The following is a 72,089-nucleotide window of genomic DNA, read 5'->3' on the forward strand; positions in this document are numbered from 1 at the left end:
CGTAGAATGCCATAATATCGTGTCATGAGATTCACGGACACAGTGAGACTTCTATGCAGCTATTTCAAGCTATACAGGACGAGGGGCTGAAGCCCGATCATGTAACTTTTGTATCCTTATTGTCAGCTTGTAGCCATTCAGGCTTAGTTGATCAGGGTTAGTGGTGATTTCGTGTGATGCAGGAAGAGTATGGAATCAAACCTAGTTTGAAGCATTATGGCTGCATGGTAGACCTGGATACCTAGAAAAGGCATATAGTTTTGTCAAGAATATGCCTTTAGGGCCTGATGCTTCGGTTTGAGGTGCTCTTCTCGGAGCTTGTCGAATCCATGGAAATGTTGAGCTGGGAAAATTCGCTTCAGAACGCTTGTTTGAAGTTGGTTTGGAAAATGTTGGGTACTATGTCATACTATCGAATATATACGCAAATGTCGGAAAGTGGGAAGGTGCGGATGAAGTGAGATCATTAGCTAGAGACCGTGGATTGAAGAAGACATCGGGGTGGAGCTCAATTGAACTGAGCAACAGAATTGAACTCTTTTATACCGGGAACCAATTCCATCCACATTGTGAGGAGATCTGCAAGGAGTTGGAGATTTTAATGGCTAAGATTAAGACCGTTGGTTATATTCCGGACTGTAGCTTTGTGCTGCAGGATGTCGAGGAGGATGAAAAAGAGTATATCCTTATGAGTCATAGTGAGAGATTGGCTATCACGTATGGAATTATCAGCACCCCTCCTAAGAGTCCAATTCGGATATTCAAGAACTTGCGCGTTTGTGGGGATTGCCACAATGTGACTAAATTCATATCAAAGATTACAGAGAAGGAGATTATTGTGAGTGATTCGAACCCGCTTCCATCACTTCAAGGATGGCATTTGTTCTTGTGGGGATTATTGGTGACATGGAATATTGATATTATCATTCATAAAATTGAGTTTGGATCACTAAGGGTGTGTTTGGTAACGTTTACGTTTTCAGTTTATATTTACAAAAATTTTATAAACTGGTTTTTGTTTATTTTTAGAAAAACATAAACTATAAACGCGTTTGGTAATTGACAAAATGTTTACAAAATTTAAAAAATATAAAAAAAAGTGAAAAATGACAAGTAGTGGCAAGTGGCGGCGAAAGACGATGATGGCAAGTGGCGGCGAAAGACGGTAGGTGGTGGGTAGCTGGTGGTGGTGGTGGGTGGGTGGGTGGGTGACGGTGGTGGGTGGTAGCGAGTGGGTGGTGGTGGTGGCGGTGGCGGGTGGTGGAAAGTGGTGACGGTGGGTGGTGGGTACTTGGTGGTGGGTGGTGGCGGGTGGGTGGATGATGGTGGCGGGTGGCGGGTGGTGGGTGGTAGCGAGTGCGTGGTGGTGGTGGCGGTGGCGGTGGCGGGTGGTGGTTGGTGGTGGCAAGTGAGTGGTGGATGGCGGGTGGTGGTGGGTAGGTAGCGGGTGCTGGTAGTGGGTGGGTAGATGACAGTGGTGGGTGGTGGGTGGTGGCGAGTGGGTGGTGGTGATGGCGATGACAGGTGGTGGGTGGTGGTAGCAGGTGGGTGGCGGATGGCGGGTGGTGATAGTGGTTGAGTGGGTGACGATAGCGGGTGGTGGTTGGTAGTCATTGGGTAGTGGCGGTGGCGGCGGTGGCGGCGGCGGGTGGTTGGTGGTGGTGGCAAGTGGGTGGCGGATAGCGGGTGGTGGCAGGTAGGTGGCGGGTGGTGGTGGTGGTGGTGGGTGGGTGAGTGGGTGACGGTGGCGGGTGGTAGGTGGTAGCGAGTGGGTGGTGGTGGTGGTAGGTAGGTGGCGGGTGGGTGGTGGTGGCAAGTAGGTGGGTGGTGGGTGATGGTGGTGGTGGTGGTGGTGGTGGTGGTGGTGGTAATGGTGAGGGCGGGTGGGTAGGTGACAGGAGGCTGGTGGTGGTGGGTGGCTGGTGGTGGTAGGTGGTGGCAGGTGGGTAGTGAGTGGTGATGGCAAGTAGGTGGCGGGTGGTGGTGGCGGGCGGTGGATGGTAGTGGCGGGTGGTGGGTGGTGGATGGCAGGTGGGTGGTGGGTGGTAGTGGTGGTGGTGACAAGGGGTGGGTGGTGGTGGCAAGTGGGTGGCAGGTGGGTGGTGGTGGCAGGTGAGTGGTGGTGACGGGTGGTGGGTGGTGAGTGGTGGTGGCAGGTGGTGGTGGGGGGTGGGGGTGGGGGGTGGGTGGTAGTGGCGGAAGATGGTGGTGGAAAATGATGGTGGGCGGTGGCTAGTGTTGGGTGGTTAAAAAAAAAAACTGAAAACTCAAAATGGAAACACCTATTTTGTGTTTTCATTTTTTGGCCAAATTTATAAACTGAGACCACTGATTTATAAATCAAAAATTTTATCAAACAAGTTTTTATTTGAGTTTTTAAAATTTTTGTAAATATAAACAGAAAACTGAAAACGTAAGTGTTACCAAACGGCACCTAAACTTTGTCTTTCAACCATTCAAGGTGAGAGCATCAACCACGAAGAGAACTGAACTCCAATTTGTTATGCTCAACTTGCACAAGAATGTGTACACTTACTTATATATGAGCTACTTTCACAAATCCTAATGCCATTAGTTTTGTATCACTTTTTTTTTTAACTTTTCTTTTAACCGTTCTATTTTGAACATCAAATTAGAAGACTAAGCTATAATTTGAATCCAGTTAGCATTGAACTTTTATGCTCTGTTTATTTCGGCAAAAAACATTTTCTAATGGTAAACTTGCCCTGACATCCAGTTTCCCTCTCTTGAAATTTGATATTGATTTTATTGACATAATACTTTAAAAATATCAAAAAATTATTCTGGGCAAATTATTATAATAATTTAGTTCCAAAAATTTAATTCACACTCTTTCTGTGTTCAAATTGTTGCTGTTTCTCTTTTCATTTTGTTGGGTCTCCGTTTATTCAAATTCTTGTCTTTTGAGATGTTAAGCAGTTTTAAAATTTGTTTGAATGGCTAATTGGCTCTTGCTCTTAAGGGTAAACATTATTGTTTAATTCGCCTTATAAATTTTAGGATTCTGACCATTTTCATTGTGGTACAAGAAAAAGAACCTGTTGCGGCACTATATTTGCGGCATTTATGAAAACGCCAGTATTGGCGGACCTATGATGATCACCTTTTCAAAACGCTGTCTCATGGTGTGAACTAAATGATATCGTTTCAACTGTTAATTGCGGAGACATCTGCTTATTTTCTGTTTTCAGAATTCATTTTTCAAATTTTTTATTTTTTTATTTTTTCATATTTTTTTGCTTTCACTAAAATTTTTAATATTTTTAATATATATTTAAAAATTTTTTAAACACATCTAACATAAATAAATTTAGAAAATATAATATTTATGATTTTTTTTAAATTTACTAAATATCAAAAAAAGAAAAAAATATAAAAATTCAACAAATTTTTCGTATTTTTATATATTTATTAATTTTTAAAAAATATTTTTTTACAAATAATTTATTATTTAAATATATTTAAGTAAGATATATCTAAAAAAATAAAAAAATTATTTAGGCCTCGTTTGGGAACAGGCTAATTTAGTAACTTTTTGACTATTTGGCTAAAAAGGTAGGTAAAAAAAACTTGTATGTTTGTGATGACTTTTTAGCTAATTACGAAAAGATGTGCAAAAAGTAGAGAGAAAAGAGAATCTTTGACTTTTTAGTATGAGTTGTTGGCTTTTTGACTAATTTAGTAACTTTTTGGCTAATTGGCTAAAAAAGTAAGTCCCCAAACGGGGCCTTAGTGCTTGTTTGGTAATGTAGCATTTGGTAACGTTTATATTTTTGGTTTATGTTTACAAAAATTTTATAAACTGACTTTTGTTTATTTTTAAAAAAATATAAACTACAAACGCGTTTAGTTTAAATAAAACGTTTGAAATTTTTTAAAAATTTAAACTAAAAAAAAAAAATTTGAAAAACAAATTAATTGAAAAAAAAATTGTTAGTCAAAATTTTAAATTTCTATTTAAAAATTAATATAAACTCATTTTTTGAGTTTACGTTTTTTTCTCAAATATATAAACTGAGACAATTATTTATAAACTAAAAAAAATTATCAAACGAGTTTTTATTACAATTTTTAAAATTTTTGTAAATATAAACTAAAAACTAAAAACGAAATGGTTACCAAACATGCCCTAAAATTTTTATAAATATAAACAAAAAACGTAAACGTTATCAAATGCTACCTTAAAATTTAAAAAGTATTCACTAAAAATAAAAAAAAAATCACAAAAAAAAACTCAAATTTTAAAAAACTAAATTAAAAAAACTGAAACCAAACTCACTGAATCGTTTCTCTCACACGCTCGTGTTCTCTCTCTCTCTCTCTCTCTCATCGGCTCTTTTCTTGTATTGCGTCTCAACCCCGGAGTGATTTTCTTTTTGGGCTAAAAAATACAAAAAAAAAAAAAGAAGTCAAAAATCACAAAAAGACAACAAAATTTGCCATTCCAAAACCAAAAAGTCAAAAAAAGCCAAACAAAAAAAATCAAACAAGCAAAAAAATCCCAAACTAAAAAAGTAAAAAAAAAGGTAAATTACATTGACACCCCCTGAGGTTTTAATTTAATACGGATCCCCACCTGACATTAAAAAAAAAACTAATTTAATAAAAATAAGTATGAAAAAATATGTTTAATTTGTAAAAAATTATTTCTAATCACTGGAAAGATAAAAATTATATAAAAATGATAATTATTTTTTATTTCGTAACCAAATTAATTTTTAATTTTTCCAAAAAATTTCTAAAAATCAAACAATACATAGTATATGAATCTTTTGATAAATCATTTCTTACGTTGGTAACTTATTTAATTATTTGTTAATTTTACGACATTTTTACCATCTGATATCTGTTTGGTAACCATTTCATTTTCAGTTTTCAATTTATATTTATAAAAATTTTAAAAATTGTCATAAAAATTTATTTGATAATTTTTTTGATTTATAAATAGTTGTCTCAGTTTGTAAATTTGAAAAAAAAAATAAATTCAAAAAATGAGTTTATGTTGATTTTTAAACAGAAATTTAAAAATTTGACTAACAAATTTTTTTTTCAAATAAATTTTTTTTTTCCAACTAATATTAACTGAGGGAGCAATTAGTAATGGTCATTTAAATCTTGGGGAGGACATTGTAATTTCTAAAATGTGAGGGGTGTCAATGTAATTTACCCAGCGAGGACAAAATTAGTATTTAAAAAAATTAAATTTCTGACATCAGCAAAATCTATTAGTTGACAATTAATTAACCGAGAGAGCAATCTGTAATGAAACTTTAAACCTCAGGAAATGAGATGTAATTTTCAAAAGATGAGAAAGAACTGTAATAAATATAAATATTAGAGGTGTCAATGTAATTTACCAAAAAAAAAAAAAAAAAAAAAAACCAACTTAAAAATCATTACCAAACGACCCTTCCATCTGTCCTTCAATATTTCAAAGCCTCTCGAGTTCAAAGAGGAATCGATTTTGAAGACTATAGAGTTCAGATCTGTGCTTTTCTCTATTCGATGTAGGGCTTTGAGATCTGGCTGAGTTTAATTTGGATTTGACTGATTTGGATCTAGATCTAGGGTTCTTCTACTAGGTATGGGGTTCTGATTTGTTATGTTGGATTTGATCCTTTGATTAGTTTGTATTCTGTCAAGTTTGTTCATTTGCACTATTGTTTATGATAGGACTCTTAGATCTTGACTCTGTGTTTTACAATTGTTTAGCTGGTTCAACTTCATTTTGGTCCTTTTCTTCCCTTAGTTTTTTTTTTTTTTTTGGTGAGCTTATTAAAGATTCTAGCCTTAAGTTAAAAATATGTGCAATGGTTATAGACAGTGGGATGTTTGGCTCAAAACAGGAAGCATCAAAGAAAAACAGACTCAGAGAAAAGGTGTGGGCCAGTTAAATAAACTGGACTGAATATCCAGCTTACAGAGAGAAGCCTATCTCATTTAAAAAATGTCATATACTCACAATATTCTAAATATATTTTTTGTGTAACCATTCAGTTTTTTTTTTTTTTTTTTTTGAGAAATTTTACCTGTTTGCTACTAATATAATTTTTCTATCTTGTAAATGAATGATTTATCACATCCATTATTGCTACAGTAGTAGTTCTAGCTATATTGTTTTCATGCCTATCAGTAAGTCTATGAAGATTTAGAAAATGTTAATTCATATACATACATAAATGCCATAATTGTTTTCTATGATTTGTCTTCCTTGTATTATCTTTCTTGACAAAGGAGTGGTATAATATTTCTTTACTTGCCATGTATTTTTTTAGTAATTTCTGATCTCTCTGGTCTGTTCCATGCTGGTTCATGACTTCTGTATGTAGTCACTTTGTGCGCGCGCGCACACACACACACACACACTGCAGAGAACCAAAAGAAGTGTAGCTTTTTTGCCATGCTATGCAAGTTTACATAGATTTTCCAACTGTTCAAGTTTATTGAAGTTGTGTTTATAAAATTAATTGTTACCCCTTCCCTTGTTTCATACTTGCAGGTTGATGGCTTCATTCAACTTACGGAAAGAAATGAAACTACGCTAATCAACTTTGGCAATCTAGGTAAAAGCTGGACTATTTTTATCATTAATGCTTAATCAGCCATGGAACATTTGGGCCACTTTTCAGGACTAATGCAACCTCAAATTAGTAGTAAAGATACTAGAGTCCTTTCAAGATTGTTTGACCTTTTATGTTACGATATTAATACATTGTTTAAATGAGATACACTACGCTTGACCCTAAGAGCTTAAATGAGACTCAGAATCTTATGGTGCAGGAGAAAATTATGGGCCTATAAATGTGAGGTAAAACAGGGTGTTACCAGAAGATCAAGAAACTTAAAACTCAAGATCGCACATTAGATATAGGCCTAACTTGGAGATTTTAGGAATAAAAAATAAACATGTTTGGATTATCCCTTGAGCCAATTTTTTGAGTTGCTCATAACCAAAATTGAATTAATGATTTATGCGTAGGGGGGTTGTCAAAGTTCCTAAAAATTTTGGTTTTCTCAGCTCTTCAATATGTAGATTATTTTTATTTCTTTGATTGTGTAGCAGTTGGTTTGATAGTTGAAAACAAAAATGTTCACCATGAGGTACTTCTTTCACATTAATCACTTCCTTTTCTATCCTTATTTTGTTTTTTTGAGTTTTGATTTGCTGTTTGGTGCGTTGTTGCTGTAAAGTTTTCTATCCTAATGATTTTTTTCTAATAAAAGAGTGTTATTTTATGCCCTTGTGAACTTCATCTCACTAAGTTATTGCTGTTCTTTTCTACTTGTAACTTCATTTTTTCTAGTTATTATTTCATTTTGTTGGTTGTTCTTATCTATTTCTGATTGGTTGGATGCTTAAATACCAAGATAGTCTGATAACCCTTGGTGCTGATGAAACCTTAGTTGCACGAAGCGGGAGAGGGGGCGGGAGCAGGAGCTGGGGCGGGAGTGGGAGCGAAGAAGCGTGAGCTGATAGAAGTTTCTTAGGTTGGGAGCGCCTCGAGGAGCGGTAATATATATATATATATGTGTATATATTTTAGGAAAATTTACCCATAAGTCCTAGTTTCTGAAAAGTTGAACCATTTAGTCCTAAAAGTTTTCTTATACTCCATTTAGTCCCATTTGCACATCAATCTAATGTTCGAAACATTAATCTGATATTCGAAAGCTAATGTTCGAAACATTAATCTGATGTTCGAAATCTAATGTTCGAAACATTAATCTGATGTTTGAAACATTGTAATGGGACCTTTCAGTCTATAAGAAAACTTTTAGGACAAAACAGTGTATAAGTTATTAATTTGGGATTTATTGGTGCATCCCCCTTTATTTTAATACACATTAGAAGTTTTTTTATTAATATTTTTATTTTAATACACATTAAATATTTTATTTATTTATTATATTTTTTAAATAATGTATTATTTAGGCCTCATTTGGGAACAGGCTAATTTAGTAACTTTTTGGCTATTTGGCTAAAATATGAGCTAAAAAAAGCTAGTATGTTTGGGATGACTTTTTGGCTTTTTACGAAAAGATGTGCAAAAAGTAGAGAAAAAGGAGAATCTTTGACTTTTTGGTATAGTTTGTTGGCTTTTTGGCTAATTTAGTAACTTTTTGGCTAAAAGGGAGGGTTCTCAAACGAGGTCTTATTGTTAATTTATTTTTTTTTATTTTTAATTGATATATATTATAAATAAAAAATTATAATAAATAAGGAATAATAAATTATGTTAAAATAAACAAAAAGAAAAATTAGAAATTTTATTTTATAATTTTTTTATTATATATGATTTTATTTTATAATTTTTTTATTCTATATGTTAATGTTTAGGATATTGAGAATATTAAAAATATAAAAAAATAAATAAAAGATGTAAAATGGTTTTTTTATTACTAAAAACAAAAAAAGGTAAAAAAAATAAAAATAAAGAATAAAAGAGGGAGAGAGAGACAACAACGAAGTGGGAAGAGAGATGAGTCGAATAGAGGGGAGGAACAAGAGAGACGAACAGAGAGAGAGACGAGACAAAGACGAAGATGAACACAGAGACAGAGAGATAGGAAGGTCGAAGGAGACGACGACAAAGAAGAGCATCGAACAGAGGGAGAGAGTCAAAGAAGATAAACAGATTCGACTTCGACGATGAACAGAGGGAGAGAGATAGTCGAACACACATAGATTGGAAGAGCATACCTTGATCTAGTCTCGATTAGGGCTTCAACAAGTTTTTCCCCTTTCCCTTTCTCTTTCTCTGTCTTCAATGGTTAGGGCTTCTGTCTGTATTCTCTTTCTCTGTCTTCAATGGGTTAGGGTTTCTCTCTGTCTGGGTTTCTGAGTTGTTTTATTTTCACCAACGATCCCATCTTGGACAGGATCGCGTTTCTCTCTCTACAGGAACGCGATTCTTACACGTTTCTTTCTAAGAAACGCGGAATCGCGTTTCTTACGAAGATTCGTCACATGGTTGCACGATTCCTGCAACTAAGGATGAAACTATTGCCATGTTACTATTGGAAACACAAAAGAAAACAAAACATAGGATGAAACGAAGGAAGATTCTAATATAAATTGGACCATTCACGATATTTAAATTGACCCAACCCAACGCAATATTTAATTCTCAGCCCAAACATATTTAAAATCAATAATAATGTGAAATCAAATTAAGTTTTCTTAAGACAATCTTGCTTCATTAGACGTTACATGATCATATGAAGATTAGTTTTCTTAATTTTGTTTTTAATAGTCATATTAGCTGAATGAGTTGATTAAGGTTATGGTACTCCTTAAATGATAATAGAGTCAAGGCTAGGGTTTATTTTTGGATTGCCGTTTTTGTTTGATCAGTTATATATGGTCGGATTGCAAAAGCTTTTTGATCTTTTTCGGATTGCCATTTACAGAAAACAGTTCTTTTCTTCAGACTAAATTAAACCAATGAAGTTTTCACTCTTAAGGAAAACACAAATCCATCACAGTTCTCCTCCTTTGCTACTCTCCTTTTTAGAAGCTTCACGACCTAACAAATTCTTCATAACAAACTCTTTAACAAATTCTTCTTAACCTCCCAACAAACTTTTTAATTCTATTGGTTGATATGTGCCCCTGATGTCCAGCTCGTCTTCTCTAATAATTAATTAACCGTGACACCCTTTGAACTAAACTTACTCTTATAAGATGCCAACTCCTCAATCCATACATTTTGTTTGCACCTATCCTCTTATTCTTGATTGCCTTCTCAGCAACTCTGTGTGACAACAGGGTTATGATTTTCTTTCCTTTTCGCAGCTGCTTGGGTATATGGTTTCCTCTTTTCAGGTTTTAATTATTTGTTTGTAGATTTTTTTTGTTTCCCTTGAATTGTTTGTTTTGTATGCTTTGCCTAAGCTTACAATGCTTTGGTTGTCGTTTGCTTTGGCATACATCTTCAGTTTGTTAACTTTTGAGGCTTTTGGTTCTACTTATAACTCCTTTCAATTTTGTGTCAATTCATCTTGGAGAGTGAATTCATTATGCTCACGAGTTAGGACATGTATATGGTAAAAGACTTTAAAAATAATGTCCAGTTAGTACACATTAATGTCTGTATATGGTAAAAGACTTATGTTTGATAATTCATTTGTTGATTGTATGTTCACTATGATGAGATGAAGAAAAAATTAAACTTTGTATTGTATTTGATTTTGTATTATTTTGTGTATTCTCTTTGAATATAGATTTAGAATCAGATCAATAACTTTTGTTTGGATATGATTTTGGTTCATACATTGGTTGTTGTTACCCTCCTTTACCAAAAAGTCGTCTTCATTCATAAAGATACTTTCTGAATCCTATTGATGTGGCAAGTTCACACCAATGGTATTATTCATCATGGCCAAAACCTGACCCCAATGACCACCAATTTTGAGGAAGGTTTCTTAATGCCCCGCATACAGGGGTATGCCTTCAATAACTATCTAGTTTCGACTATTTTTTTCTCCTTTTTTTCAGTGAAAATGACATAATACAACTTCTAATAGCGTTTAGTGCCAAAATAACCAATATATATACATGATTTTTTGTTATTTTAGTGATTATGATCATAGAGTTTTTAATAAGATTCAATAAGATTCAGTCAAATCCAACATGTTTTTTCTTCTCATTTTTTTCCTTTAAAAAAAATCATAATACATCTTGTAAAAATGTTTAAGATTAAAGGAACTTACACCATGAATTATATATAGTTATATTATTAAATTAAATATAGTTAAATATTACATGGGTGAGGTTAGTTATTTCTTTTAAAATATTTTAGGCTTTAAAATAAAAGATCGTAAATATTTTTTTCTTATTATTTGATCATTGTTACTTAGAAAAGTATGTCTACTTATTGTCCAAAAATCAATATCGTTGTTAAATTATTGTTACTTTAGAAATTGAAAGTTTGTCTTTGTTTACTGTCTTTATTAAGAATGGTTGATAAAAAATATCTAAAAAAGGAAAAAAGGTAAAATGTTGATCTTACATAGAAACCTTTGTTAATTTCTTACCTATTAAACTACGTGATCATCATTCAAAATAACATTTTCATTGATTTAAGTCTAAGGCTTGGTTTGGGGTATACTAAATAATACAAAAAGTCAAAAAGTCACTATCCTATTTAAGTCACATCATCTTATTTAAATCACATCACCTCTCTAACACATCACATCAAACCCAACCCAAACCTAACCCATATAAGCTAATAAGTCAAAAAGTGCACTTTTTTAGAACATTCCAAACCAACCCTAAATATTTCATATTCATAAGATATATTTAACATCTTAGTGTGTAGATATATTTTTCTAAATAATTAAAAAAAAGTGACTGAATCTTAACAATTCATGATTTGATTCGATTCGCGATTCGGTACGAGGCCATTTCGATTCACGATTCGAATCTGACAACTATGGTTTGGATTGAGGGGAGAGAGAGAGTAAAGGGAAGTGTTAGTTGTTAGGGGAAATAAAGGAAAGAGAAAGGAAGTGAGGGGAGGTATCCCTCTTGTTTGGTTAGACAATCTATATATCTATATAAAGTATATATAGTATATTGAATAGTGAATTTTTAACAGGGAGTGTTTTGGGAGCTTTAAAGTCTTCATCCAAAATTTTCAATTTTATGTGGCATGAAGTACTGGTTTATGTATAACCAAATCTAATTTGAAAATTTTAAATGGAAGGTCCAAAAATGAATTTTTAACCATATCTAACTTTTAACTATTTTTAAGCCACGTTCCACTTAAATTGATGCATGTGCAAAACTTATTTATTGTCTGTGAGGCACGGATGCGCGTATGGATATTAGTATGCGTACGTTATGGGACGGTGATACAGAAAAATCTCAAAGAAATAAGATACGGGGGACAGCTTGAGTATGCCGATAATTTTTTATTTATTATTTATTTTTATTTATAAAAATCTTTCAATTCAAGCACTTGCAAATCTATCACTTCAAGTATATAACATATAAAATAATTATATATATGCGTGTGAAAATCAATTAATCAAATAACAATTAGAAAAACATCAAGATTATGAAAGTAACAATGAAATAAATACACCAGCTTATGTACCCTAATATCTAATTGTTTCTTATTTTTTTTTTTAGTCTTATAATTTAAATTTACTAGTTTTATTTTATTTTATATAATTTTGATCGTATACATCAGGAAGCAAATGATTACAAATCAAAAGTAAAGCGCGGTTAGTTACGAATTGCCTAGATATTTACGAAGATGATTAAAGAAGAATAAATGGATGCAATGCACCCAATTCCAGCTGTAGCTGAAAGAAAAACGAAAACATTTAAATTAAAAAAAAAAAAAAAATCGAAAAAGATAGAGAATCCAATAGAAGAGGAACCAAAAACACAAAATCAAAGAAAAGGAGGAAGAGTTGAAGGAGAATAGAAAGTGAGAAAACTAACCAGAAAGTTTGTGAGTTCCGTTGTCTACGGGGAAGAAGAGTCGACAATCCACTAGAGAGGTAGCTAGCGGTGTATACAAGTTTGGGTTAACCTAACCTCATTTTTTGAGAAGAGTTGACAATCCAACTTCTTTTTTTTTTATTATGGGTAAATTGCACTAACCTGAGGTTAGTGACAATTACAAAAATCTTCCCTTAGGTTTCAAAAATTGTACTAAACTCTCCTCAGGTTTACTTTTGAATGGCAAACGCTCCCTTATGTTAACTGACAACCTATAACCCCAACTCACTTTGCTGAGGTTATCAATTTACTTTATTCTATTTCCTATTTTACCATTGCTTCCTGAGAGCATCTCCTGTGGTATAGTTAAATTATGATATACGTCAAAAAGTGTAAAAAGTGAGACCTATTTATATGTGTCAAGTGTTTGTTAGTTTAAAGAATAATTTTGTGCTTCAATGGTGTAGTTAAGGTGAAGATGATAGGCCCCCCTCCATATCTTAATCTCTTCATACCTTTCCATACCCCTCTTGTAGGTTCCAATTCGGATCCGCACCAATGATCCGAACTGTCTATCTTGTAAGTTTCATAATAAAGGTCATCTATGTAAAAAATGAGTTTCATTGAAAAATTATAAATACAAGAATGAAATTTTTTTTATTTTATAAAATAGATGGTTTAAGTTCACCATCACATTGTCTTTCATTTTATCAAACAAAATGCGATTTTTTCTTTAGTTTATAATTTTTCGATGAAACTCATTTTTTGCATGGATGACCTTTATTACCAAACTTATGAGATAGACGGTTTAGATCATTGGTGTGGATTTGAATTGGGGGGTCTATAAGAGAGGTATAGACAAGCATGGAGAGATAAAGGTATGAAATCCATTCAAGTATATAAATATATATAATAAAATTATTATAATTATTTCAAAAATTATGTGTCATGATAGTCTGATTTATAAATAAAAATAAATAAAGGCAGGACATGGCCTGCCAAGTTGCCAACCACCTTCTCTCAAAAAATGCAGCAAGTACAACAATACATGCTTCTCTCTCTCTCCTTCATTTAGTTACTTTGCTCGCCACAGTTAACTTCATCGCTAGCAACAATACTAGCTAACAAATAACTTAGCAAAACCATTGGAGCCAAAATTAAAATTGTTTGTTAGTTAAGAAAATTCAGTAGCTTTCTTGCACTAATGCATTCACATTCACTAAATGCATTGTTAGAGTTAGTTAGCCACAATTAGCTAACAAACAAATGAGAAATATGCTCCAATAGATTTGCTAAGGTGCTTTTTAGTTTACAAGTTTGCTAGATTTGTTGCTAACTACAGCAGGCGAGTGTAGTAGCAAAGGAAAATGAAGGAAAATGGGAGAGAGATGGGAAGGTTGTTAGAGAGAGAGAGAGAGAGAGAGAGAGAGAGAGTAAACTTTGGTGTCAGGGAAGTTGTCAGTTCGCTACCTTTTTTTTTTTCATTTTATATTTATAAATATAAAATATAGGGTAAATTACATTGACACCCCTTGAGGTTTGTTTTTAATATAACTACCTCCCTCATGTTCTAGAAATTACATTCCCTCCCTAAGATTTAAACTCCCATTACAATTTAATCTTTTCGTTAGTCAATCGTTAAGTCAACTAACGGAAAAAACTAATATAAGAAATTAATTTTTTAAAATGCCTATTTAATTTGGTGGCATTAGTTTGTTCATCTTTAATTTTCTTTTTAATTGTAGCAATGCGTTGACAATAATTAATAATACCAGATGCAAGAGATAAGAGTAATCGTAGATTAGCTAATTCTTCTTGTAAGTCAGCAATATATAGAAAACTATCATTAATTTCAAGACGCAAATAAGAAATTAAAAGTATAACAAACAATACTTATATTGAAATGAGAAACCGAAATACAAAATAAAAGAAAACTTACAATGGGTCACAATCGTGAAAGCAGATTGGACACAACATTCACTAAGTACATTCACACTCTAAGCACCCTCAAACTTGTTCACACTGTATTTGATATTATACAGTAGTCTTTGATATTGTGAAAGCTTGTTTATTTCAGAAGAATAGCTGGCTTTTATAGGAGAGACTCGGATTTGAAATTGTTTGGAGTCCAGGAATATGCTTTCCCTTTTGTCCTTGTAGAGAATTATTGTCCTTGAAAGGCATTATGAGATTGCTTTGTCGGTGGAGAATCCACTTTATGAGCTGGCTTGAGTATTATTGAATTGTTTTGTCGGTGGAGAAATCCACTTGGTGAGTTGGCTTGTCTTTCTTTTGAAATTATTGTACTATGGAACTGTTAAAATTGTAGAGATCACATGATTTACAAATTGTTGAAATCTACGCCTTGACATGTGTCTGAGTAGTCATCGTTAAGGTATTGAGTTGGGATCCTTGGTGATGATCTTACTGAATTGATTGGAGGATATTTTTGGAGACGAAACTGTCGGTAGCTTGGCCTTAGTGAGAATATCAGAGCCAGTTGGTTTATTTCTTTCCTTATAACCAGTGTGGCACCCAAGTTGCAGAAGTTTGAGTCGTTAGGTCGTCAAGCAAAAAGCCGTTGTTGACCACTATTTGAGCTTGCGCAGAACCACTTGTTGACAGCTACAGTTATCATGGCAAGAATATTTAAATCATTCTCTAATCTGATTTTTGGTGAAGCTTCTTCTACGAAACTTGTTATTATAAATCAAAGTGATTTAGAAATAAAGAAGATTGGAGAGCGTCTCAAAAATTGGAAGTTATCTACCAAAGATATTGACTGCTTATATGATAAAAAATTTGAACTTAAACAAACTTACAAAATCAAAACAGTTGAACAAATTTTACTTATCACCCAAGACAATCAAAATTGTCAATTATTAGATCGTGACACAATTCTTAAATTCCCAAAAAAATTCAATTTCTTACATCTTGGTCTTGTCCAAGTTGGTGTCAAACCCATGACACGTCTACATCTTAACAAATTTGTAATATGTACCCTCCGAGATATGAGACACCATGATTCTGATGATTCATTACTAGGTGTTATTAAATCTAGTCTTGCACATGGACCAATTTACTTTGAATATTTTCCAAATTTCGAAGTCTCTTTAGTTGATCCTACTATCCTCAAAACTCTTACTCTTGATATCCAAACCAAACATTGTAAGATGGATTTTCCTTCTTTTAATATTATGGTCTGTTACCATGTTTATCTTAAAGTAATGACTACTTTATGTCTTGGATTCAAATATATAGCTCCAAATCCCAAGCAATACCATTTTATTCCATGCTCATCAAGAAAATTATGAGATTGTGGTTCCTTAAGTCATCACTTGGCAAGAAGTTTTACAAGCCGATGCAGAAGATGATGATGATACATGGGTTATTCCCAATGCTGTCCCAGCTCTCACCTCTCAACCTAAAACAAATCCAAATTCTATACTCTAGAATCCAGATGGATCTGTTGTTATTCGTTTCTAACGATCCAGATCTGTCCGTACTCAATCTCATGCATCCTCTCGACCGCCTTCTACAAGATATCATACTCCGGCTCAAACCCCTTAATATCCTGCTCGTCATTCAATAGATTTACCGATTCAACCCGAAGACAACCAAATCAAATCCCACATACAAATATGCTGATTTTAGTCATTTTCAAGATATTGACTTCGACATAGATTCCCTATCAATTAATGTTGTCCAAAATGATTTCACAATTAATCATAGACGTACTTTCCCAAGAATACGATGCTCCCTATAATTCAAAAAACAAAATTTATTTTGAGAAAAATCATACCATTGAACAACTTATTCGATCTGAGTATTTTCTCACTTTACAACAATTACAACGACATATACCTTTTTTTCCATTGATATTTTAACCAATATTGTCCTCAACATCAAATAATGGTTCCCGAAAACCTCCTATCAACACATTTCAATGTCATACAGAAAAATTGGCCTGTTCTTAGTGGTGAGCCTATTCAATCCGTACATCCTCCAAGCAAAACTTGCACTCTTCGAGGTGCTGGTTTCTCTTTTTATGTTAAACCATACAATCGACCACCTATGGAGGGAACCCAATCCTCCAAAAACTCCATTTATAAGTTTTAACATAAGACAAGTCTATGAACAATTAAACTATACAAATATACTCCTTCAAACAATTGGTGAACAAACAACTCGAATTGAAGAACGAGTTGATAAACTCTACCTCTTAGTACCCCCCGATCAAACACGCCAACCTCCTCTAATAAAAAATTTACCATATCCTGCTTATTCTTTTACCAAGCCTTCCTCTTTTACCAATCCTTTCGATGAGTTCTTAGCCGAACTAAATAAACGAAAAGAAACACTCACTAAAGTCCTCAATGATAATGAACATATCCATTACCCCACTGTTGATACAACTACTATTCCGAATCCATCCACTCCAAAACGGGAAGGTAGTAAAGACCCTACAAATATACAGGATTAATGTTCTTCAAGATAATGACATGCTACACAATTTATATGAACAATTCACAGCAAATACTTCCAATCAAATCCAAGAAACTTCTATTGTTGCTGCTCAACCACCAATTCGTAATTATTACCCTCGCCCAACTCCAATAGATCTACAATTAGAAGAATGCCATTATGAAACTCCTTTCTCCTATTCAGGATGTGACCTACGAGAATGGAATCTTGATGGCAAATCAGAACAACAAATTCTTAATCTTGGCCAACAAATGGTGATGGCTGCTAATGCAACCCTTGCCAAACACCCTTCCAATAATAATGATAGTACCATTGCCTTTATGCTTATTTCAGGATTTTCGGCCAACTCAAAGGTTGGTGGGATAATTACCTTACCCAAGACCAATGACGGGCAATCTTAACTGCTGTCAAAAGAGACCAAAATGATATTTCCATTATAGATCCCACAACTAGGCAACCAACTAGTGATGTAGTTACCACCCTTGTTACTGCTATCACAAAACACTTCATTGGCAACACTCAAATGGTTCTTTAACTATCTAAAGAACTCATCAATTTATGTTGCCGAACTTTAACTCATTTCCGATGGTATAAGGGTATCTTCCTCTCCAAACTCTATCAACGACATGATGCCAATCAAGATTTTTGGAAAGAACGGTTTATCGCCGGACTTCCTACACTCTTTGCCGAAAAGGTCAAAACCAGGATTCGTACTAAACATAATGGTCAAATCCCTTATAATCAATACACATTTGGTGAACTCATATCTAAAATCTGTGCTGAAGGCTTATCATTATGCAATGATATAAAACTCAAAAGTCAATTGAAAAAGCAACGCTCTACTAACTGAACCGAACTTGGTCAATTATGTTATCAGTTTGGATACAATTCCATCCTCTCTCTCCAATATCCGGATCTTCTTTCCGAAGAACCCCTATTCGCAAATCTCGCCCCAAAAAATATTACAACAAATCTTCAAATTACAAAAAGAAACCTTACTACAAAAAGAGAAAATTTCTTAACACCAAAAATACATCCACATCTAAGCCCAAACCAAGCTCTTCTAAGAAATCTGCTAATTGTTGGAAATGTGGCAAACCTGGCCACTATGCAAATAAATGTCTTACTAAAAAGAAATTTCATGAACTTGATGCCTTAGATGAACTCAAAAGCCAATTAGAATCCATTCTTCTTCTGGATAAAGAACCCCAATCCGAATATGAATAATCCTTTGACAATCCTTCTGATAATGAATTCCAACTTGATGAAATTGATAATGATATTATTATTTCCTCTGATGAAGAACCAAAAACGATCCTGAAGAATATCGCGATTGCCCGTGCCAATCAACAACTGATTATTATAAGGCTATCTTAGAAACGAATGGTCTAAGTGTTAATGTTTTCAGGACATAGGAAAAAAGGATTTATGAATTTATTGATAGTATTGATGATTCAGAAAAGAAACAAGAAGCTATGTTTAAATATTCTAATTCCAAACAAAGAAATGCTACAACTGCAAATACTACTCAAGAATTAAAATATGATACATATGATTTTAAAGATGTTCTCGATCGAGTCAACAAAGTTCATACTCCATTAAATACACCAACATTAAATACACCAACAATCCAAGATTTACAAAATGAGATTCACAATCTCAAAATTGATGTTCAAAATCTACAATCTTGTGTCCTTGCTTTAGAAGAAAATCTTGGTCATACTGATAATTTTCTTGCTGATACGTCATTTCCTTATGAGCCACATCTCCAAGAATCATCCAACAAGAACCCTACAAGACAACCATTAGTTATTAATGATTTTGTCAATTTACTTCTAAATGGCATCACATTTCAAAAATGGTATGTAGAGATCAAAGTCGTCATACATGATTTTATTTTGACCACTATGGAACTTGTCGATTCCGGTGCTGATCTCAATTGTATTCGAGAAGGTTTTGTACCTTTTAAATATTTTGAAAAAACTGGTCAATCTCTAAATACTGTTAATGGTGTATTTATGGATATTAATTACAAAATATCTCATGCTCAAATATGCAACCTAGGTATCTATCTCAATACTGAGTTTTTGTTAGTTAAAATTGTCTCAATTAATTATAGTAGGAACTCCTTTTCTTACAATGATTGCTCATTTTACTATAACCAATGAAGGAATTTCTGCAACTCTCATTAATCATGACATAATTTTCAAATTTTTATTTCCTCCCCAAGAACATGAAATCAATACTTTAAAAACAAATCTTATTTATAAACAAGAGCAAATTTGTTTACTACAAAAAGATAAATCTTACAAAGTTGTTGACCATGAATTACAACAACCCCATGTTAAATATGTTGTTTAAAAAATACGATCTTTATTTGAAAGAGATTTATTTTCCAAATTGCCTCATGCATTTTGGCATCGCAAACAACATATGGTTGATCTACCATACGAAAAAGATTTGAATGAACGACTAATTTCTAGTAAAGCTAGACCTATTCAAATGGACAAAAAATTAATGAAACATTGCAAACAAGAAATCAATGACCTCCTTAATAAAAAATTAATTAGACCTAGCAAATCTCCTTGGTCATGTTCTGCTTTTTATGTTAATAAAAATGCTGAATTAGAGTGAGGCACAACCTGATTAGTTATTAATTATGAATCACTTGATAAGGTTTTACAATGGATCCGGTATCCAATCCCCAATAAAAAAGACTTGTTAAACCGTCTATATGATGCACAAATATTCTCAAAAATTGATATGAAATCTGGTTTTTGGCAAGTTCAAATTACCGAGAAAGATATATACAAGACTGCCTTCACTATTCCCTTTGGCTACTATGAATGGAATGTTATGCCTTTTGGTGTGAAAAATCCTCCTTTTGAATTTCAAAACATTATGAACGATATTTTCAATCCTTTCACAACATTTACAATCGTTTACATAGACGATGTATTAATTTATTCTAATTCTGTCTTTAAACATAGCAAACACTTGTATAAATTTTATAATATTATTAAAAATAATGGCTTGGTCCTCAGTGCTAAGAAAATGTAATTATTTCAAACATCTATTCAATTTTTGGGTCATATCATTAATAAAGGCACAATCATTCCAATTCGATTGAATTTGCTAGCAAATTTCTTGACGAAATTCGTGATAACATAATTACAACGATTTTTAGGAAGTTTGAATTACATATCTGAATTTTGCAAAGATATTCATAATGATACAAAAATTCTTTATTTTTGTTTATGCAAAAACCCCTCTCCTAAGACAACCGAACACACTATTGCTGTTCAACGTATCAAACGACGAGCAAAATTCTTGCCTTTATTATGTCTACCAATTCCAACTGCATATAAAATTGTTGAGACAGATGCAAGTGATGTTGGCTATGGTGGCATACTTAAACAAGTTTATCAGGGTAAAAAACAATTAGTTCGTTTTACTTCCGCCATATTGAAAGGACCGCAAATACGGTATTCTACTATTCAGGAACAAATCAAATCTATTTTCTTATATTAAAAAATTTGAATCCGAGTTAATCAATCAAGAATTTTTATTACGTATTGACTGCAAGGTTGCCAAAGAAGTCCTTGAGAAAGGATGTTAATAATATTGTTTCTCGACAAGCCTTCACTCAGTGGCAAGCCATTTTATGTGTTTTTGATTTTCAAATTGAATATATTCGTGGTGACTCTAATTCTCTCCCTGACTATCTTACTCGTGAATTCTTGCAAGGATCTATAGATGTCTCCACATCAAGACCTCAACCCTCATCAAAAACTTTTTAAATACTAGCCTATTTTTATCGTCGTCGGAAAATCAATCTTCATACATATTTTTTCCTAATGGCCCAAAGACTCAACAACCTCTCACAAGCTACTTCCTTTAAAGGAGGACACAATTTTAAACCAGTCCCTTCTAATGATGTCTATTATACCCATAATACTATTTATCCAATTACCCCAATCACCACGGATCATTCATTCCATTTCCTTAAACATGCCAATGCCAAACCCGAATCTATTATTTCTCATTATTTTCTCAACAATTGGCACTATATCCAACACTCTGGCCCTTAGTTGCAGGAATCGTGCAACCAGGTGGCAATTTTGAGTAAGAATCGTGATTCCGCATTTCCTAGAAAGAAACGTGTCAGAATTGCGTTTTTGTGGAGAGAGAAAAGTGATTCAGTCCAAGATGGGATTGTAAAGGAGGGAGGGGGAGAGAGAGAGAGAGAAACTTGGTCTCTTCGTTGACTTTGACCTTCGCTTTAGCCCTAGCCCTAGCCCTAGCCCTAGCCTTCGAAATCGACCTTTGCTCTAACCCTAGCCTTTGCCTTCGACATCAACGTCGACCTTTGCTCTCACCTTCGATTGCCTTTATCTTTGCCTTTTCTCTCTCTCTCTCTCTCTCTCTCTCTCTCTCTCACTCGCACCCTCTCTTCCTGTCCTTCTCATGATCTATATAAGTTAAGTAATATATATATATATATATATATATATGAGATAAAACATCTAAAATAAAATAAAATAAATTATCTAATTGTTTAACATATAATAAATAACATAAATCATCTAATTGTTTAAAAGAAATCTATTTAAATCATATATAATAAAAAAATCTTAAAAAATTTATAAATAAAACATTTAATTTTATTTTTTATATTTTTTTAACATAATTTATTATAATAAATAAAATATAATTAATAAAAGTATTATATAAGCGCTCCTAATCTATGACTTCTCTAGTGACCACATTCCCCCGCTCTCGCTTCATGGAACTAAGCTCTGGCCAACACTCTCGAATCTGTTATGAAAAGATTCTCGAGGAAACCCGCTCCGTTACAATTGATCATGTTTACTCTAAGGAATACAAGAGTCTTCTTCAATATTCTAAACTCCATATTCACAAAATCCTTTCTCCCGGGAGATGGGACATCTGTCAATTTTTCAAAAATTTTCTAATCCAAATATCAAACCCAATCAATACAATTATTATGATTGCTAGCAAGCTTGGTTTTATGTTTTCTATTTCCAAAACCGGTTCTTCCAACATTCATGGTGGATCTGTTTTGGACCCAATTTTGATATCACTATAGGAGAAATACTCACCTAGTTTGAACCTTGGTGGAATCAATTTGGGTTACAATTTGACGCCTTACCCAAACCTCTTAAAGAATCTTTTCATATTTATTGAAAAGAGGTTAATCCCCCTTATCCAGAATTTCTATATTTCACTATTGATTTTGTTAAAAATAATGTATTATTGATTGTTGTATGTTGTATATTACAAATGGTGAGGGGCTCCTTATATAGGAGATGTAGTGGAGTAGGTGGTAGTGGTAGGCGTGTAGTAGGTGATAGTAGGTGGTGGTAGGTGTAGTAGGTGTAGTAGGTGATGGTAGGTTTTAACAGCCCCCCGCAAACTCAAGGGGGATAGGAACTAACCAACTTGAGTTTGGAGAGAGTAACAAAATAAGAAAATAATCTGAAAAAAATAAATAAAAAATGGATAGGAGACACTGTATGGTCGTGTCAGACCGTTGTAGAAGACTCTGTATGGTGGTGTCATAACGTGGTAGAGGACACTGTATGGTTGTGTCATAACGTTGTAGAGGACACTGGATGGTTGTGTCAGACCGATGTAGAAGACAGTTTATGGGGTCATGTCGGACCGTTGTAGCAGACAATGTGGTGACAGTTGTTGTGACAGTTTACGGAGTTTTGCTGGACCCTTGTAGAAACTAACCGGAATCAATGTCGGGACAGTTTACAGAGTCTTGTCGGACCCATGAAGGAGCTAACCGGAATCAATGTCGGGACAGTTTACAGAGTCTTGTCGGACCCATGAAGGAGCTAACCGGAATCAATGTCGGGACAGTTTACAGAGTCTTGTCGGACCCTTAAAAAGTCGTACCCTCAAAAGGTGTGCCCAATCTTTCAAAAGGCGTGCCATCAAAAGGCGTGCCCAATCCATAAAAAGGCGTGCCAGACATGATGGCGATACACGTGACGACCTTGGCTTGCGCGCCCATGTTGTCGTCTAGCGCCGAGCGGCACACGATACGCGTGTCTGCCTTGGCTATTTAACTAAGATGGAGGCTGAGGCTGAGGCAGAGGCTAAGGCAAAAAAAACTGCTAAAAAACTCTGAAAAAACTCTTCGTGTTCTGAGAGAGATATTCGTTTTCTGAGAGAGATACTCTGTAACACTCTGTTGCCCAGAAAATGGCCTTTTCTTCCCGTAGTCTGCTCACTCTCTTTCCCGACCTCAACGAGTCAACAAGAGAGATAACTGGTGCGGTGGCCCGTGAACCTCAACCAAACACCTCTGGTTTTGCTCCGTTGAACTTTCCGATGCAGTCGGTGGAGCAAAAAATGGCAGTGTAAACGGATATTGAGGCCAATCAGTATACTTTGAAGTCATGTGTGGAAACCATGATTGCGGTCACAAACTTGTCGCACCGGCTGCAGAGTAGGACAAATGAGGTGCAACAGTTAAACGTCCAACTGGCTCTGCTCCAACGCATGTATAAGGATGCGCGAGCAGAGATAAGTGTGCTAAAGGCGGAAAACAAGGAGCTGAAGCGGAAGGCCACCGTGATGTTTCGATTTGGAGGTCCGCCATATGTTGCAGTGGAGGAGCAGGGTGGAGTGATCGTGCCCAGTGGAGTGGGAAACACGGAGGCAACACTGTCAAGGGCCGTCCAGGACGAAGGCAAGAAGAAAAGACCGGCGGAATAGGCGAAGAAGTGAGGTCGATTGGTGGCCGGCTGCAGAAAAGAAAACAAAGCTGTTGGTGTTGTTTTTGTTTTTTTGTTTTGTTTTGTTTTTTTTTGTTTTTTTTTTTTGTGTAAAATTGTGATCGGGGTGGATCCCTGAGATGAATAAAATATGGTTTGGTGTGCAAAGCTATATGGTATGAATGGAATTGGAAAAAGATTAAAAATAATGTGAAAGAAAAATAAAGAAAAAATAATAAAAATATATTTGAAATCAAAAATGAAAGATGGGGGAAATAAGGAAAGTGGTTTGGAGAAAATAAATAAAAATAATGGAGTTGAAAATCAAACGGAGGAGAGATGATGATTTTTTATTTTTTTTTTATTATTTTTTTTAATATAATATAATAAAAAGAGATATATATATACATATATATAAGAAAAAAAGTGGGGAACAACATGATGTCTTCGGGGATCGTGTTGAATGATGGTGTGCATTGGGTGACCTTTCACAGTGGGTGGGTCACATGGGAGAGAGAAAGAGTGAGAGTGGACAAATGAGGCAGATTATTAATTGATCCCCTGCAAAGTAATTGAATTGGCAGAAACTTAATAATAATAATAAGAATAAAAAATAGATAAAGAAAAGAGAGAATATTTTTGAATAGAGGATGTTTGGGGGGGGGGGGGGCGATGGTGTAATGTTCAAAAAAAGGAAAAGATAAAAAATAAAATAATGGTTTGAAAAACGTAATGGTGTGTGAATCTGTGAGTGGGGTGCAAAAAGTGAAAGAAAGGGTTGAAAAGTGGGTCACATGCGTGAGTGGTGGTAAAGGAAGTAAAAGAAACAAATAAAGAAATAAGAGAAGAAAAGTAAAATTGGGTTGGTGATGTCGAGAGAGAGAGAAGAGAGAGATGGGTTGAGAGAGAGAGCAAATCTGTTCAATCCTCAATCCCCAATGCTAGGACCGCCGTCACACACTGGAAACAGAGTGGCCGGAGAGCGGCGAACTTGGTGGTCTTGATGTCCTTGAGCTCCATCTCCGGTGGAAACTTTGCGAGACCGAACATCAGAAGATACCAGCGAGGTTTCGGAACTTTCTGGCCCGAATTATCGGACCTTACAGAGCTCCTGAGAGACGAATCTATATATATATATATATATATTGTTAGGGTTTTCGGATCTATTATTCTTCAATGGCCGCTCCACCTGCAAGGGCTAGAGCCGATTACGATTACCTCATAAAGCTCCTCCTGATCGGAGACAGCGGTGTGGGTAAGAGTTGCCTTCTCTTGCGTTTCTCTGATGGTTCCTTCACCACCAGTTTTATCACTACCATTGGCATTGATTTCAAGATAATAACCATTGAGCTTGATGGAAAAAGGATTAAACTCCAAATATGGGATACAGCTGGTCAGGAACGGCTCCGAACAATCACCACTGCTTACTATCGCGGAGCCATGGGTATTTTGCTGGTGTATGATGTTACGGATGAATCATCTTTCAACAACATTCGGAACTGGATTCGCAACATTGAGCAGCATGCTTCTGACAATGTCAAAGGTATAAAGAAGGTATGTGTAGAAAATAAGCGGAATAGGTTGAGGTCCGGCGGACGGCTAAGGTGAGGTTGCCGCCCGCCGGTGAAGCGAAAATATTAGGTTCTAAACCTGGCTCTGATACCATGTTAAAAATAATATATTATTGATTGTTGTATGTTGTATATTACAAATGGTGAGGGGCTCCTTATATAGGAGATGTAGTGGAGTAGGTGGTAGTAGGTGGTAGTGGTAGGTGTGTAGTAGGTGGTAGTAGGTGGTGGTAGGTGTAGTAGGTGTAGTAGGTGATGGTAGGTTTTAACAATTTCAAATTTCCTTGGATCATCGCTTGGCAATACACTCTTTCTGCAGTCGTCAATATCACTTTCCTTGCTCGCCAGATCGCATCAAAATGGTGGAAAAATTATAAGATTCCATCAGAACAATACCTTGATCCATTACTCTTGTTCTACAAAAATTCCAAGAAAGAGTCTGTTGTTAATCCTACCCCTTCTGTCATGTCGTCTAGTCCCAAGTCCAATAAATCATTTGATTATAATGCTTTTAAAACTGAATTAAAACATAAACTTAAGAAAAAATATCCTTGAATTTCCAAATCTGAATTCGAACATAAATATAAAAAAGCCATTAAAATGAAAATGATTCTTATGGCTGATGCAGAATCCTTATCTGATTCTGAAGACGATATTGTATTGGAAACACTTCCTCCAATTCTCACTAAGGCCTGGCTGCCGACAGTTTCGTCTCAAAAAATATCTTCTCCAATCAATTCAGTAACATTATCACCAAGGATCCCAACTCAACACCTTGATGATGACTACTCAGACACATGTCAAGGCGTGGATTTCAACAATTTGTAAATCATGTGATCTCTGCAATTTCAACAGTTCCATAATACAATAATTTCAAAAGAAGACAAGCCAACTCGTAAAGTGGATTCTCCACTAACAAAACAATTCAATAATACTCAAGCCAGCTCATAAAGTGGATTCTCCACCGACAAAGCAATCTCATAATGCCTTTCAAAGACAATAATTCTCTACAAGGACCAAAGGGAAAGCACATTCCCGGACTCCAAACAATTTCAAATCCGAGTATCTCCTTTTATAAAAGCCAGCTATTCTTCTAAAGAAAACAAGCTTTCATAATATCAAAGATTACTGTATAATATCAAATATAGTGTGATTGAGGGTGCTTAGAGTGTAAATGTACTTAGTCGCCGTTTGGCATTGGCTTTTTTAGTTGGCTTTTTTGAGTTGGGACTTTTTAGCTTGGGATTAAAAAGCTCGTTTGGTTTGGCTTTTTTGACTTTTGTGAGAGAAAAAGTGAAATGATTATGGTTTGGATGTGACATTTTATTTTATTGGCTTATTTAACCTATTTTGTCTTTTGTGCTTTTTTAGTCCAACTAAGTTAGCCAAACAAAGGCTTAGGCCTCGTTTGTGAACATGCTAATTTAGTAACTTTTTGGTTATTTGGCTAAAATATGAGCTAAAAAAAACTAGTATGTTTGGGATGACTTTTTGACTTTTTACGAAAAGATGTGCAAAAAGTAGAGAGAAAAGAGAATTTGTGACTTTTTGGTATGGGTTGTTGGCTTTTTGGCTAATTTAGTAACTTTTTAGTTTTTTGGCTAAAAATGAGGGTTCCCAAACAAGGCCTTAGTGAATGTTGTGTCCAATCTGCTTCCACGATTGTGACTCATTGTAACTTTTCTTTTATTTTGTACTCTAGTTTCTCATTTCAATATAAACATTGTTTGTTATGCTTTTAATTTCTGATTTGCGTCTTGAAATTAATGATAGTATTCTATATATTGCCAACTTACAAGAAAAACTAGCTAATCTACGATTACTCTTATCTCTTGAATCTGGTCAATCAATTATCAATTATTGTCAACGCATTGCTACAATTAAAAAGAAAATTAAAGATGAACAAACTAATTTAAAAGAACTTAGAAAACAATTATAATCTTTAATTTGTATCTAATCTATCACTAAGATTTAATACCCACGGTTATTTATAAACAAAAACAAATTTGTTTACTTCAAAAAGAGATTTCTTACAAAGTTGTTGACCACGAATTACAATAACCCATGTTAAATCTATTATTCAAAAAATCCAATCTTTATTTGAAAAAGATTTATGTTCCGAATTGCCTCATGCATTCTGGCATCGCAAACAACATATGGTTGATCTACCATACAAAAAAGATTTCAATGAAAGACTAATTCCTACTAAAGCTTGACCTATTCAAATAGACAAAAAATTAATGGAACATTGCAAACAAGAAATCAATGACCTCCTTAATAAAAAATTAATTAAACACAACAAATCTCCATGGTCATGCCCTGCTTTTTATGTTAATAACAATGCTGAATTAGAGTGAGGCACACCCCGATTAGTTATTAATTATAAACCACTTAATAAGGTTTTACAATGGATCCAGTATCCAATCCCAAATAAAAAGACTTGTTAAACTGTCTATATGACGCAAAAATATTCTCAAAATTTGATATGAAATATGGTTTTTGGCAAGTTCAAATTACTGAGAAAGACAGATACAAAACTGTCTTCACTGTTCCTTTTGGCCACTATGAATGGAATGTTAAACTTCTTGTCTCTATAAACCCTAACCATTAAACCCTTCATTGCAGTCATTTGCTTCACCATATGCCCTCTTTAGAGGCAGAGGTACAACATATCAACTTGATATAGTAGTGAAACTATATGTATGTTCAGGTACTATTAGTTCTTCATTTTCAGTTATGTGATTTCCTTAGTTCAATGCTATTTTTTTCGCTAGTTAATTAGTCTCCAATGTTAATTGTGTTCATTGTTTGTGTATCCAGATTGTTACCAACCTACAAATGTAGGCATTTTCCACAATATTTTCTCTTTCTTGGAACCCATCACCAATCATATCCCAGCACAGCAAATTGTGCGCAAATTTTATCCAATGGCACAGAGAAAAAGTGCAAAGAGATTGATTTCGAGTTGCTATTCCAGTCATGCACCAAAACCCACCTTGCTAAGCGCCTTCATGCCCTTCTTATTGTGTCAGGGAAAGTTCAAAGCATCTTCATTTCCACTAGAGTTGTCAATCTTTATGCCATTCTTGGGGATGTTACTTATTCTCGCCACACTTTCGATCAGATCCCAAAAAAGGATGCTTATACCTGGAATTCAATGTTATCCTCCTATGTTCGCAATAATCGCTTCCATGATGCTGTCAATTGCTTGTACAAAATGTTATTGAACTCTGAAGTTAGGCCTGATTTTTATACTTTTCCTCCTGTGTTGAAAGCTTGTGGTAATTTATTTGATGGGAAGAAGATACATTGCTGGGTCTTTAAATTGGGTTTTGAATGGGATGTCTTTGTGGCTGCTTCTTTGGTGCATATGTATTGTCGCTTTGGCTATCTCGCTGCTGCCCATAAAATATTTAGTGATATGCCATTCAGAGATGGGGGTTCTTGGAACGCTATGATTTCTGGGTTTTGTCAAAATGGGAATGTTTCAGAGGCATTGGGTGTTTTGGATGAGATGAGATTCGACGGGATGAAGATGGATTGTGTCACTGTTTCAACCGTTCTTCCTGCTTGTGCACAAATGGATGATATTTTGCATGGAATGCTGATTCATTTATATGTCATAAAGCATGGGTTGGAGTTTGATGTGTTTGTGTCCAATGCATTGATTAACATGTATGCCAAATTTGGAAACATCCGGCAAGCACAGAAGGTTTTTGATCAGATGTTCGTTAGAGATTTGGTGTCATGGAACTCAATAATTGCTGCATATGAGCAGAATGCTCATCCTGACACTGCACTTGAGTTCTTTGGTGAGATGCAGTCAAATGGAATTCAGCCTGATGTGTTGACACTAGTGAGCTTGGCTTCCAGTGTTGCTCAGTCTGGGGATTGCCGAAGTGGCAGGTCTGTTCATGGTTTCGTCACGAGGAGATGTTGGATTTTGGAAGATGTTGTTGTTGGAAATGCTGTCTTGGACATGTATGCAAAGTTGGGTATTATTGATTCTGCATATAGAGTTTTTGAAGAAATTTCTTTAAAGGATGTGGTTTCATGGAACACGATGATTACAGGTTATGGTCAAAATGGTCTTGCAAATGAGGCTATTGAAGTATTCTGCATGATGGAAGCGTGCGAGGATGTAACGCCAAACCAAGGGACTTGGGTAAGCGTTTTACCAGCTTACTCTCACCTAGGAGCCTTGAAACTGGGTATGAGAACTCACGGGCGTATTTTAAAAGCCAGTCTTCACTTGGATATCTATGTCAGTACTTGCCTCATCGACCTGTATGGAAAATGTGGGAGATTAGACGATGCAATGTCCTTGTTCTATGAAGTACCCAGGATGAGTTCAGTTCCATGGAACGCCATAATATCGTGTCATGGGATTCACGGACACGGTGAGACTTCTTTGCAGCTATTTCAAGCTATGCAGGATGAGGGGGTGAAGCCTGATCATGTAACTTTTGTATCCTTATTGTCAGCTTGTAGCCATTCGGGCCTAGTTGATCAGGGTCAGTGGTGCTTTCGTGTGATGCAGGAAGAGTATGGAATCAAACCTAGTTTGAAGCATTATGGCTGCATGGTAGACCTGCTTGGTAGAGCTGGATACCTAGAAAAGGCATATAGTTTTGTCAAGAATATACCTTTACGGCCTGATGCTTCGGTTTGGGGTGCTCTTCTCGGAGCTTGTCGAATCCATGGAGATGTTGAGCTGGGAAAATTCGCTTCAGAACGCTTGTTTGAAGTTGATTCGGAAAATGTTGGGTACTATGTTTTACTATCGAATATATATGCAAATGTCGGAAAGTGGGAAGGTGCGGACGAAGTGAGATCATTAGCTAGAGACCGTGGATTGAAGAAGACACCAGGGTGGAGCTCAATTGAACTGAACAACAGGATTGAAGTCTTTTATACCGGGAACCAATCCCATCCACATTGTGAGGAGATCTACAAGGAGTTGGAGATTTTGACGGCTAAGATTAAGACCGTTGGTTATATTCCGGACTGTAGCTTTGTGCTGCAGGATGTCGAGGAGGATGAAAAAGAGTATATCCTTAGGAGTCATAGTGAGAGATTGGCTATCACATATGGAATTATGAGCACCCCTCCTAAGAGTCCAATTCGGATATTCAAGAACTTGCGCGTTTGTGGGGATTGCCACAATGTGACTAAATTCATATCAAAGATTACAGAGAGGGAGATTATTGTGAGGGATTCGAACCGCTTCCATCACTTCAAGGATGGCTTTTGTTCTTGTGGGGATTATTGGTGACATGGAATATTGATATTATCATTCATAAAATTGAGAGTTTGGATCACTAGCTTTGTCTTTCAACCATTCAAGGTGAGAGCATCAACCATGAAGAGAACTGAACTCTGATTTGTTATGCTCAGCTTGCACAAGAACATGTACACTTATATATGAGCTACTTTCACAAATCCTAATCCCATCAGTTTTGTATCACTTTTTTTGTTACTTTTCTTTTAACCATTCTATTTTGAACATCAAATTAGAAGACTGAACTGTAATTTGAATCCAGTTAGCATTGAACTTTTATGCTCTGTTCGTTTCGGCAGAAAACATTTTCTAATGGTAAACTTGTCTTGACTTCCAATTTCCCTCTCCCGAAATTAGATATTGATTATATTGACATAATACTTTAAAAAAATCAAAAAATTGTGCTGTGCAAATTATTATAATAATTTAGTTCAAAAAATTTATCTCACTCTTTCTGTTTTCAAATTGTTGCTGTTTCTTTTTTCATTTTGTTGGGTCTCAGTTTATTCAAGTTCTTGTCTTTTGAAATGTTAAGCAGTTTGTAATTGAAATGTGTTTGAATGGCTAATAAGCTCTTGCTATTTAGGGTAAACATTGTTTTATTCACCATGTAAAGTTTAGGATTCTGACCATTTTCATTGTGGTACAAGAAAAAGAATCTGTTGTGGCACTTTATTTGCGGCATTTATGAAAATGCTAGTATTGGCTGACCTATGATGACTTTTTCAAAACGCTGTCTTATGGTGTGAACTAAACGATATCGTTTCAACCTTTAATTGCGGAGACACTGTTACTTTACAATACCCTGTTACATATACATCTCTTTCAAAACGCTACTTCATGCTCCCTGGAATTGCTTCTCTCACGCGCTCTCTCTCTCTCTCTCTCTCTCTCTCTCTCTCTCTCTCTCTCTCTCTCTCTCTCTCTCTCTCTCTCTCTCTCTCTCTCTCTCTCTCTCTCTCTCTGTTCATTAGCATCAGAATTGCGTCTCAGTCAGTTCTGAATCAATCTGTCCTTCAATATTCAAAGCCTCTCGAGCTCAAAGAAGAGTCGATTTTGAAGACTAATAGAGTTCAGATCTGTGCTTCTCTCTATTCGATGTAGGGCTCTTAGATCTGGCTGAGTTTAATTTGGATTTGACTGCTTTGGATCTATATCTAGGGTTCATCTACTAGGTATGAGGTTCTGATTTGTATTGGGTTGTTTTCACTTGTAATCTGGTTTCATGTTGGATTTGATACTTTGATTAGTTTGTATTCTTTCAAGTTTGTTCAAATCATTTGCACTATTGTTTATGATTTCGATTTTAATTGATGTAGGGCTCTTAGATCCTGTGTTTGATTTGGATATAACTTATTTGGATTCCAGGGTTCTTGTTCTTGTTCGATTTGAGTGATTTCGATTTCAATTTCAATTTCAATTTCAATTTCATTTTCATTTTTGATTTGAGGTCAATGTTGGAGCCATTAGTTTTCTTTTAGTTTCCTGTAAAACTTGTATTGTTTGGTTATGCTGCATGATTTCTTTGGGAAAGATGACATAGAAGTTAGCTATGGAACTATTTGTGCTATGGATGCTCTGGTTGCTGTTTCATTTAACACATTAGTGTGAAGCAAGTGTATAATAAGTTAATTGTGCTGTTTCAGTTTCAGTGTGCATCATTTGGAACAATCTTTCTTTCTTTCATTTTTTTTTTTAAATAAACAATAAAAAAATAAAATGAGGTGATGTATTTGATTGCATAAATCTTGTAGTTTCATTATTAGATTTCATGAGCATTCAATGTGCATCCCCGTTTACTTATTTCTAGCATTTTAATTGTTGCTGTACATAACATCCTCTTCTGTTTTTTTGTGGTAGTTTGATATGTGTTCTATGTTATGCTTCTTTAGAGATTTTTTTTCTACTTTTGCATTGCATTGCATTGCATCCATGTTTCCTTTTGTTTGTACCCAATTATTTATTTATTTTTATTTTTTTGCACATTTGAATTTATTTTTTATGATGTATTACAAGAAATTATTAGGCTTTTATTGGGGTGTGTGTTTTACAATTGTTTAGCTGGTTCCACTTCATTTGGGTCCTTTTCTTCCCTTTTTAAATTTATTTATTTATTTTTGGTGAGCTTATTAAAGATTCTAGCCTTAAGTTAAAAATATGTGCAATGGTTATAGACAGTGGGATGTTTGGCTCAAAACAGGAAGCATCAAAGAAAGAGAGAGAAGGTGTGGGCCAGTTAAAAAAACTGGACTGAATATCCAGTTTACAGAGAGAAGCCCATCTCATTTAAAAAATGTCATATAATCACAATATACTAAGTATATTTTTTGTGTAACTTTTCAGTTATTTATTTTTTAATTTTTAGTCCTCTCCACCTAAGATAAGATAGCCATTACGTAGAACCATAGGATGGATAGCCGAAAGGAAAATACAACAATGTCACTCAGCTGTTCCATAAATTTTACCTGTTTGCTACTGATATAAATTTTCTATCTTGTAAATGAATGATTTATCACATCCATTATTGCCACAGTAGTAGCTGTAGCTATATTGTTTTCATGCCTATCAGTAAGTCTATGGAGATTTAGAAAATGTTAATGCATATACATAGTAATACATAGCAAGTCTATGGAGATTTAGCATTGTTTTCTATGATTTGTATTTGTTCATTTTTCATTTTGCTTCCTTACATTATCTTTCTTGACAAAGGAGTGGTATAATATTTCTTTACTTGCCTTGTTTTTTTTTCGTAATTTCTGATCTCTCTAGTCTGTTCCATGCTGGTTCATGAATCATGACTTCTGTATGTAGTCACTTTGTGCACACACAAACATACACTGCAGAGAACTAAAATAAATGTAGCCTTTTTGACATGCTATGCAAGAGGACATAGATTTTCCAACTATACAAGTTTATTGAAGTTGTGTTAATAAAATTAGTTGTTACCCTTTCCGTTGTTTCAAACTTGCGGGTTGATGGCTTCATTCAACTTACGGAAAGAAATGAGACTAGGCCAATCAACTTTGGCAATCTAGGTAAAAATTGGATTATTTTTATCATTAATGCTTAATCAGCCATGGAACATTTGGGCCACTTTTCAGGACTAATGCAACCTCAAATTAGTAGTAAAGATACTAGAGTCCTTTTAAGATTGTTTGACCTTTTATGTTACGATGTTAATACATTGTTTAAGTGAGATACACTATGCTTGACCCTAACAGCTTAAATGAGACTTAAAATCTTATGGTGCAGGAGAAAATTATGGGCCTATAAACGTGAGGTAAAACAGGGTGTTACCAGAAGATCAAGAAACTTAGAACTCAAGATAGCACATTAGATACAGGCCTAACTTGGAGATTGTAGGAATAAAAAATAAGCATGTTTGGATTATCCCTTGACCCAATTTTTTGAGTTGCTCATAACCAAAATTGAATTAATGATTTATGCGTAGGGGGGTTATCAAAGTTCCTAAAAATTTGTGTTTTCTCAGCTCTTCAATATGTAGATTATTTTTATTTCTTTGATTGTGTAGTAGTTGGTTTGATAGTTGAAAACCAAAATGTTAACCATGAGGTACTTCTTTCACATTAATCACTTCCTTTTCTATCCTTATCTTGTTTTTTTGAGTTTTGATTTGCTGTTTGGTGTGTTGTTGCTCTTAAGTTTTCTATCTTAATGATTTTTTTTCTAATAAAAGAGTGTTATTTTGTGCTGTTGTGAACTTCATTTCACTATGTTATTGCTGTTCTTTTCTACTTGTAATTTCATTTTTGTAGTTATTATTTCATTTTGTTGGTTGTTCTTATCTATTTCTGATTGGTTGGATGGTTAAATACCAAGATAGTCTGATAACCCTTGGTGCTGATGAAACTATTGCCATGTTACTATTGGAAACACAAAAGAAAACAAAACATAGGATGAAACGAGGGAAGATTCTTATATAAATTGGACCATTCACGATATTTAAATTGAACCCAACCCAGCCGAATATTTAATTCTCAGCTCAAACATATTTAAAATCAATAGTAATGTGAAATCAAATTAAGTTTTCTTAAGATGATCTTGCTTCATTAGACGTTACATGATCAAATGAAGATTAGTTTTCTTAATTTTGTTTTTAATAGTCATATTAGCTGAATGAGTTGATTAAGGTTATGGTACTCCTTAAACGATGATAGAGTCAAGGCTAGGGTTTATTTTTGGATTGCCCTTTTGTTTGATCAGTTATATATGGTCAGATTGCAAAAGCTTTTGATCTTTTTCGAATTGCCATTTACAGAAAACAGTTCTTTTCTTCAGACTAAATTAAACCAATGAAGTTTTCACTCTTAAGGAAAACACAAATCCATCACCGTTCTCCTCCTTTACTACTCTCCTTTTTAGAAGCTTCACGACCTAACAAATTCTTCATAACAAACGCTTTAACAAATTCTTCTTAACCTCCTAAAAAACCTTTAAATTCTATTGGTTGATATGTGCCCCCTGATGTCCAGCTTGTCTTCTCTAATAATTAATTAACCGTGACACTCTTTGAACTAAACTTACTCTTATAAGATGCCAACTCATCAATACATACATTTTGTTTGGACCTATCCTCTTATTCTTGATTGCCTTCTCAGCAATTCTGTGTGACAACAGGGTTATGATTTTCTTTCCTTTTCGCAGCTGCTTGGGTATATGGTTTCCTCTTTTCAGGTTTTAATTATTTGTTTGTAGATTTTTTTTTTCTTGAATTGTTTGTTTTGTATGCTTTGCCTAAGCTTACAATGCTTTGGTTGTCGTTTGCTTTGGCATATATCTTCAGTTTGTTAACTTTTGAGGCTTTTGGTTCTACTTATAACTCCTTTCAATTTTGTGTCAATTCATCTTGGAGAGTAAATTCATTATGCTCACGAGTTAGGACATGTATATGGTAAAAGACTTTAAAAACAATGCCCAATTAGTACATATTAATGTGTGTATATGGTAAAAGACTTATGTTTGATAATTCATTTGTTGATTGTATGTTCACTATGATGAGATGAAGAAAAAAATTAAACTCTGTATTGTATTTGATTTTGTATTGTTTTGTGTATTCTCTTTGAATATAGATTTAGAATCAGATCAATAACTTTTGTTTGGATATGATTTTGGTTCGTACATTGGTTGTTGTTACCCTTCTTTACCAAAGAGTCGTTCATTCATAAAGATACTTTCTGAATCCTATTGATGTGGCAAGTTCACACCAATGGTATTAATTCATCATGGCCAAAACCTTACCCCAATGACCACCAATTTTGAGGAAGGTTTCTTTATTCCACGCATTCAGGGGTGTGCCTTCAATAACAATCCAAACTCACATTGATAAAGAAAACTCTCTGTAACTCCAGTTATAGACCACATCAAATCATTTCTAGTCAGCCACTTCCCCCTTGGAGCATTGCCTGCTTATCTTTTCAGAGTTAATTTGAAGCAACACTTCAAAGCTTTTCTGATCTTCAAGGAATGACCTCTCCACCAAACCCCATCAAACGTTGAGATAGCATCAAGGGCTTCTACTGCACTTTGAAATCTTACAAACGCAAAAATAGAGTTGCTCTGCTTCCTTCTTTTTACTGCTATGAAAGCATCCACCACTCTTCCACATCTATTGAAGACTCTTCTCAGCCACCAGTTATAAATCTTCTCCAGCCGGTTGTTAATGAAAAGGGTAAAGCACTTTCCACAATCACTTCTCAGTTCCATAGTTGCATACCTTAAACTAGTGTTATCTCTTTCTATATTATTAATATGAAAATGCTATTTTAAATTACCTATTTATCCTTTGAATGCTATAATTTTGTAGAAAGAACTGATACACATTTGTTTTCTTTTGTTTTCTGAACCTTGTTTTTTTACGAGGAAATATGTCCTATCCATTTTATTTAAGCTAATATTATTTCTCTATGCTTTTTCGTAGATGACTTTTGTCCAAGGCTTGGTTTATTGCAGCCAGCTTATTATGTTGTTTATCTCTCTCCATTACTATATTTTTACTGGGTGCTTGGGCACAGTTTGGTGGAGAGGGTGATGGTTTGCTGTGTTGTGGAAGCAGTGGTCGTGCAATGGTGGAGACCCTTTTGGCTACTCAAGTATCTCTTCCTTGCTTTCATGGTGGTATAGCCTTCCATTCCCTTTCTATGTTGCAAAAAGCTAAGATTTTATTTTATTCTATGATGTGGGTCTTGGCTTTTCTGCTCTATTGTTGCTTATAGGGCTAATTTGGATAATTGGGTCTTTGTTGTCCTGCTCTTTTCTTTTGTAATGTTAAGGTTTTGTTTGTCCTCTCTTTCACATTACACAAATGTACTCTCTTTTGGTAGGTTTATTTGGGTGCCTGATTCGTCAACATTATTTTTCTTCTTTAATTGGTTCACTTTTTTTTTTGGAACCCTTATATAAGGGTAAATTACAAACACACCCCTTGAGGTTTGATAAAAATACAAATCACTCCCTCTAATTTTAGAAATTATATCTCACCCACTGAGGTTTCTAATTTTATAACAAATCGCCCATTTTATTAATAAATTATGAAGTCAATTAATAGTTTTTAATGATATTAGAAATATGTTTTAATTAATAATTTAGGTAATTTTATTATTATATAGGAAAATAGTTATGAATTTCATTTTTTTAGTTAATTCTGTTAAATAAAAATTCAAACAAGGGGGATATTTGTAATTTTCTAAATCATAGGGGCAATTTGTACTCTAAGCAAACCTTAGGGGGTGAATTTGTAATTTATCCTTTTTTTTTTCCTAATGTTTCTGAATTGTTGAACTCGCATAATGTGCTTCTTCATGATTGATTATATTAAATCTGGAACAAGCAAGGATTGGCCATATGTAATGAAATTTGCGAATTGAAAAGTAAGTGGAAAAATTTGCGAATTGAAAAGTAAGTGGAAAGAAGTATGGGTAATAAAGGTCATGGTGAGTTCTCGGTGTCGATTATCTAATGTTGATTGATGAAACTTATCTTAAAGATCTTACTATACATGTTCTTTATAGTAGTGATTTATGAATTAACTTTTGTCTCTTCATGATTTTGATGGTATTTATTGTTTTGTTCTAGATTTTCTTCAAAGGATTAATTTGCAACTTTTATTTATTTATTTTTTGGTGCAGGTCAAAAGGATAATTTTGTTCAGGGAAAGATCCGATTGTAGATGTAAGAGGAATTCGCAGCTTGTTTTTTGTAACAGGCCCAAAATTGAAATATTGTTAGAAATTATTTATTTATTTTTATTTTGGGTAAGTGCTTTTAAATATCCAAGTGTGCTGATTGGTAAATTTTAGAACTTAAATATGTTTTTATGAACATGTACAGTTTAATTTTTATACCAAATATCAAATTTGATGGTTTTATCAACTTTTATTTTTATTTTTATTTTTATTTTTTGCTATGCTATGCTTTGTGGTTTTGTTCAGATTGGAATGTGAATGGAATGTACATAAGCAACTCAACAGCACATTTTATATTAGTTGAATTACAGACTGCTTATATATATATATACACATATATTTACACATATATAATAAAAAAGGAAGAAAAGATGACGTTTATAGGATACGTCACCATATATATATATATATATGTCATGATGACATCATTCTAAATATGTTCTTCCAAAAAAATAAAGAAAGGAAAGATGGTGTTTTGAAGAAAAACGCTATCTCTTGTGATATAGATGTTGTTTGGTGCAGTTTATTGTAAATTAAAAGTTGATAATCAGAAAGCAGAAATTAAAAGCATTCATTCTCTAGTTTTTAAATAATTAGCTTTTATAAGTTTATTTAAGTTATTTTTGTCTAAAAAGTTGAAAGCAGAAGTTATGCCAAACAATCTGGCACAGATTTTCAAATTAAAATAAGTTATAATCACCCCTATAATCCACACCAAACACCCCCATGATGTCATTAGTCAACTTTGACAGAATTATCTTAACAGATGATATCTAAGTGCTCCTAGCTTTCTCCTAGCCGCCTTAAATCTATAGCGATGGTCGCGTCAGATACGTAAATCATAAATGCTGGTATAGCCTTTTGACGGCGCTTTTACAACTCATAGTGGCGTTTTTGAAACAACGGTAAAGCTAATTTTTCCTGCAGTGATAAACTGAGAGATAGAGAGATAATACATCACTGGTTTGAATCATGTTGTTATAAATGAGATTTGATCTCGAGACACCTCAGTCTGTAAAATGTTCTGTGCAACGTTCTGTCCTGTTGCTGCCTTCTGTGTGTGGAAAGTTTGCGTTGTTGTTTACCTATGAAGAAGTCATTGCTTTTGTTTTTATGTTTTTTGCTTACGTATGTTTTTCACATTGTTTCATAGTGGTATTAAGTTTGGTACGCATGCAGAGTGATCAATTTGTGGCCAAAATATTACAATGGTCAGTTTGTGGCCCAACATGTTATAACATTTCTTTGTCTCATTTCTTTTCTCTTGTCATTCTTGGCAATTAGATAACTAAGAGGTTGTTTGGAGTGTCCTAAATAAGTGTATTTTTTATCTTTTTGGACTAAAAAATTGAGGAGAAAAATATGGATGTTTGGGTTAACTTTTTGACTTTTTATGGAAAAATGTGTATTAAAAAATTGTAAAAATTGGTTTGTAGGGAAAAATTAAGATTGCAAGTCGTGCAGCCGTAATTGTTGACTTTTGGTGAATAGTGCTAACTTTTTAACTTTTTGAGTAACTTTTTAACTTTTTGGCTTTTCCTCAATATCCCAAACTTGGGCTAAATATTAATGCCAAAAAAAGAAAAAAGAAAAAAAAAAAAGACTGTTGGTTCACTGGTATCTTATGCATAGGTAAAGAAGACCCCAATCAATTTATTTATTTATCTATTTTTTAAAAGCAACTGTGCAAAAGCATGAAATAAAGAATTTGCCATATGAGAATAATTTATTAGGTGAACTTAACAGTTAAGTTACAATGAAGTTTTTATTCAATCAATTTAAAAATTATCTAGGTTTTGTTAGTTTTCAATTTGCTCTACTCAACTTAACAAGAAAACTCTCTGATGTTTTTGTTCAAAAGCCACTAAATGGGAAGCATTGTTAAAACTGAATGAATATGTTGTTGATTTCTAGAATTTACAATGCCTTTTTTCCTGTTATTCTTCTTCATGTGTTGGAGAGTTTCCGGATCCTTCATGTAGCTGTCAATTGTTGATTGTGAGTTTATATTTTAAACAAAATTATGTCATATGGTTGCATGGTTCAGTTAAAGTTGTTTTAGTAAATTTACTGTATATTTCAAATATATATATAGGGGTTTTTATTGATAAGTCCAATTTAGAAGTGTTTTAACCCAAGAAGTCCATGAAGGAATTTTTTAACCCATTTAATCCCATGTATGTATAGTTTTATTCCATAAAGTCCATTTTCTTGATTTACACTATTTTCTTGGACACTTATGCCCTTATATTTAATTTTGATACCCTTATAAATATTTTTTCAACGATTAGCAATTTAATGATATGAACATTTATATTTTAAAATTCACATTTATAGGAATGTAAATTGGCCCGTGGGCGGCTCGAAACCCGCCCGTGAGCCAGGGCGGGCCCGGCCCGTTGACAATGTGAATATTCACATTGACATGTTAAAATTCACATTAATAGGAGTGTAAAATTGGCCCCCGTCCCGTGGCGATGCGAAACCCACCCGCGGCCCATAGGCGGCCCGGGGCGGGCCCGGTTCGGCCCGTTGACAATGTGAATATTAACATTGACATGTTAACATTCAAATTGATAAGAGTATAAAATTGGGCCGCGGCCCATGGGCAGCCAAAAGCTCGCCCGCAGCCCGAGGCGGGCCCGGCCCGGCCCGGCCCGTTGACAATGTGAATATTCACATTGACATGTTAACATTCACATTGATAGGAGTGTAAAATTAGCCCGCGCCTCGTAACTGCCCAAAACCCGCCTACAGCCCGTGGCGGGCCCGGCCCGGCCTGTTGACAATGTGAATGTTCACATTGACATGTTAACATTCACATTGATGAGAGTATAAAACTAGATAGCAGCTCAGGGCGGGCCCGACTCGGCCCGGGCCGGCCCATTGACAATGTGAATATTCACAATGACATGTTAACATTCACATTAATAGGAGTGTAAAATTGGCCCCCGTCCCGTGGCGGCGCGAAACCCACCCGCCGCCCATGGACAGCCCGAGGCGGGCCCAGTCTGGCCCGTTGACAATGTGAATATTCACATTAACTTGTTAACATTCACATTGATAAGAGTATAAAATTGGCTCGCGGCCCATGGACGGCCAAAAGATCGCCCGTTGCCCGGGGCGGGCCCGGCCCGGCCCGGCCCGTGACAATGTGAATATTCACATTGACATGTTAACATTCACATTGATAAGAGTGTAAAATTGGCCCACAGCCCGTGGGCGGCCCGAAACCCGACCGTAGCCCGAGGCGGGCTTGGCCCGACCCGTGACAATGTGAATATTCACATTGACATATTAACATGCACATTGATAGGAGTGTAAAATTAGCCCGCGCCCCGTGGTTGCCCGAAACCCGTCCACGGCCCATGGGCGGCCTGGGACTGGCCCGGCCCGGCCTGTTGACAATGTGAATATTCACATTGACATGTTAACATTCACATTGATAAGAGTGTACAATTGGCCCGTGACCCGTGGGCAGCCTGTAGCCCGACCTCGGGCCAGGGCGGGCCCGACCCGTTGGTAATGTGAATATTCACATTGACATGTTAACATTCACATTGATAGGAGTGTAAAATTGGCCCGCAGTTCGTGGGCGGCCCGAAGCCTAATCGCAGCCCGAGGCAGGCTTGGCCCGACCCGTGACAATGTGAATATTCACATTGACATGTTAACATTAACATTGATAGGAGTGTAAAACTTGTCCGCTGCCCGAAACTCGCCCGCGGCCCGGGGTAGGCCCGGACCCAAACCCGGGCCACCCCGGGCCGCCCATGGGACGCGAGTCAATTTTACACTCTTATCAATGTGAATGTTAACATGTCAATGTGAATATTCACATTGTCAACAGGCCGAGCCGGGCCCGCCTCGGGCTGCCTACGGGCCATGGGCGTGTTTCGGGCAGTCACGGGACACGGGCTAATGTTACACTCTTATCAATGTGAATGTTAACATGTCAATGTGAATATTCACGTTGTCAACGGGCGGGCTCGCGTCGGCCCGGGGCCGGGTTTCGGGTTGTCCACGGGTCACGGGCTAATTTTACACTCTTATCAATGTTAATGTTAATATGTCAATGTGAATATTCACATTGTCAACGAGCCGAGTCGGGCCGGGCCCGCCTTGGTCAGCGGGCGAGCTTCGAGCCGCCCACGGGCCACGGGCCAATTTTATACTTCTATCAATGTGAATGTTAATATGTCAATGTGAATATTCGCATTGTCAACGGGCCGGACCGGGCTCACCCCGGGCCGCCCATGGGACGCAAGTCAATTTTACACTCTTATCAATGTGAATGTTAATATGTCAATGTGAATATTCACATTATCAACAGGCCGGGTCGAGCCCGCCCCGAGCCGCCCACGGGCGTGGGCTAGTTTCGGGCAGCCACGGGGCGCGAGCTAATTTTATACTCTTATCAATGTGAATATTAACATGTCAATGTGAATATTTACATTATCAATGGATCGGGCCGGGCCCGCCCAGGGCAGCCCACGAGCCGCAGGCGGGTTTCGGGCAGGCCGCGGGCTAATTTTACACTCCTATCAATGTGAATGTTAACATGTCAATGTGAATATTCACATTGTCAACGGGCCGGGCCGGGCCCACCCCGACATGGGCCCGGGCCCGGGCTTCGGGCTGCCCACGGGTCATGGGCCAATTTTACACTCTTGTCAATGTTAATGTTAATATGTCAATGTGAATATTCATATTGTGAACGGGCCGGCCCGGGCCCGCCCCCGGCGACGGGCTGGTTTCGGGCCGCCCACGAGCCGCAGGCCAATTTTACACTCCTATCAATGTGAATGTTAACTTGTCAATGTGAATATTCATATTATCAACGGGCCGGGTCGGGCCTATTTTTTGACTTGTGGGCCAGCCCGGCCCGACTCGAATTTTTTCGGACACCCACGAGGATCGACATGAGCCGGGCCCCTACACATTGACGATATAAACATTTATATTGACGGTGTGAACATTCACATTAAGGGTATTTTGGTAATTATGTCACCCATAGGACTTATTGAAACATAAGAAAATAATGTGAACTAAATGGAATATAAGTAGATGAAAAGGGTATTTTGGTCTTCTTATCTCAAATTGGACCTAATGGAATAGTCAAAAAGAATATGGGTTGAATGGAATAAAGCTCCTAGAAAGTGGATTTATCAAAAAAACTCCCATATATATATGTATATATTTATCGTCTTTTCATTCTTAAGATTTTTAAGAAAATAATATCCACACATAATTTTTATACAAAATTTAAAACAAATGATGTGATAATGGTTTTTTTACAATTATGAATCAAAGTGATAGACATTGACTTCTAATGAATGGCTATAAATGAGATACATTATTCTATATAAATTTTTAGAAAAATTATAAATAATTTTTTTTTGATTTTTTAACAAAATAAATTAAATTTTTAATTTTGTCAATTTAAACCATAATCTTTTGATTTTTTTAAATCTAAATTATCATCTTCTTTCCATTAAGTGAAACCGACAGAATAAGGATATTTTAGTTATTAAACTAAATTTAGGCGTGTATAAAATGTGTAAAATATCATTTTTGTTAAATTAATGACTAACGCTCTATTTGGTTGAGGGAGAATTTAGAAAGAAAAAGGGAAAAAGTATGTGAAATTAGGTAAAATATAGGTATATTTTATTCATATTTCACCTATATTTTCCCTTTTCCTTTCCAAATCTCCCAACCAAACACAACGTAAATGTATTTGTTTCCCGTTAGTTTTACTTTGACAAAAATATATAGATGGTTTAAATTGAAAACAAATCAAAAGTTTAGAATTTAAATTAACAAATTTTAAAACTTAGGGATTATTTTGTTATAAGGATCAATTTTTTTTTTCTCTCTCTCTCTCTCTCTTTTGTTTTGTTTTGTTTTTTTGTTGTAATTTTTTAAAATTTTTGGAAAAATTATATATAAAAAAACTCTAGGGTTTGATTGTAACAAAATAAATCCTAAATTTTTAATTTTGTTAATTTAAACCTAAATCTTTTATTTATTTATTTTCAATCTAAACCATTTGCCTATTTTCATTAACTAAAATCGATAGAAGATAGATATTTTAGCCATTAAATCCAATGAAAAAGAATATTTTAAAAAGAGTGGTACTATTAGCACCCCATAAATTATTTTGAACCCCCTATTTCTTTGGACCCTCACTTATAAATTTTGAAACCCTTAAAATTTCTTTTCTTCCCCCCAAATAATGCCTAAATTATCCTTAAATATTCCACAGATTGAATGCACACCCCCCAAAAACCTTCATTCCAAAAAACCCTAACAAAATCCACTAAGAAGAAGAAGAGTCTCATCATTTTCAAAATCTATGAAGAAGAAGAAGAAGAAGAATACTGTCTCCGCCGATTTAACTAACTTCGCATCTGATATTTTTCATTGTTCTCAAATCCAAACTCTTGATTTGAGCCACAATAATCTTTCAAGGGATGTTCCAATACAAAACTTGTCTATGGTTGTCACCAACCTTACTTATCTTAACCTATCATACAATCACTTCTTGAAAATTAAAATCTCCGATTCCCAGTTCTTAAAGCAGTTCAATCCTTCAAGTTTTCTTCATTTTGAACTCATCCCAAATCACAAAAAGTTCAAAATCAATGTTCAGCTATCGGTTCCTGAACAAATAAATAATGTTCGGGCCTGTGTTCCCGAATTTCAGTCATATATTCGAGAGTTTAGTTCCTAAAAAATGATGAACAATATTTTATAATTTTTATCATTTTTTTCAAGAAACTTACCCTTACAAAACCAATCTCCTCTGAGCTAAGAACAACATCAAAGTTATGAACTTCCTCTACATTTTTATTGTTGTACTCCTCTCATCTTATGGAATTGTGATTGCCAAAAAAATTTTCACTCATTGTCATAGCCAGAAAAGCGTAAGTAATATTGCCGCTGTTACTGCCAGAATATTGCCGCCAAATGATTTTCAAGGTTTTGAGGGTGGATAGGTTTTGAAGGTGGAATTTGGGAAAGATAGATCGGTGGTGATGGAGGTGGGTACTCTTATAAATCCTAATTCATGATGTAGTGGGTGTGTAGGTTTAATTGTGGGATGAGGTGTTCTAAAATTAATGATGTCCTTTGTAGTAATTTTATTTGAAGTTATTATTATAATAAAAAAAGCTAAAAGTTGGGGGGTCCAAAATAATTTATGGGGTGCTAATAGCATCACTCTTTAAAAATTTAAGGTATAGGAAATTCTACTAATTTATCTTTTTACATCCTTCATTTGAGAAACAATTTTTTTCTTTTTATTTTTCTTTTTTTTTCCAATTTTACCCACATGTGAAATTACCTTTAAGGACAAAAGATAAAAATTAAATAGATTTGATTATCTTTTTACACCCATTACATTTCAATCCCTATTTATTTTCTTCATTTCTCATTTGTTCTTCTCTACTGTGCATTACTTTCAAAAAGTGGTAATCATAGTATTTTTTTTATCATAAAAAAAGCAATGGACGAATAAATGGTGATGAAAGATCAGCAAAAAAAGTAAAATAGTAAGGTTTATTTATTTATTTATTTTTTATGTTTTTGTTTCATTTTTGAAGAGGGTGGTTCAACTTTTGTTCAGTGTACCAAAACCGAACAAAATCAAATAGTCCGGAATCATGCTCCTGAACCAAAAAATACATATTTGGTAACTCACTGCCGAACTAAAAATACCTGTTCAGTAACCTACTGTTGAATAAAAAGTACATGTCCAGTAACTCAATGCTAAATATTTCCAATTTCATTTTTCTAACATTTTTTTGTTTTTGTTTTGAAGGATTATGCTTCTATTTATTGTAATACGACTACAGTTATAAATTTATTATAGAAGAGATTTGTTAGATTTACTGCTTTTTGGTCATCCAGTGCCTCCGAAAGCAAGTAATTAGATTCGTTTTCATCATCTGTGTGCTAATAGATAGGAGAAAGCATAAACTACCCGTATTAATCAATTTCATATGCTTGTCATCCTTGATGCAGTAACTACTGAAACTATCAATATAGATGGATTGTGATAATATCTCAGTGTGTTTTTATAGATGTTTCTATTGATAAATTTAAAGATATTTGTATTGACAAATTTTATGAATGTTTGTACACTTCATGTTTTTATGGATGCTTGATGTTTTAAGAAAAGTGAATTTGTAAACATGTGACAATTGAGGACTGGACAAATCTAGTTTGTTCGGTAACATGACACCAGAATAATTCAAATTGTTAGGTAATATATAACCAAACAGGCCCCTCATAAATTTAGAAAAATAAATAAATATTGTTTTAAGAAAAGTGAATTTATAAACGTGCTACAATAGATGACTAGACAAATATAGTTTGTTTGATGACATAACCCTGAAGTAATTTAAAATAAATAGGTGCAATGAGAAAAAGTTGTAGAAAATTTGAAAAGGGTTTAATTTAGTATTAATTTTGATATTATAAAGGGTGTAATGAGAATTTCAATTATTTTTTAAAATATAATAAGAAAACAGGTATAAAAAGGTAAAATTATAGTGCAAGTAGAATTTCCCTCAATGTATATCTACATTAAATTTAATAACTAAAATATTCTTTTTCTGTTGATTTTACTTAACAAAATATGCAAATAGTTTAGATTGAAAATAAATCAAAAAAATAGAGTTTAAATTATCAAAATTAAAAACTCAAGTTTTATTTTATTAGAAGATTCAAACCTTGGATTTTTTTAATTTAATTTTATTTTATAATTGTCCCAATTTTTTATATACAAAATTTATTTGTAAAGATTTACTCAATTTTTTATCATCCAAAATCAAAGTGTGGAACTTATCTCAACCTGTGATCGTTAGGGTTCTATTTTTCTTGTTCTAATTTTGCTGAGAGTTCACTTAAGAATTAGCTATTTTAGTTGATTTTTTAAATATATATATATATTTTTTATAATATTTTTTTTGACTATTGTAGCCATTCCCCAATTAGATTTTAGATCTACTTTGTTGAGTGAGGAAATCTTGTTTCACTTTTTCAAGTATTGTTGAGCTTGTGAAGGAAAGGGCAAAAAAAATAAAAAAAAAAATAAAAAAAAAAATAAAATTAATTTATATAAATCTGAGAGTTTTATCTGAAATGTTTTCAATTATTTCCCCTAATTGTTTTGCGTGTACAAGTTTTGTACATGAACTTTATATAGTGTGTGTTGGGAAATTATAGAATGTTTCCGGAGTATCACGTATCCGTACTCCTTAAGCAATCATCATTTTATATATTCTCTCATATTCTCCAATCACCCAACACAATACCCCATCTATCCATCTTTTTTACCAATTATAATATTATAGAATACTACGTGTCTATATTTCAAGATTACTGAATAATTACCCGTATTTATGACGCTACTACTTGAGAATTTTTCATAATATACAAAACACTTGAAATTGTAATTAAATTTAATTCTTTTTTTCCATATCAAGAAATGCTCCTTACATATAAAAAATAAATAAAAATGAACTTTTCTTCAAAATATACTTACTCTTTTATGTATCGTTTTAGATTTGTTTAGGAACTTCTAAAGAAGTCATATATATTTTTTTATACTAATTTTTAAAAATTATGTTAACATTTTTTGTTTTTCCGGTCCATCTTGTATAGATGATTCTTAAAAGTAATTTTGTTTTGAAAAATTTCAAAAAAGAAAAAAACAAAAGGCCAATATTTTTTGCTTATTTTTGTCTTTTGAATGTTTTTTTAAAAAAATAATTTTCTGATTCATCTTGTCAAGTAGAATCTAAAAGCTTATATTTTTTTTAAGTTCACTAAAAACAAAAATAAGCTAATAAAAAAGTCACCAAAAAAATAAAGCCTAAAGCACAGAAATTTGAAAAGATTGCTTGTTGAAATTTGGAAAAAATGCAGTAAATCTAATAGTTTTGACATAATTACACTGACCTCCTTTTAGTAAGGTTAAAGAGCTCATAACTAAAGCAAATAGTATGAAGACATAAAGATATACAATGTAAAATATACATTTTAATACAAAAGAGATGACACTATCATTTTTTTATTGATACGACTAACTAATTTCTAATAAAAAGAGAGTCAAGTATTATATGAATTAAAAATCTTAATGGAACTCAATGTAATCACTATACATGCGAGGTTTTTTTATATTTTCTTCCAACTTTAAAAAGTAAATGTAATTTACCCAAAAAAAAATAGCATAGGATGACTTCAAATCAACAAAATGGACATCATGCGGGGTGCATCACAAGTCCGAAGTCAAAAGACAAAAATTAGAGCCTGTAACTGGTTTTTTTTTTTTTTAAAAAATATAATTTATATATAATATTATAATGAAACTTACTAAATTACAATCTTAATAAATAAAATTAAATATAATACATAATTACTACAAAGAAATTATCAAAATGAAAGAGAGAAATAATAACGAATACACTAGGCATAGAAACACACCGGATAAGCTCGTCTCCATATCTCATCTTTCAATCCCTTTCCATACTCTTCTTGTAGGTTTCAATCCGAACAGTCTATGTCGTAGGCCCCACAATAAAGGTCATCCATGCAACAAATCAATTTTATCAGAAAATTGTGAATATAAAAATAAATTGTATTTTGTTTTATAAAATGAATTGTAAATATAATTAAATTTAAACTATTTATTTTATAAAACAAAATGCGATTTACTTCTATGTTTATAGTTGTCCAATGAAACTAATGTTTTTGCATAAATGACCTTCATTGTGGGGCCTACGAGATAGATGGTTTGAATCATCAGTGCGGGTCCGAATTAAAATCCGTAAAAAGAGTATACAGAGGCATGAAGAGGTGAGATATGGAAGGGCGCTTATCCCATAAACACACAAGCAAGTGGGAAGACTTATCATTACTCATAAATTATTAAACATTGATTTTAGGATAAATTATGTTGACCTCCTTGAGATTTAGAAAAAAATACAATAAGTCTTACAATTTTGATATAATTACACCGACCTTTATTTTAGTAAACTTAAAATAACTGAAACTAATACAGATGATACTATGTACTTTAGTATAAAATGAATCAATATTACTTTTTTATCTATATATCTAACAAATTATTGATGAAAATGGAGTAAAGTGTTATATAATTTAAAACCTTAAGGGAGCCTAATGTAATTATGCAAAACTTGTGGGGTATACTGTAATTTCTCTAAACCTCATGAGAAATTTATATAATTTATTTTTATTTTTAATACAGAACATGAAATTTGATAATTTATATAAGGATTTTCGGTCTATAAGTCCAATTTTATTTGTTTATTTATTTTTGTCTAAAAGTCCACACGTTTTCCATTATGTCCATAAGGACATCTTTCAGCAAAATGACCAAACTATCCATTCACTCGTCGAAGATGCTTCTATAAGGATTTCCAATCCACTTCTTCTTCTTCTTCTTCTTTTCTCTCTCTCTCTCCTATATATATATATATACATCTTTTTGAACAATCTCTCTCTATTTGTCTCCACTTTTTTTCCCCTTCTCTTCCACTCTTACCACTGCACTTACATATTCTATCTCTCACTCTCTCTCTCTACTGATCAGCTCATTAGTTAAGGTTTCTATGATGTCTTGGGTCTCGGATCTGACTTGAGCGTGCCTTTCGGACTTAACGTTTCTCTTTTTTTGAAAACTAGAGTGTTTGTGTTACATCGGTGTTTGAGAACCGAACCTGGTTTGAGCTTTTAGATGTTTGTACGATTTTAACATTTTTGAGTTTCGGGGGTAAGAACGAAATCGGGGAGTGTAGAAACACCTTAAGAATATTTTTGGCAACACAGGTGTTCCTGCATGTGCAACCAGAAGGGCTTGTATTCAGTAGACTTTGAGGTGTCTGGGTAGAGGTGCCACACATGTGGTTAGGAGCATCGCACGCACGGGAGGGGCAGCCGCATATGCAACTAGGGACAACCACACGTGCGGGGTTTTGCATTTTGCCTCAAATTTCGGGCTTCTCTCCCCTTTTGGCTAATTCCTTACATTTCCCCTCCATTTCTTTTGATCTCTCTCTCTATCTCTCTATCTAACTCTTATTCTCTCCTTATTCTCTTTAAAAACACCACCAAAACTCACATTTTGTTCAATCCATCAAAATCTATTGAGTTTTTATACTAGTTCCTTATACCAAAATGATGAGCATTTCGAGAGCTACATTTTGACCAGTGGAGATCAATTTCTAGCGAAATTGATTTGTGAACTTTTTCTCCTCTTTTCTCCTTGAGGTAAGGATTTCTCTAATTTTTCTTGATGTAGTTGTTGTACATGGATATGTAGTACTTTATATTGCATAAAAAAAAGAGAGAAGAGATTTGATAAATAATTAGGGTTTTAGGTTGATGGGTTAAACATTGTGATTTCCTTGCTTAATATTGGAGATTGATGTTGATTTCTAATTAACAATTTCATGAGATGGAATAGAGTTATTGTTGTGTAAGTGAGAAATTGATTGTTAACACTAATTCATTGAACATACCATTGATGAAAGTAAATAAATAGATAAATAGGATTAGTTAATTTAAGTTATGATTATTGAAAGTTAGAAACAAGAGGAAATGTTGTCTAAGTGTTGAGTTGTATGTTGTCATGGTAGTTTGGGAAGATAATAGATAAATGAAAATCAAGGAAGTTGGAATATAGAAATCAAGTGTTGGTTGTACATGTGTAGACACCCCATTTTTGACCACCCTTAAAGACTTGGATGCCTCAGGTTGATTACTCGATGATGAAATACTACGCTGTACAATTGTTCAAATTCCTCAGCAAAAGGGCTTCGGTTTTCCAACTCCAGAGCTTGGAACCTTGCACATCTTTTGAGCCAAAACCTAATTTTTCTAAACCTGACTACCTAGAGGCTTGTTGGCCATCAGGTGGCTGGCAGGCCAAAAAATGGTGGCCGGCCGCCCCCTACCTGGCCGGCCAGCCAGCCAGGTTTCCTAGTAGAACAAATATTTGTTGCCAGCTGTCCCCCAATGTGCATGCACTGCACCAGCTGGCTCAATACAGATATTTTCGAGATAGCAACCAGTTTTTCTATATATACTTGACCATACCCTATGTTTTTAGGTTAGAAAAAATTACGAAAGCTCAAATTCTTGAAAATCTCTCTCTCTCTCGCAACCTATATACACCACACCAACACTTTCAAAACCAAAGATTTGAGGCTACTTGTTGAGATTCTTGAGTTAAAATTTTAGCTCTCGAGGATGATCACTTGTGGGTTTGTGAATCAAAGAGTTACTCCTCTTTAAGAGGTATAACTTTGGCCATCCTTACACTACTTTTTCCCTCTCTTTTCTTGCAGTTTTTATGCTATTTTTGGACTGTTTTTATGGGCTGAAACTTGTGACTTAAGGCTACCAAAAGTGAAGGGGTTGACCACCCTTCTTTGAACCTTGTTTTCTAAGCTTTTGTCCTTGTGTTTCCTACTCCTTTCTCAACTTTTGGTCATTGATTTTCAGATTTTTAAAGGGATAAACTATGTGGTTTTGAGGTCCAAAAAGTGGAGGGGTTAGTCGTCCTTCTTTAGGCTTGCTTAGTAGCTTCAATTCTCTACCATTTTACTTATTTTTTTGCTAGCGTTTTCAACTCAATTCCAGCATTGTTTTTACTCATTTTAGGGCTGTTTTAGGGTGTTTATTTCATTTATGCTTTGCATAGTATGCTTGTAGTGTTTTAGTCCTCATAGGTTTGGTGGTTTAGGCTTTAGACGCTAACCTATTTGAGTTGATAGCTTTTATTTTCATAGCTTTCATACTTATGTTTACACTTGTGATAATCATATCTGCACCCTCTCTCATTTCTTGGTTTTCTTTGTTTGAGAGTCCTTTCAAACGAGTGTTGTTTAAGGCATGCGAAAGAGACCCTTCCATGCTTAATGGTTTAATCTCTTCGGAGGTTCATTACCAAGGCATTACATCTCTCTCATGCCAAAAACAACTTCTTATTTGACACTTCTCTTCATTAGTGGACATAACTCTCATTTTTGGACTAAAATGATTAAAGAATGGAAAGGTAATTAAAAGAAGCTAATAAAATTGAACTAAAATGATAACAAGATAATTTGGTTTGGGTTCAATCGAACGTTAATTGAACCTATTGCGTCTCGAGTCATTACATACTCATTAGTGATGTTAATGACTCGAGAAGCAATGTCTACCACTTCCCTGGCGAGCTAACTCCATGCTAGGGAGGAGGTTTCATTGGTCTTTTATTTTCATTCATTGAGCTTTTGTCTCATCGATCCATAAATCATCATGCAACAACCTTGCAATCATTGATGATTTGTGGTCCGATTCTACTTCTCCCTTGATCAATTTCACGATAGGGAGAGGCAGAGAGGATAAACATCCCTTGGAAATGCTCTGTTTTTGCTCTGTTTCCATTTTGTTACAGTAGGGCAGTACCAAAAATAGTGGCCGGCCTACCACTTTCCTTGGCCGGCCTACCACATCATTTTGACTAAGCAATGCCATTTTTATGGCAGAACAGAGCAGAAGTTGGGGCAAAAATCAGATTTATTTTCTGACTGCGAACAGAACAGTTCAGATAACAAAACAGAGGCATTTTCGGGCGACGTTCTTGGTTGTGTGCGTGATTCTTTGACTCCCGTTCGAATTAATTAGCTTAATTGCTCTTAGATTAATTAGCATGTTGTAATTAATTAGCTAATTCCTTCGAATTTGTAATAGTTAGTTACTTAAATTAATTGAATTTCGTGTTGAAGCTAATTAGTTAGTTTAAGCCTAATTTGTAATTCATTAGTTAGTGCAGTTAATTCATTAATTTGGTGTTGTAATAATTAGCCTAAGTAGGACATTCATTCGAACTCTCTTACGCGAGGGCAAGTATGTAATAATGTGTGTATGACTCCTAACCCCCATTTATTTCTTCATTTTATTTACTTGCTTATAATGGATTGCATGTAGCATCATATTTTTCTTTGCATTTTCCATGATTTGCATCCATTCGTTTTACATGCATAAGGGTTCGACTCATCATACTAAACAATGTCAATGTCAAAATTCCTTACTCGAATATGTGCTTTATTGCATGTCTTGAATCGACTCACATGTATTTTCTTTCTTTTTGGCTTGCCTCAGCTACTTGGGGTAAGTATTTTTGTTTTAGCATATTGCACGCATGCGATTGTTGCCATGTTAAGCATGATTACCATGACGCTAAGTGCTTTGTTTATATACCTGTGTGAATGTCGGTGGATGAAGGTTTTTTCGCTTAAATTGGGATGATTTGATTAATGTACATATGAGATCACTTTTTCAAGTGGTACATATTCAAAACACTTTTCAAAACAAATATGAAATCAAAGCATTCCAACTTTTGTGAATTAGTCTATACTTATATGCACCACATAGTAAAGATATCATAATAATCGAAATAAGAGCATATAATGTAGATAAGAATCATATCATGATTAGTAAAGGCCGATCTTTGATCGGGTGAGTGGGGTGCTCAATTTATGATCTTCCTCTCTCATACCTAAGTTCTCGAGCCGAGACACTTTGGTGATGACTGACTAATGGCCTATGGCATGAGTCACGGGTTTCCTAAATTTCCCAAAAATATTTAGGTAGCAACTCTGAAATTTGGCAATGCAGTCCATTTTTGGTATCTTTGATTCAAAATCGATTTTCTAAAATGAATTGCCGAATTTGGACTCTTTTGTGTTTATCCATTTCACATTGCACCTGTGAAACCAGATTCAGAACCACGGGAGTCCGAACTATAGGGCTGTCATATTTGTAGAGACTAAACCCTTTCGAGGAGCACGAAAAGCAAGCTATAGTTTCTGGCGACTTTGCTGGGGACTTGGAGAACTTGAATTGAATTTCATGATGTAAATTTTTATTTATACTTATATGTTCTTTGCATTGTATTTGCATTGTTACTTTAAGTCACTGTGTTTTTCATCTGCTATTCTTAGACGGTTTGCCGGAGGCTTGCCCAAAAGCTTTCCAAAAGACTGACCGGTCGTGGGCTTTGCCATATTGGAAACATAACCCTTGGATCTGGATTATCGCTATACCATTTGATCTTCCTTTCACTTCTCAATGTTAGGTGTGAGAGGTATATTAGGTAATCTTGCTGAGGTACCCTTTCGACCATTCGGCCTAGCTACATATAGTAAAGATATAGTGATTGTTCCAACTTAGGACAGGATGCTCACCTTTATACAGGATTTTGTGAAACTACTTGCTTAAAGTAGTAAAATCCTAGATCATGACAAAATCTAGGACAAGGTAACCTTACCCCCCTCATAGGGGTGTTTTGGCTCTTTTTACCTGGTATGTGCTTTACAGTGAAACTGTACAAGAATGCACCGTATCAGTGGTACAAAAGTTGATATCAGTTTTGGGGGTAGAGTTCAGTGGGAAATACAATGCTTCAGCTATGATTATGTCCATTGTGAATTGGGTTGAATTGCTGTCCGATTTTGATTATTGTTTTCCTTTTCCTTTTTCTTTCTTTCTTTTGCTAGGTAGTTTGCAATCATAGCTTCAGACAGACTTGATATCTCCCAAGTTTTGTGGACTCGCTCTAGCAGACTTTGCAAAACCCAAGACCTTGTTAGTGGTCAGCCAGTGTTAGTCTCGTCCCCACTAGTTATGCAACGTAGAAGAAACAAGCTATCACGACCCAAACCCGCTCCTAAGGTTTAGCGTCATAACTAGCCAGTAATCTTTAGATTACCAAAGGCCTCTAAACAAAATTACAAAATATAAGGGGCTGCGGAAGCAAATATAAAACTTACATAGTCCATCGAGCTGTGTTGACATACATGGGACAATAATTTTAAGCTTTATAAACATACTTGTGACGTCACAAAAAGACATTAGTCATACATCATTCCCATAGACAGATGAAACAAAAGTGAGACTTAGCCCAATGTATGATACCAAAAAAAAAAAAAAAGTCTTAAAAGCTTAGACCACAAAAACTTGACTTCTCAAAGGGAACCTTCTCGGGAGGCATAGTGGTTGGCTGACCCAACTCTCCAGGCAACAGCTTAGGCCTGGTCACGCGCTTGCTCACCTACATACATAATATAAATAGTGAGCGAAATCCCAGTGAATAATAACTAAGTAAAGGGTTAAATAAATGATATCCCATAACTAATTCAGTAAACAGAAACAGATACATATACATGTTCTTGTTCGAGTCATAAACTAAAATCAGAGTTCATGCTTAATCTTACATAGTACATCTGTTAGCGCTAACAGATCATATACAGAGCATCAAGGGTCATACTTGTCAGTTCAATATAGGAACCTCCGGCCGGGTACGAATAACTTGTCAGTTCCATAAAGGAACCTCCGAACCGGGAACAAATAACTTGTCAGTTCCATAAAGGAACCTCCGGACCGAGAACAGATAACTTACTTGAGCCACGAAATTGTTGCCACGAATACTTGTCTGAAATTGGACAATCATTCATTGTACAGAATATATAACATGTTATAAACAGATCTTATTTCATACATAGAAAATAAATAGAGTTGAACATAGCTTTACTAAGTTATTACTCATAGATGGCTCCAAAACCAGACAGGTAGAGTAGGCAAATTAGATATCTTATGGAGCGTGACCTACACAGTTACAGAATGAATACATACTGAATTACACACTCGGAATCATTAACTTAGTTCGTTCTTATCTTGGTGTGTTTCTACTTCTTATCCTCATTATAATCTTAGCCTAGGAGTGCCTAGGATGCAATGAAGATGCCAAAATGCTCTTGAAAACACTTAAATAAACTTGCTGAAAACAGGGGTCTTGCTCGAGCGCAACTTCTTTCGCTCGAGCAGACATGCAAAAATGTGAGAGGTCGCTCGAGCAGTCTGTAAACTTTGCAAAAGTACTGATTGCTTGGTTTTTCTGCTCGACGCTCGCTCGAACGTGAGACTCAGGTCCTCGCTCGAGCACAACTCTTGTCACTCAAGCGGTCTGGAAAAATAAAAAACTTCTGGGAGCATGCATTTTACTCTTGAGCCAACTATTTGTCGCTCGAGCGGGAGTGCGAAAATAAAGGTGGTCGCTCGAGTGCAGGATCTGTCGCTCGAGCGGAGAGACATAATTCTAGAATTTCCAGATTGCTCTTCCCAGCTTATAACCCAAATTCAATGTTGAAATTCATGTTCTCTTGGGCCAGAAACTCAAGGAAACTTGTCTAATCTTGGAAAACATTGGGAATTCAAAGTCATTTCACAAAATCAAGGCCCGAAAATAGGCCAATTGAGCAAAATTAAACTTGAAATTCATGATATACATGTATGTAATTTTTTCAAATTTAAACCTTTCAAAGGATGCTCAAACAAGGGAAATTGATGGAAAACATGATGAGGTCTCATGATTAAGTCAAAAACATAACATGCATAGAAGAATTACTTGGAATCAACTTCAAATTCAAGAGAATTATGCATGCATGAAATGTATGAGTCAAATTCCTTCATTTCTAGCTCAATTCTCAAGTTAAACACTTTGATCTCTTGAATTCATGCAACACACTCTCATTTCTTGTTGATTTCACATGTAATTGAGCTTAAGGTTACAAAATGTGAGTTGAATCCTTACCTAAGATTGATGTTAAGTGTAAAACTAGCTCAATTTCCAAATTGTTTTCAATGCTCCAACAATTCCTACCAATTTCCCTTTTCTCTAGCTTTTGATCTCAACTTCCCTTCTCTCTCGCTCTCCCACGTTTTTGAGCTATAAGGAGTATGAAAATGAGGGTGTAAAATGAGCTAAGGAAGTCCAAGTAGCCTTATATAGGCTCAATTGAGGAGGCTTAATACAACTTGACTTAGGTTAATCATATTGACATTAATTGTTCTAATTTAATCATTCCGAATCAAATTTTAATCAAACCTACCATAAAATTCTAAAATTCCACATAACACATATACCAAGTCAATTTCATGATCGGATGCCGATAAGGCCTTCAATTCAAAAAATATAACAAAATCTTAAACAAATATTCTTACAATAAACAGATAGAAACACAAATAATGTAACACACATGCAATTAATTCAGAATTTTATCTTAATTACTCATTAGACATAATTAATCATGGTTTATCGGCTAATCATAGGTCGGGGTTGTTACACAGGCAGTTATCATCACCAACACAAATCACTCAATAATCACCTGTCCGTTCTCACCCATTTAGCTCACCAGCATCTAACTCTCGCAGACCTGTAATGGCTCAGAGTGCAGAAGAGGTGGCTAGTATGATGACAGCTTTCCAACGAACCCTGGACACCTTAAATCAAAGGATAGCCGCTCAAGATAAAACTATCGCTAACATGCGACACCCATCTGGGGCATCGACATCCACTGTACATTCGGTCCCGGCTGCCTAGCCAAATCCAGATCCACCTCCACCAGTTGAAAACCATCAGGTCTCGGATCCTCAAGAGATGGTGGCATAGGCTCAAGCTTTTAGGCCTCTGGTACAGCCCCACGGGGGACTCCTTTCCTTCGACATCAACGATATTGATCCCGTTATGATCAAAATCGCCAGGCTAAAGAAGGCGCTCAAAAAATCCCAAGGCTTCAATTCCATCCTGGGTATTGAAGATGGTTATACTGAAGCTTCGGTTAGATTGCCAGAAAAGTTCAAAATGCCTCACATTGATAGATTTGATGGGAGTGGAGACCATATTGTACATATTCTTTTCTCAGATGTTTTGAAACCAATGGGCCTGATTTGGGCTCATAAACTGTCATTGTTCAGAAGAACTCTATTGAACGTGGCAACTATCTGGTACGCCAAACTAGAGGGTTCTACTAAGCAAAATTGGGAAGAACTGTCAGAGGGGTTTGTTAACTAATACTCATACAATACTCAGATAGAAGTAACAATCAGTGAGTTAGAAGTGACACTTAGAATCCCAAGGAACCCTTCATTGACTTTGTTGCAAGATGGAGGGCAAAGATAGCTAGGATGACAAACAGGCCCTTAGAAAGGAAGCAAGTCCGGTTGGTAGTTCAGAATCTTAAGCCAGATATGTTACAAAGAATGATAATTGCTCCACTGTCTACATTTGCTTCTCTACACGAGTTGAGGGTCCAAATTAAAAGTGCATTTAAGAAAGGCATCATCTCGAGAACCAGTGAACCTATGAAGAGGCCGTTTACCAGGAGTACCAATGCTAGTAGTAGTACTATTCCTCGACCTGTAGAAATCAGCATTGCCGCCAAGGCAGCCAACATGGCCGATCTCTTTGCCGGTATAACTTCACAACCTACCGGTCCAAACCAAAACCAAAGAACCTTTACTCTTATTCACATAAGCCTAACCCGTGCTCTTAAACTGCTAATGGAAAAGGGGCACCTCAAACCCCTCGACCCTCGACCTTTTCCCGACCCACTACCACCTAGACACAATCCTACCCAATATTGCATTTTCCATCAACAGCACAGTCACCCCACTGATCGTTGCTATCGCCTACGTCATGAGATCCAGGATCTCATTGACAATAAAATCATAGCTCCACCCTCAGCTCTACCCATAAAACCAAATGTGACCACCAACTCACTTCCCGCCCACAACCGAGTCCCTCTATCCAGAAATATCAACCTTATCCATACACTACCGCCTACTTTTAACCCCATTGCATATATCACCCCATCCCATCTACCTAAGCCTGAGGTGGTTATTCCGAAAAGCACATATATGTGCATGATAAACATAACACCCAAAACACAATCAGGGCCTGTGGTGGTGCCAGAGGTGGAGGAGAAGAAGAATACATAAGAGAAAAGGTTGTCTGACACCCAAGTTATAGAGAATGGGGCCTTACTCGCAGAAGAGTATGACCCCAGCCGGTACATTGTAGCTGCAAAGCCTGTAGTCATACTGCCAGACTCTCTCAGCATCAATGCCATTTGGGAAGATGAGCTAGTGAAAAATCTAAATGATTGGCCTAATCAAAGCCTTAATAATTTGGCAGAATTAAAAGAAGACCTAATAGAACTGAAGGAAGATCTGGAGAACCTCTACTTCTTCAAAGAAGAAGATGTGGGCAGCAAACAGATTGGGTGGTAAGATCCAAGCCAACCTGAATCCAACAACGGGTGGTTGAGTGAAGAAGGATCAGATACGGAGGAGCAGATGAAGAAAGATCCAAAAGGAGAGGAGGTTGGTGACAATAACAAGGCTGCGGCCATGCCCAAGGCTAAGGCCATAACTATGATTGAGGCCATGCCTATGACTGAGAAGAACAAGAATTGGAGCAGTTCTTGAGAGAAAGAATAGAGGAAATCCAGAGAAAGATAGCTCGGGAGCAGGAAAAAAAGAAGAGAAAAGAAGAGGCCGAGTTAACAGCAGATGATATCCAAACCTCGGGAAAGCCCGAATGGGAATCCAGTGACAAGGAAAGGATGCCAAGGAAGCTCAAGAAGTATCAAAATGCAAAGACAGTATCTGTCCTAGAAGAATAGTGGTGTGTTGTTGGAGGGTGTGATGTAAATATGATCTGGGAAGAACCTGATTGTAACCCAGCAATGACTGCAAGGAAGTGATGGCAAGACAGCGATCTGAGCCATACATATACTGATGAAGGGTGGAAAGCCAATACCCTCGATGATACGTGGTATGCAGATGAGATTAACCACATGACCCGAAGTGGTCGGTATTTCAAACCCCTGGCTCTAGATCAACCAAAATCCTCCGGGAAAGAAACTGAGAAGTTAAAGAAGAAAGATGTAGACGAAGACTTGGTCTTAAAGCAACTTAAAAAGATCTAGGTGGATATATCAATTTGGGGGCTGCTGATGGCTTCTCGAGAGCACATGCAGGTGTTGCTAGAGGCATTAAACAGAACTAAGCTGCCTATCAACACCACCACTGACCAGCTGGTGTCATTAGTTACGTCCGAAGAGTTTGCTCCAGTATTGTCCTTTACAGACAAAGAGTTTCCACCTGAGGATGCTAATCGCAACCAACCCCTCTATGTGACTCTAGAGAGCTAGAAGAAGTGAATCCCGGTGGTACTGGTGGGCACCGGCTCGACAATTAATGTGTGTCTGGCAAGAACCACTTACGCCATAAGTTTGAAGCTAGTTGACTTCACGCTTGTAACTCAAGTTGTTCGAGCCTATGACAATACCTGCCGAGATGTCATAGGGACCTTCAAGAGCCAAATACTGATTGGTCTGTTCGAGCATGAGATTGAATTCCATGTTATGGACGTGCCAACAACGTTCAATTTGCTCTTGGGAAGGCCTTGGTTGCACTAGATGAGGGCAGTTTCATCAAGGGTTCACTAACTGTGAGATATCCATTTAAGGGTGGTACTACTACTGTTTATGGTAATTCTTCTATCTACCCTCCCTCAGGAACCACCATGCCCTTGTTAGAAATAATGCATGGGGAAGAGGATGTGTTCTTTTCAGGCTTCTCCTTGGCAGAGGCCCGACTGGTACAATCTATCATAGCAGAAGATGACGGGAACTATGTGAGCACCTAATCCATTTACATGATGCCTGGGTCGAGACTGGGTAGAAGTGGTAGGCAAGGAAATACTGTTGCTAGTGAAATAAGTCACAACCCCCATGCTTTTGGGCTGGGGCACAAGCCAACTATGGAAGATTGAAAGAGAAAAATGGATGAGTTAAGAGAAAGAGTTAAAGCAAAAATGGCTGGGAGGGAATATGAATTGGTCCACAAGCCAATACGAGGAACCCTGAATGCAAGCCTCGATGTTGATGATGAGGGATAAAGAGGAGCTGTTAGAGATAGCATTGGCTAACTTGTTAATTAACTCCAACGCTGGGGCTGAGTTCGTCAACTCGAATGTTACGATCTCTATGATCAGGGATAAACTAGCTGCAGATTACTCCAGTCTCATCGTGGACGCAGCCGAGGCTCCACGTCTGGTTTGGCAATTTGAGAAGGGCACCATTGGCAGTTTAGAACTAGATAATGAGTCTAAATCTGATTCCACTGAGTCTGTGGAGTCAGGATTAGATTTGAGTTCTTCTGAGGAGTTTGAGTCTGGTACTTCCGGGAGTGGTAACCCGAATGCCAAAGTCCTATCGAGGTTTACTTTTAGTTTTTCTTTTGAGTCGACTGTAACAGAGGACCCGGACTTTACTAATGGGAATGCAGTAGATTTCACTTACTTCTTTGTGCTTTTAGTTTGTTGTACTGATCTTGATTTTCAAAATTTTGACTTAAACGAAGAGGAAGAAATTCGTCGGGCTTTGAAAAATTTGGTTGACCGGGAAGAGAAGAGGCATGTTAAGCCCTACACAGATGAAATCATTTCAATTAACGTGGGTACTGAGGAGGATCCTTGCTTGGTCCAGATCGGGTCCACGTTGTCTTCGGAGAAGTGCAAGTGGTTAATCGCTTTATTAAAATATTTCAAAGATGTTTTCGCGTGGTCCTACGAAGGCATGCCTGGAATCGATCCTGAGATACTAGTTAAACAAAAACTTCACAGAGTTCGTCTGAACTACGCGTTGAAAATTAAAGAGGTCACTAAACAGATTGATGCCAATTTTTTGATGGTATCTGAGTACCCGACTTGGCTGGCTAATATCGTTCCGACTCTAAATAAGGATGGTAGAATCAAAGTCTGCGTCAACTTTGGGATCTGAACAGAGCTAATCCAAAAGACGACCTATTGCTGCACATCGATGAACTGGTAGATTTCACTGTAGGCCATGCCTTGCTTTCGTTCATGGATGGGTTTTCCGGGTATAATCAGATCTTGATGGCAAGAGAGAAGACTGCTTTTACCACACCATGGGGTACTTACTATTACATTTTGGGTTGAAAAATGCATTTTGGGTTGAAAAATGCTGGGGCTGCATATCAGAGTGTTGTGACCACAATCTTGCGCAATATGATCCATTAAGAGGTTGAGGTGTATGTGGACGACATGATTATCAAGTCTAAAGAGCGAGAAGGGCACTACACCGCACTAGAAAAATTCTTTGAACAGATCAGGGAGTACAAGCTGAGGTTGAACCCACAAAAATGCACTTTTGGGATGGCTGTAGGAAAAATATTGGGATTTCTGATTACGTAGAGGGAAATTGAAGTAGATCTATCCAAAATCAAGGCCATCTTAGAAATGCCACCCCCAAGGACTGAAAAGGAGGTGCACGACTTTTTGGGTAAAGTGTAATTCATAAGACAGTTTATCTTAAAATTAACCTTAACTTGTGAACCACTATTTGGTCTTTTGAAGAATGGGAAGAAGTTCCAATGGGATGATCAATGCCAATTTGCCTTTGAGCAGGTCAAGCAGTACCTTCAGAATCCACTTGTATTGTTGCCACTAGAACCGGGGAAACCGCTGATCTTGTACTTTTCGATAACGAATTTGACCATGGAGTGTATGTTGGTGTAAGAATCAGAAGCTAAGATGGAAAAGGCCATCTACTATCTGAGCAAGAAGATGCTGGAGTACGAGACGCGCTACACTCCCCTCGAGAAAGCTTGTTTAGCTTTGGTATGGGCAATGAGGAAGTTAAGACACTACTTGTTAGCTCACTCTGTAATTCTAGTTTCGAGATTAGGTCCCATCAAATATCTCTACGAGAAACTAGTGCTTACAAGTAGGCTAGCTCGTTGGTTGTTTCTTCTCTCCGAGTTTGACCTCAAATATGTCATGCGCAAATCAGTCAAAGAGAGAGTCGTAGAGGAATTTCTAGCGGACCACCTAGTGAAAGGAGATGAAGCAGTAGAGTATCTATTCCCAGATAAAGACATTCTGTAGGTAGAAGAGGAAACATGGACAATGTACTTTGACGGAGCATCTAATTAGTATAGTTATGGGATAGGTGTGTTGCTGATAGCACACGATGACTCCCACATACCCCTAACTTTCAAACTCTAGTTCAAAGTATCCAATAATGAAGCAGAATACGAGGCATGTATCGCTGGATTAGAAGCTGCCCTAGAACTAGGGGCAATAAGGTTGGATGTTATTGGAGACTTGAACCTAGTTGTTTCTCAAGCCAACGAGGATTGGAAGGTCAAGGAAGAGAATATGAAGGTTTATCATCAGACCCTGGATGTTCTGATTTCGAGGTTTGAAAAACTAACATTCACGCATCTTCTAAGAGAGAACAACCGGTTTGCTAATGCATTAGCAACTTTATCTTCCATGGTAGACATCCCACTAGGAGTGAAGATGCGTCCAATCATCATTGAATAGAAGTATACGCCTGCTTATGAGACCATTGCTGTGATAGATGAGGTTCAAGACAAAAATTCCTGGTATTATGACATTTGGAATTTCCTGAAGAATGATATGTATCCACCAGGGGAAAATGCTAAGGATAAATAGGGAATACGGCGTCTGGCCGTCCAATTCATCATCTATGGAAATAAGCTGTATAAGAGAGGTCATCTGGGATTGCACAAGCTTTGCGTTGAAGAAGAGGAGTCAAAGCGTCTCATGGAGGCCATTCATGGAGGTGAATGTGGAGCATACATGAATGGTGTGATGCTGGCTCGAAAAATCCTCAAACAAGGCTATTATTGGTCAACCATGGAGGAAGATTGTATCAACTTTGTTCGGCGATGCCACAAATGTCAAATTCATTCTAATCGCATGAACATACTGCCATCAAAGCTTTACAACATGACTTCGCCATGGCCTTTCTCAGTCTGGGGAATCAATGCCATTAGGGCAGTCTCGCCAAAGGGCTCAAATGGACATGAATACATTTTAGTGGCGATTGACTATTTTACCTAGTAAGTGGAAGCTCAATCTTACTCTGTGTTGAAGGCGTCACATGTGGCCAAGTTCATTAAGAACAATATCATCTGCAGGTATGGGGTGTCAAATGAGATCATCTTGGACAACGACTCGCACTTCTAGAAAGAGGTGGTGGATTTGCTTGAAAAATAGAATGTGGCTTTTCATAAGTCATCAATGTATAGACCACATACCAACGGAGTTGTTAAGGCCGCTAACAAGAATGTCAAGAACATCCTACGGAAGATGGTTGAGACTTACAAGGACTAGCCGAATAAACTATCGTTTGCATTCTAGGGCTATAGAACGTCAATTCGAACATCTATAGGGGTAACCCCCTATTCTCTTGTGTATGGAATGGAAACTGTTCTGCCAATTGAGATTGAAGTACCGTCGCTGAGAATTATGGCCAAGTGTCAGATAACAGAGGTAGATTGGCAGCAGAGGAGGTTCGAAGAATTGATGTTGTTTGACGAGAGGAGGTTGAAGGCATTATATCACATCCAAGGGTATCATCACAGAATTTCCAGGGCCTTCAACAAGAAAGTTAAGTCTAGAAATCTCAAAGAAGGAGATATGGAGCTCAAGGACAACTGAGCTCCCATTCATGACCCTAGGGGAAAGTTCAGACCCAATTGGACTAGTCCTTAGATCATCAAATTCATCTAGTCAGGAGAAGCGATTATTCTAATGGATTTAGATGACTTGGAGTTCTCGCAGCCGATCAATATTTACAAGTTGAATAAATACTATCCCTGAGAGGCTCACTAGGCTGAAAACCAGAAAGGGTGACTTAGGTAAAAGTTAGAGCATGGAAAATTAGAAACAAAGAAAAACTGAGCTCGCAAGGTTGAAAACCCAAAAGGGCGGCTTTGGCAAAACTTAGAGCACAAAAGGAGAGAGGTAATACTTGAGTGAACCTTAACCGAACTACGTAAGGCCTGATTCCCATCTTTGGGATACACAGGTAACTTCATCCCGAAGTTCGGCCATAAGCATCTTTAACTCAACTGTCCTGTCCATTTGATTGATTGGTCCATCTTTTTCCATCATCTGTTAGCTGGGTTGTGTTACCTCCATTTGGCAGAAAGGTTAGTGGCAAGATAAAGTAGTGATGGTGAATGCAGTTGTGGGCAGTATGATCTTAAAGGTGGATTCCGTGTGTGTCAGGCAGTGACCGTTTCCAAAAATTATTTTGAAAAGTTTTAATGAGATTGATTCTCTCAAAATTTTAACTTTTACAACATAGACCATTCTTTAGACCAAAAAAGAAAATTTTCAGTGCTCACAACTTTAATTCCATTGATTTCAACACAAGTACATTCTCCAACTCTCTGATTAAATCAAAGTTGCTTTTACATCATAACACTTGAAAATAAAAGATAAAGTAATAAACTAGGGGCACAGATAAGTCAGGTGGTCCTATGTCTTCTGCTCGCACTTGTGGAGGTCTCTACAGCGAAAGATTGCCCAACTTGTGCCTCGTCTTCGAGCCAAACCAAGCACTCGCCAAAAAGGGCATAACTGAAACTAGGGGCAGGGGCCAGAAGTTCTCTCATCCTCCAAGCGGTGAGGTACTGAGTCAAGTATGAACCACGAATGGGAAATGGAGCCGGCTATTCCACCCCTTCCTTCGGACATGTCTAATCGTGTTTAAACTGGTGTCTGAAACTGAATGAAAAATAGAACATGTAGTGCGTGAGGCCAATCAACTGTATACCCAGTTGTCGGGACATGCTGTAGCCTATCTCAGGCACATTAAGCTAGAGGCAATGCCAAGTGATGTTAGTCGCTGATCTGCTGCACATCCAGTTGCACCATGATCCCTTTGAAGAGAAGTCCACTAGACACTGGTGAAAAAAGTAGGCTCTGGCCGAATACTTGGGACAAGGGTCCACTACGTTTAGCTTATCCATCAACCACACCTAGGAAAGGAGAAAAATAAGAGAGATTAAATCATAGAGAGATGTACGTTGAAAGAAAAATAAGGAAATGGTTTTGAGGGAAAATATAGAGTGAGTGCTGAGTGATGCGAGAAATCTTAAATAAGAAATGTGAGAAACAATACCTGGAGAAACAGTGGACTCCTCGTAAATCGTAACGTCTCTCACCGATGAAAAACATCTAAACCCATCAGGGTCTCGACCAGTGCCAAACCAATGCAGCTCTTAACCTCTTTCAGACGTTGGGTCACTTTGATCAACCCAATGCTAGCTTCACCGTAACTAGGAGCAAGAAGGAAGTGTGCCAACAAGCACAAACAGACGGCATGTTGGCAATAACCTTGCCAGAGAAGGTCACCCTTGTCTCCAATACCCGAAAAATGATGAATCAAACCAGAAATATCCAACTCCCCATCGTGAGCCAAGGATTGGGCCTCACGTAAAGTGAGCCCACACATCTGTTCCAAAGTCTGTGCATGGCCAAAATGAGGATGAGGTATAATTTCCTCGTCACGCCCGGACTTCATCAAAGCTTGAAATTCCTCAAGTGTATGGCACATTTCTTGTGCTCCGAAGTGAAATACATGCGTAACTGGGTTCCAGCATCGGACCGGGACGTGAAGGAACGAAAAACAAAGGAAAGCATGACTCAATGAAAAAGGCGCGTTTATACTAAAACCTCGAAAATTTACCTTTTCTGTGCCGTCCAAACTGGTTATCCAATCCTTGAGCCTCTTGGCAAGGAATATCTCCATTTTCAAAAAAAGCAACAGCAAAAATGAAGTTCTGTCGAAGAAACACCAAAGGAGGGCCCTTTATAGAGGATAAGAATGTGTGAGTGGATGCCAGCTGTCAGCCATCTGTCCACCCACAACACTTGGATGGCCAGCCACTTCTTTTGGCCGGTTGTCCCTTTAGGTGGCCGGCTGACCAACTCTGTTGGCCAGGCAGTTTTGTTATGGTCTTTTTGCTTTGAGGTCTTGTTTTGAGTCTTTTGGTTCTAGAAAGTGTAAATAGCTGTGTTTAGGTTGTTTTTAATTTGTTTTTCATTTATCGAGTTGTATTTTACATTTTGGATCAGTTGTCGGCTCAATATCCAATTACGAATATCATTCAAATACACGCATTTTACACATTCAGTTTCAATTTTATATAAGTATGGTGCCAATCCAGAGATGCTATACAAAATAAAACTCTTTTTATAAAACTGCAGGGTTTTACCTTGATCATAGTACAAATGTAACAAAAGTAAGGTCCTACCTGAAGCTATACAAGTGCTAAACTACCAAAATAAAAGAAAATAAGCAAAAGAGTACAAAAATCTACGTTAGTCACATCAGACAGCCCGAGAGGCCCTCTTTGTCCTCTTCTGTGGCGGGGACTCAGGGGCACTATCACCGTTGGCGTTGCTATCATTAGAAGAGTGACACTTAAAGCTCGAGTCGGCATCGCCCTCTTCACTTCCTGACTCAGAGGCACCCTCCTCGCTCCCTGACCTCGAGCCAGCATCATCATCCTCATTCTTGGACTCAGAGCACCTGCTCACTATTTCCTCGGTGTTTCTAGTCTTAGCGTCATCTCCACTCAGAATTGGCTCTGAGGAGGAGGAGGTCTCCTCTTCTTGGGACTCGTTGCTCCGACTTTGGGCATCCCTACCTCTGCCTCGACCTCGAATCTCATCCAAGGCCTGCTTGCCTCTCCTCTCTGCAGCCGAAGGAGGCGTCACTGGTACCGCTAGTGCTATCGATGCAAGTAGAACCTGAAAACAAGAATTAGAGTATCGAAACACAGTATGAGTATGATGCGAAATACAGATTCAATATGGGTATGATACATATTCTGTGTGAGTGTAGATGTTAGTATAGTGTGATATATCACAATACAGATTCAGTATGGTACGATGCATCAGTATAAGTGCGACATATCAATACGGTTTGATGCGCAGATTCAGTGTGAGTATGGTATATTAGTACAGTGCAAGGCAGAGTTTGTATGGGTATGAATTAGAGCAGTCAGAAATGGGAGAATACCTAGATACCATGGAGAGTAAGCAATTTCTTTCTCCTCTACACCATCTGGACCAAAGAGGCAACCAATTGCAGGAGACCGTCCACATACTCTCTAGGCACCTGCAAGTGAGTTTGAACAATCAATATCCAAAAAGGGAATGCGAAATGCAAACTAGAAAGCAAGGTCATACCTGTGGTGCATCAGGATTCCTGACGTATCTGTGCTCCTTCTCTGGCGGCTCTATTGGAATCTGATAAGCTGACTTGATTGGTCGCCAGCATGGAATCGCGGTTGGAATCGTTGGCCAACCAACTGCTTGCACAATAGAAGGGACCTCTCCAACATCAGCCTCGGCTGCATAAGCAGCGCCTCTAGCCTTGGGGGCACCTGCAGAGTCACCCATTCGAACTCCAGTTAGGGTGGCATCAAATGAGTCCGGATGAAGGCCGCATAATCCCCAACGCCTTGGAAGAAATCTGCGTCCTGCCCTTCCATGTAATGTATGATAGCCTTAACTGAAAGGCTATCAGTTGTCCTCATGGATGCCGGAGGAGGTGTAGGAACAACCGGAGCAGGAAGGCCCAGAGTCCGGCAAACAAACTACTTTCCCAGATACCAAGTTCAGTAAAAGGGACCCTCTAATAAGATCCAAAACCAAGAAGTAGCCTAAGACCTTGTATACTGGTCCCGTATCCTGACCTGCATCATCGCCCAAGGCTGCCATGCGATTTGCAATTGAAGAATTTACAGTTGATTAGTTGTTGTTAGTTGTCAAAGAGTGGATCAAAGTAGTAAAAAATGAAATAGAATGGGTATGAATGTCAGACTACCTCTCGAGTCATCACCATATCGAAGTATCGGCGATAGCAAGCAAAAATGATGTTATCATGGCACCGAGGATGGCATCTACCGTCATATCATTGGAAGTAGGGTATGGCTGGCGCTATCTCGTCCCTCGGCACTGGGGCGAGAGTAGGGAAATATGCATAGACCCAAAGCTGCAAGGCAAGGATAATTTGTGAATTAACAAGCAGAAACAGAGATAAAGACGGAAAGTGTAAAGAAGAAAGCATAATGCAGAAACAGAGATAAAGACAGAAAGTGCAAAGTAGAAAGCATAACAAGCAAAAAGGAACTAAAATGAAAGTGCAGTATATGCCTCCCATGCTCTCTAGTAACCTCCGACTTTGTTCCCCTTCTTGTGGGAACTGGAGCTCATATATCCGTACAAAGTGGTGAGACCAGTGTCACCCCAGTCATAGAACCGTACCTGGGATAGGACCACCAAAGCACTCAGCAGGTACAAGCCTATGGTATTCCATCTGTTCACAAACAAGGTGGTACCGAGGAGGTAGATCAGGAATCCACGAGTGTACTACTCAATCTCCTCCTGAGTCTATGGCTGACTCCCATAGAAGTGGTCATAAAACCAATTGTATCGGGTCATAACCAGCCTGTCCAGCGGAGGACATGCCCTAAACAGATGAACCCATGCAGCCTCTCAATAGCCCATGTCCATGTCAAAGAAGATCGAATCACCCCCTACTCTCAAGCTGGTGATCATTGAGAAGTCGTAGGGAGTCATCATCATCTCTCTGGTGGAAGAGAAGTTGAAGGAGTTAGTGGTGTCCCACCACCTTTCCATCAAAGATCCAAGTAGAGTCTTAAAAGTACGGAGTAAAATTGGCCGAAGCCTGCCTCGTCAACCAGCTCGTGGACCTAAGTCAGGAGCTCATGATACCAATCCCTAATAGTCACCACCTCATATCCTCTCCAAGAGAGGGAGACACCCTATGTTGACAAAAGAAATAAAGTATCAGATGTGTGATAGAATGCAAGGACAGTAATGAAAGGCAGTAATGAAACGACAAAACAAGCAAAGTGCATGAAAGTAAATTTTGTACCTCAACAACATCATAAGAAGGATGAGAGGCCTACTCCCTCAACTGAACATCCTCAGGCATGTTTCCAGCAAAGTCCTCGAATTGTAAGATGCCTCCAGGGGCCATCGCATGTGTGCGTGGGTGGTAAGTAGCCGGATCAAAGGGTCTCACCCTCAACGGTAGTAGCTCCGGCTTGTGCCCTGGAGGGTATAATCTCCTCTGCCTCAATGTTAACGGCAATGTCCTTTGCTTCCTCGCTGGCCTCGTCAACTACTGGCTTCTCAGCCTCTGCGACAGGTGGGAGTATGGGTATCTAAGGTGGAGCACCACCATGTGGAATGTCATCTGCCATGGAAAAATGTGGGTGAAGATGGTGAAAAGTGAGGGAAAAAGGGAGAAAAAGTCAAAAGTCAAACCCTAGGAGAGAGAAAATGAGAGAAAAAGTCAAAACCCCGGAAAAAAGTGCGAAACCCAAGAAAAACACGAGGGAAATAGGCCCAAAGTGATGAAAAGCCTAAAAACTCGACAAAAACAAATTCCAATCGGTTCAAAATGTAGAGGGCCAAAGGTGTTTGACAAAAAAAGTTTGCATGGGGTGTTGGGTAACGTGTATAGAGTGCAAATCTAGAGGGAGAAAATACCTAGAGAGTGAGAGGAGGTGTTTTTGGACTGTTGTGGATGTGTGGAATGAGCCCTTTTGTTGTTTAAATAAACCACGACCTGAAATGTCATTTTTACCCCCGAAATCCCATTGGGTGGCAGGCCGGCCAGCTCTGCAGCTAGTCCAAAGTTGGTTTTTGTTGAGGCTTTGCCTATGCTTTGCCTATTCCATGCATGGAGGGTCCTGTATGCATCCTAAAGTGAAGAATTACAGAAATTGGGTTTGTTTTGATTACAGAAAAGTCCGAAATGAGATTCCGGATGCATTTCTTCAAAACCCGTCATGTCTCCGTAGAAGGAAATGCCCCAACTACAAATTTGCGCAAGTTGTATCCTTTTTGAGCATGTAAGAACCTTTGAGCGGTAAGTCAGAGATATTTGTGAGGTGTTTTCAGTACTGCTTTTGTTTAGCTTTTCCAAATTTGTTACCTATTATATTGCATCGTATCACATCAATTATATCACATTATGCTGCATCTACATACATCATACTCTTTGTTTGTTCCCCTCTCTACGTGAAACGTAGTTTGACTTGCACCCTTCATCTCTTTGCATGAGATGCAGTTCGGAATGGAGCTTTTCCCTTCTCTATGTGAGATGTAGTTTGGCTTGCACCCTCTACTCTCTATGCATGAGACGCAGTTTGGAATGGAGTTGTTCCCCTTTCTATGTGAAACGTAGTTTGGCTTGTACCCTTCATCCTCTCTACATGAGATGCAGTTCGGAATGGAGCTTTTCCCCTCTCTCCATAAGACATAGTTTGGCTTGCACCATTCACCCTCTCTGCGTGAGATGTAATTCAGAATGGAGCTTTTCCCCTCTCTATGTGAGACGTAGTTTGGCTTGTACCCTCTACCTTCTTTACGTGAGACACAGTTTAGAATGGAGCTTTTTCCCTATCTACGTAAAATGTAGTTTGGCTTGCACCCTCCACCCTCTCTGCGTAAGACGCAGTTTGGAATGGAGCTTTTCCCCTCTCTACGTGAGATGCAGTTTGGCTTTCACCCTCCATCCTCTCTGCGTGAGACGTAGTTCAAAATAGAGCTTTTTCTCTGTCTACGTGAGATGTAGTTTGGCTTGCAACCTTTATCCTCTCTACGTGGGACGCAGTTTAGAATGGAGCTTTTCCCCTCTTTGCGTGAGACGTAGTTTGGCTTACACCCTCTATTCTCTCTGTGTAAAACGAAGTTTGGAATAGAGCTTTTCCCCTCTTTGCGTGAGACGTAGTTTGGCTTACACCCTCTATCCTCTCTGTGTAAGACGCAGTTTGGAATGGGCGCTTTTTCCCTCTCTACGTGGGACGTAGTTTGGCTTGCATTTTCTCACATCCTTTCACATCCTCCATTCACGTGAGATATGTTTAGAATTATTGTTTGCTTACTTTTTCCATGTGCAACTTGGTTGAATTCATTTTGATTTAAGCTTGAGGCTTGTTTCATTCTTATGCCGTCATCTTGTCATATTTATTGTCTCATTGTATTGTCTTGCATGATCATGAATGTTCAAAATAATTGGCTTCGCGATGCATGTAAGTCTAGATTTCAAGAGTAGTCTCGAGCATATCATTTGTATCTTTCCTCTGAACTACGCTGGTTTGATTCCTTGCAAGGGGATACGTAGGCAACTTTCGAGTTCAACCACTGCATTTACATTTTGATTTCTTGCCCAAGTCTTGCGGCTGTGTCAAATGGGTCGTCTTTGAGCTTTGACATTCACTTACGTCATTTCATGACTTCGAGTTCTGTCAAAGAGGGGAACTGTAGACATCCCATTTTTGACTGCTCTTAAAGACTTGGGTGCCTCAAGTTGATCAGTCGATGATGAAATACTATGCTGTACAGTTGTTCAAATTCCTCAGCAAAAAGGCTTCGATTTTCCAAATCCAGAGCCTGGAACCTTGCACCTCCTTTGAGCCAAAACCTAATTTTTCCAAACTTAACCACCCAGAGGCCTGCTCGCCATCAGGTAGCCGGCAGGCCAAAAAATGGTGGTCGACCGTCCCTTACTTGGC

General features: G+C 36.6%; 1 protein-coding gene, 1 long non-coding RNA gene and 2 pseudogenes across 11 annotated transcripts; all 4 read left to right on the forward strand.

Annotated features, from left to right (window-relative positions):
- The window catches only part of LOC114300373 (pentatricopeptide repeat-containing protein At4g33990 pseudogene), a 2,078-nt pseudogene extending 1,144 nt beyond the window's left edge, over positions 1 to 934 (forward strand).
- Positions 935 to 5,383: 4,449 nt separating this feature from the next.
- Positions 5,384 to 30,901, forward strand: LOC114300371 (pentatricopeptide repeat-containing protein At4g33990). Of its 9 annotated transcripts, none has more exons than XM_082920331.1 (5): positions 5,420 to 5,603; positions 6,521 to 6,584; positions 7,082 to 7,122; positions 27,909 to 27,993; positions 28,104 to 30,901. In XM_082920331.1, exons 4-5 carry the CDS (start codon positions 27,986 to 27,988, stop codon positions 30,556 to 30,558), a joined length of 2,463 nt encoding a protein of 820 aa, XP_082776457.1. In that variant the 5' UTR covers positions 5,420 to 5,603; positions 6,521 to 6,584; positions 7,082 to 7,122; positions 27,909 to 27,985; the 3' UTR covers positions 30,559 to 30,901. The 9 variants fall into 9 exon arrangements, with proteins under 9 accessions (XP_082776455.1, XP_082776464.1, XP_082776457.1 ...); XM_082920332.1 differs by having other exon boundaries at positions 7,085 to 7,122; XM_082920336.1 differs by having other exon boundaries at positions 5,432 to 5,528.
- LOC145821673 (ras-related protein RAB1BV pseudogene) lies at positions 24,889 to 26,111 on the forward strand (annotated as a pseudogene).
- A 2,633-nt stretch (positions 30,902 to 33,534) lies between the features above and the next one.
- Positions 33,535 to 37,953, forward strand: LOC145822658 (uncharacterized). 2 transcript variants are annotated; one of them, XR_014364278.1, is made up of 4 exons: positions 33,535 to 33,599; positions 35,934 to 36,253; positions 36,503 to 36,699; positions 37,710 to 37,953. It is a non-coding gene; the product is annotated as an uncharacterized LOC145822658 (long non-coding RNA). The 2 variants fall into 2 exon arrangements; XR_014364277.1 differs by lacking the exon at positions 33,535 to 33,599 and having other exon boundaries at positions 34,611 to 36,253.
- The last annotated feature ends 34,136 nt before the right edge of the window (positions 37,954 to 72,089 follow it).

This window comes from Camellia sinensis, chromosome 3 (genome assembly GCF_055761805.1).
Source record: "Camellia sinensis isolate YWXY chromosome 3, ASM5576180v1, whole genome shotgun sequence".
Classification (NCBI taxonomy): Eukaryota; Viridiplantae; Streptophyta; class Magnoliopsida; order Ericales; family Theaceae; genus Camellia; species Camellia sinensis.